Source organism: Podarcis muralis, chromosome 16 (assembly GCF_964188315.1).
Source record: "Podarcis muralis chromosome 16, rPodMur119.hap1.1, whole genome shotgun sequence".
NCBI lineage: Eukaryota > Metazoa > Chordata > Lepidosauria > Squamata > Lacertidae > Podarcis > Podarcis muralis.
Window position 1 is genome coordinate 2229438 of NC_135670.1, and position 70534 is coordinate 2299971.

General features: G+C 48.4%; 2 protein-coding genes across 4 annotated transcripts; both read left to right on the forward strand.

Annotated features, from left to right (window-relative positions):
* Window positions 1-2841: 2841 nt before the first annotated feature.
* On the forward strand, window positions 2842-22783 carry S100A10 (S100 calcium binding protein A10). The gene is made up of 3 exons (XM_028710227.2): window positions 2842-2999; window positions 20252-20414; window positions 22167-22783. The coding sequence occupies exons 2-3, from the start codon at window positions 20283-20285 to the stop codon at window positions 22332-22334; spliced, it is 300 nt and encodes a 99-aa protein (XP_028566060.1). The 5' UTR covers window positions 2842-2999; window positions 20252-20282; the 3' UTR covers window positions 22335-22783.
* Window positions 22784-34741: 11958 nt separating this feature from the next.
* LOC114586840 (acyl-coenzyme A thioesterase THEM4) lies at window positions 34742-51036 on the forward strand. 3 transcript variants are annotated; one of them, XM_028710668.2, is made up of 7 exons: window positions 34742-35277; window positions 38995-39204; window positions 41755-41914; window positions 42781-42946; window positions 44814-44924; window positions 46797-46921; window positions 47505-51036. In XM_028710668.2, exons 2-7 carry the CDS (start codon window positions 39073-39075, stop codon window positions 47561-47563), a joined length of 753 nt encoding a protein of 250 aa, XP_028566501.2. In that variant the 5' UTR covers window positions 34742-35277; window positions 38995-39072; the 3' UTR covers window positions 47564-51036. The 3 variants fall into 3 exon arrangements, with proteins under 3 accessions (XP_028566501.2, XP_077776188.1, XP_077776189.1); XM_077920062.1 differs by lacking the exon at window positions 34742-35277 and adding an exon at window positions 36239-36392; XM_077920063.1 differs by lacking the exon at window positions 34742-35277 and adding an exon at window positions 36242-36422.
* The last annotated feature ends 19498 nt before the right edge of the window (window positions 51037-70534 follow it).

Consider the following 70534-nt stretch of genomic DNA (forward strand, 5'->3'; position numbering starts at 1 on the left):
CCTTCACAAACTTCAGTCCCCAGGATTCTCTGTGTGTGTGTGCATGGGGAGCCATTATCATTATTTTTCATTTCATTTCTGTACCGCTTTCTATTTCCAAGCCAGAAATCTCAAAACAGTTTACAGCCCTACATTAAAACATCAAACAATGCAATCCAAAAGAAAGTCGGGTATAAAGTTCAAAGCAGCATAGTTAACGGGAAACTAAAATATTATGTTTAAAAGTTTCAAAATAAAACATTGCAACGGAGGTCACGTTGCACACAGAAAAGTTAGCAACAAAGTAATCTTAAACATTTCAAAATCAAACATTTCAAAATCAAAATAATCTTAAATGTTTCAAAATCAAAAGGAAGTCAAATACAGTGGGACCTCAGAAGTCGAAGGGAATCCATTCCGGAAGTCTGTTCGACTTCCAAAATTTTAGGAAACCAAGGCACAGCTTCTGATTGGCTGCAGGAAGCTTCTGCAGCCAATCGGAAGCCGTGGTGGATGTTCATGTTCCAAAGAACGTTCACAAACCGGAACACTCACTTCCGGGTTTGCGGCATTCGGGAGCCAAAACATTTGACTTGCAAGATGTTCGGGATCTAAGGTACAACTGTATGAAATGCACATTTAAAACAGCATATGTAGTCTACAACCACATATCTACTGCAAGGATGACTACCTAAGGAAAGTCATATTTAAACTACTGTACGTGTTTTAAAGGCATTGTGTCGATCTCTCCAAGCTGCTAAAAGGATCGCAGCCAGCTCAGTTTGGAGGGGACCCAGTTGCTTGCGATCAGATGGGGAAAGAGTGCTGTTTCAATTGTTCAGCCCGGACACTGAGGTCCAGCGCCGAGGGCCTTCTGGTGGTTCCCTCTTTGCGAGAAGTGAGGTTACAGGGAACCAGGCAGAGGGCCTTTTCGGTGGTGGCGCCCACCCTGTGGAACGCCCTCCCACCAGATGTCAAGGAAATAAGCAGCTATCCTATCTTTAAAAGACATCTGAAGGCAGCTCTGTTTAGGGAAGTTTTTACTATTTAATGCTGTATTGTTTTTATCACTTGATAGGAAGCCGCCCAGAGTGGCTGGGGAAACTTGGCCAGATGGGCGGGGTATAAATAATAAATTAATAATAATAATTTAATAATAGTTGTGCTCAGGTTCTGCTTGCCGGAAGTCAAAGAAAGTGGCCCTGTGTGTCTCCTACAAGTAGTATCCTCAACTGGCCCACAACAGCTTCTTTGCCCCTGAGCTATGCAACCCTTTCCCTGAAAATAAAGTTTAAGATTCCAGTCCTCATGGTGCTGAATAAAGGGGTGGTTTAAACAGCAACGTTAAGAAGCTGGCCGAGAACAAGCCAGACCATTTGTTGCATCCAGCACTCGTGGATTTATTGATCATTTATTTTACAGGAGACATTTATGCGCCACCGAATAATTGGCATTTCTAAGTGGCGTCCATAAAAAGCAACCCAGGCAGCAAAAGGAAACAATAAAAATTTATCGTAAAACCATACCCTACCTTAAAATCCCTGCTGGGACAAAAAAGGCTTAGTCATGCTCTGAAGCTCAGCAAGGAGGGTGGCTGTCTATCTCAGGTGGGTGGCAGTTCCAAAGGCTTTAGGGCCTATTATACTGAATGCATGGCTTCTGCACTCCAGCGGGTGCAGAATGCTGCAGCGAGGCTCCTCACGGGGTCTCTGCCATGGGAGAATATTAACCCAGTGCTTTTCCAGCTGCACTGGCTGCTGATGGAGTACAGGGTCAGATTTAAGGTGCTGCTTTTGACCTTTAAAGCGCTTCACGGCCTGGGACTCTCGTACCTACGGGACCGCCTCTCCTGGTATGCCCCACGGAGAGCCTCAAGGTCCATAAATAGCAACACCCTAGAGGTCCCAGGCCCTAAGGAAGTCAGATTAGCCTCAACCAGAGGCAGGGCCTTTTCAGCACTGGCCCCGGCCTGGTGGAACGCTCTGCCTCATGAGACCAGGGCCCTGCAGGATCTGATTTCTTTCCGCAGGGTCTGTAAGACAGAGTTGTTCCACCTGGCCTTTGGCTTGGAGCCAATTTGATTCCCTCCCCCTCTTTCTTTTTTCTTTTTTCTTTTTCCTTTCTCCTCCTGCGATGAGGCTATATTTTTATATTTTAATGTTTCAATATTTTAATGTTGTATTTTAATTTTGTTTTTAAGTTGTATTCATTCAACTTGTTTTTATTATTGCTTGTTAGCCACCCTGAGCCCGGCCTTGGCTGGGGAGGGCGGGGTATAAATCAAAATAATAATAATAATTATTATTATTATTAGTGGGTCAGCAGCAGGAACAAGTGCTGATCAACAAGTCTGTGGTTTAACCCACAGTGCCACCCGTGTTCCTAAAATTCAGGGTAAAGAAGTGCAATTCCCCCATTTGGAGGGCAGCCAGAGGACAGAAGATCACTAGCAGATCGAAGTTGGATCAGGCCAAAGGTCCACACCACCCTATTAATTATCACAGTGGCCAAATGCCCCAAGGAATCTAAAACTCTAGATAGATTGTCCCTATATCTGGAGGTTCCACCAGAATATCAGAAGAGCCCTGTAGTTAGCCAGTGGCCCAACTAGTCCAGCATCCTTCCCCCCCCCCCATCTCTCTCTCTCTCTCTCTCTCTCTCTCTCTGCACCTGCTGAATGTCTGCCTTGCGTTTGTTCTGGAGAGGCAGAAAAGCCCTTTTGGAAAAGGGAGAAAAAGCAAGAAATGTCCAGTGGATCCTGTGAAACGGATCCCCTTCGCTGGTGGGGCTGAGGCGCGCTGGGCTCCTCCTGGTAACCCCACGTAGCTCCTCTCCAAGAGGCCGGTCCTCTCTGGCTCTCCCCCGGCGGGGCTGGAGCTGCCGGCCTCCGTCTCCGCCCCTCTTGCCCAGCCCAGCCCAGCCTGGCGAGGGTTGCGGAGGCGTTGGCCGAGAGGCCTCACTCTGCCTCCTGCCAGCCGTCGCTCCAGGCTCTCTCTCGCGCTCTCTGCAGCTCCTCCGCGGTGAGTCTCTTTGGGGCGTTGCAGCCGCGCGTAACGGGGAGTTTTTGGAGAGGCGCAGAAAAAGACGCGCGCGTCCCTGGCTTGCGCGCTCGCTTGCTAAAGGGGGATAGAAATGGGGGGGGCGGGGGGGGCTGGAAGAAACATTTATAAAAGTGGGGTTCTCCCCATTGAAATGGAGCACCCTCCTCCCCACCCAAAAATTTCTGCGCCCCAGAGAGGGGGAAAAACTGGACTGAGGTTGCTGTGCAGTTTTATTGGAAACCAAATAAGTTTGGTATTTTTTGCAAGGGAGCGTTTGGTTTTTTCTGCAGTGGAAAAGCCTGCAGTTCTGGGGAAAGGGTGTGGTCCGCCCTGGGGAATGAGAGCGGGGTGGTCTCCTCTTGAGAAAGTGGGTTGGGTGTCTTGGGGCAAGGGGGTCTTTTCTGCTGAATCAATCAGTCTCCGCTCAGAATTCATTTTGGGAGTCCTCGTGTGTTTCCTGTATTAATCTGGTTTGGAGTATAGAGGCAGGTCCATGGCCGCGAATGGGCACGGAGGTGGGCTTAGGTCCCTTGGATTCCACTGGGTCTACTCGTGAACCGGACCAAGTGGATTGAAAACCCGCGTCCTTATTCTTGCATACGGGCTTGCAGTAGAAAATAATAATAATATAAAACCCCTGGGTCTGAAAAGGATCGCTAAAACTGGGGAGGGCGTATTTATTTTTATTTTAGGGGGGTTTTAAAATCTGGTGTCCTGAGCAAAAAGAATGATTCGTTTCTTCCTCCCCATTTAGAACTAGGGGAGGTTGGGTTCCCCAGGAAGACTTTATTTAGGGGGAGGGGTTGCGGAAGAAGGGGGTAACCCCAAGTTTAGTGCTTTGAAGAGGTGGAGGAGCCGACCATCAACACCCCAAAACTAAAACTAGAGGACGTGGGGGTTCCAGAGGCAGAATTGGGGGGGGGGGGACATGGGGCTGGGTGTGTCCTGCCATCATTGGATAGGGTGTGCTCCCAACTAGGGACTTGTCTGGAGTTCGAGTTCCCCACCCAGCCATGTGGCCGACTAATCCCAGTTGCGGGGAGCGGGAAAGTGCAGATCCATGAAATGGGTGCATTTCTGAAATAGTAGGAATAGAGGAAGCTGCTTTAGTCCGAGTTGGGTGATTGGTCCATCCAGTTCAGTGTTGTCTGCACTGACTGGCAGCGACTCTCCCCGAGGTTTCAGATGGGGCTCGTTCCCCTACCCCTAGCTGGAGACGGTGGGCTTGAACCTGCCACCTTCTGCATGCTAAGCACCTGCTCTCCCACTGAGTAAGGACACCTTTTGGGGGTGTCCTGGACCCTTAGCCGAGGGTGACTATTCTGCACTGAGAGAAAGAAATGAACGGGTTATAGATCCAAATGCATGTCCTGCTCATAGTAGGCTCGTTAATAGACATGACTAGTTCAGGGTCATTAATTCCAGTGGGTCTACTCTTGAGTAGGGCCTAACTACTTCTTTAAAAAAGCTCTGGGACTAGACCACGCCACTGTCAATCTAGTGTAGCCTGTTCCTTTGGGGACTGAAATCCCTTGCATTTGCTACGGGAGCATGCAGAAGAAGGTTCCAAAGGTGTGATGGATCTGTATGAGGTTACCTGCATTCCACACCCAGATAGGCCCCAGCCCCTCCAGCTGAGGTCAAGGTCCAACTTGCCCTGAGTGAGTCTTGGTTCCTAGGCCAGAGACAGCCAAAGTTATTGCCTTCAGATGTTGTCAGACTGACCCCACTGGCTGCGTTCTTAAACACACACACACACAACTCCAAAAGGGTGGGGTGGGGATCCTGGAAACTGTACTTTACTCCCTCACTGAGCTACAGTTCCCAGCACCCTTGGCAGACTATGGTTCCCGGGATTCTCTGGGGTGCTGCGGAGAGAGAACGTGCTTTAAATGTATGCTGTGCGGCTCAAAAATTGAAAGGAGCATGGCTGCCGTCTTGGGAAGAGTGGCCCCACGAAGTTTGGGAAGCCGTCTCCAACGACAAAAATAGTATCTAAGGTGAAGCGTTTCAAGCGAATTCAGAAATAAATTCTGGGAGAACTGGTTGCTCTCTTCGAGAAAATAACCTCCTCCCATGAAAGCAAACCCAAGTCGCTTTTGCAGGTTTAGAAGAGATGTTTTAATTTTGCGATAGTTGTGTTTTCTTGCGGAATATTGTGATCTGGAGGTGGGTTTTTCCCTGGAGCAGTTTCTTGGGTTTTTGTTAATGATCGATAAATGATTGAATAAATTAAAATGGGTGTGTGGAATGCATGGTATGTAAGTGGCCATGGGCCGTTTTGTCTGATGGGAATTGGCATTGGGTGCCAGTCTGGAGCATGGGTAGGCAAACTAAGGCCTGGGGGGCCGGATCCAGCCCAATCGCCTTCTCAGTCCGGCCCACGGACGGTCCAGGTATCAGCGTGTTTTTACATGAGTGGAATATGTGCTTTTATTTACAATGCATCTCTGGGTTATTTGTGGGGCATAGGAATTCATTCATTTTTTTTTTCCAAAATATAGTCCGGCCCCCCACATGGTCTGAGGGACAGTGGACCAGCGCCCTGCTGAAAAAGTTTGCTGACCCCTGGTCTGGAGGGTTGTGCAATCTATCCATCCATTTGAAAAGCAGTTGTTGATGCAGCTTCAAGTCTATGGGGAGAAAGGCTATGTTTGCTTTCCCCTGTTTCACACTACAGCTGCCCCCCCCCCTCCCAGGGTGTGGCATGCAGCCTGATTACCCAAGGAGCAGCCTTATAACAGGGAGGGTCTGTTACAGGACAGGACAAGGATAGAGGATTTCCTTCCTTCCTTCCTTCCTAGGATGGGCTGGGGATTGGATTTAGGGGACCACTCAGCTACAGCCCTTTCCACGGAGCCCTGAATTTCAGTTCTCTGATCTTCCCATCCGCTCCCCTCCGTTTCGACCCCTTAAAGTAACAACGAACGGTTTTGCGTCTGGGTAAAAGGTTTGTTGTTTCATGCATAGGAAACACAGAGAGGATAATTGTGGCAATGTTTTTTAAAAACACCCAAAAATGCAAAACAGCCACGTGAAAATAAGTTCGGTTGCCTATGGGTTTGGGAACGAATGTCCGAGTCATGAAAGAAAAAAGCGAGATGTTTTCTTCGCCTAAAGAAAGAAGATTTGTGTTATTTGACGGTTGGGATTTGCCGGGCTTGCGACGATGGTGGTCTTGGAAAATGATGTTTCTGCTGTATGGGATGCCACACAGAGCCTGGCAGCAGGATTAGGCCAAAGAGGACCTATCTCATGCAGCAGCCTGTTTTTGCAGCAGCCAAAAGCCCTGAGGAGCCTAGGAATCTAGATAGACTGCCCCTGGAACTGGAGGTTCTACAGAAAAACATCTGGAGAGCTTGGTAGGGACCGCGAGGGTCATTCTAGTCCAACCCTCTGCAATGCAGGGACCTTTTGCCCAACATGGGGCTAAGCGTCACCGTAGAGACAGAACCGTCACTCAATAAAATGTGCCTGAAGGTTGCAGGCCTGTCGAGATCTCAAAGGAAGCCAGCAAACAGTTCAAAGGGTTTGTGTGTTGCTGAAAGGCTTTGCCATCACAGCGTTTTAAAGCCGCTCTTGCAGTTTCTGGGGGGCAGATTGTGGGGCGTGGCTGTCAGAAGGGGACTCTGGTGTCGGGGTTCAGGGTGAGGAAATGGAAGGGCCCGGAGCGAACTGTAACCAGACGGCACAGTCAGAGAAGACGTTCCCCTTGTGTGTTTCTGTGACCTACTTAAGGCAGCGTCAGACCACATGTTTGTTGGCAGGGGGAGACCCTCCCTGGCCGTGTCACAAGAGTTGGATCCATCGTCCTGGCAAAGAGAATTTCTCTTCCCAGATCTGGAAAGAGAGAGGTGGGTGGGGTGCCTCCAAAGTTTCTCAAAAGGATATTTGTTTTCCCAGGGTGGCAAAGCTGTTCCCAGGGTCATAATAAGATAAGCAGGGAGCCGTTCTGGATTAGACCAAAGGCCAGCTCCTCCTCCTCCTCCTTCTCCTCCTCCTCCTTCTCCTCCTCCTCCCTCGATTCCTCCAAGCAGGTCGTGATACAGCCACGGCTTTCACCCCCATCTGAGCCTCCGAGGTAGACTGTTCCTGTCCCTGGAGGTTCAGTTCCCTGCGGTCACAGGCCACACCCACAAACTGTACATTTAAAGCATTTTCTGCCGCTTTTAATGGCCAGGAATCCCAGGAACTGTAGTTTGCCCCACAGTGCTTTGCAGTGCCCTTCACAAACTACAGTTCTCTGGGTTATTGAGGGGGGCATGTGACTGTGGTTTGGGAGCTGTGGTTTGTTACGGGCGCTGAGACCTCTTGGGAAACTGTCTCAGAGTTCTAGTTCCCTGTGAAAAGGGATTCACTGTTAAATCACTCTGGTTTTAATTCATGAGGACTAGAAACCTGCTTTAGTTTTTTTCATTCAAGTGCTAGCCAAGCGGCTTGAGCATATGCTTTGCATGCAGAAGGTCACAGGTTCAGTCCCCAGTGGCTTCTCCAGGTCGCGTTGGGAAGGTGCGTGGCCAGAAACCCTGGGCAGCCGCTGCCAGTCAGTGTGGACATTATTGAGCTAGGTGGACCAATGGAACTGATCCTACGGTGCTGCAACAGTTAGATGAAGCATCCTCCTTGGTCCTACCCACTTGGCCCTCAGAGGGCTGGCAGACTACGGATCTGGCCCTCGGAGCGGAAAGGATTCCCCTGCCCTCCTCTCCTCGCATTCCTCCGGTGACGCCAGCGCTCTGCTCTCTTTAAATCCACCCTGAATAAATTAACTGGTTGCCCCAGTGGAAAAGAAGAATCGAGCCAGTTCAGAATGCCTTCTGGCTGTGAGCATGACATGCGAGGAAAGAACGCTTCCTCTTTATTTATTCCATTTATTTTCTGTGTTTTTCTTCCTCCAAAGAGCTCAAAGTAGCGTTCCATGGTTCTCCGTCTCCTCATTCGACCTCCACAACAACCCTGTGAGGTAGGGCTATAGGCTCAGAGGGATAGTGACTGACCACCAGGGTCACGCCCAGAGTGCTTCATGTGGCCAAGTCAGGTTTCGAACCCAGGCCAGTAATAAACAAACAAACCACAGCTCCCAGAATTCTCTGGGGGAAGGCGTGCGCCTCCAACGTGATTCGGATGTGCTTTAGATCCAAATCTAAAGCCTGACCCGGTTCTCACAGCAACCTCTCTGATTTCACAGCAACTGGCATTGCAAAGCATACTGCCTCCGACAGGGGACAGCGCCATTTCTGCTAGCAGCCGTTGGCAGCCTCCACGAATTTGTCTCGCCCCCTTTTAGGATGTTTGGCACCTGTCCCAGATTCTGAATTGATTCTGTGTGTGAGTTGTTGTTTTTAAAACTGTCTCTATGCTTATAATTGCCTCATCGTTTTTTAAAAAACAAAAAACAATTACATGCAATTGTTTTTTAACCGATGCGACTGCTTTCTTGTAAAATGCTTTGAGCTGCCTCCTGGGGGAGAGATACGTAAATGGAATTAAGAGTGCCAATCTCAGCCCACAGTGGCAAGCTGTCAGAGTGGGGGCGGGGGTGTCCCAACAAAGTCCTGCTGCGAGGAGATCCGTTGCAGTGAAAATGGACCAAAATCAGCCACATTGTTTCATCATTCGGCCCGGACACTGAGGTCCAGCTCCGAGGGCCTTCTGGAGGTTCCCTCATTGCGAGAAGTCAAGTTACAGGGAACCAGGCAGAGGGCCTTCTCGGTGGTGGTGCCTGCCCTGTGGAACGCCCTCCCACCAGACGTCAAGGAAATAAGCAACTATCTGACTTTTAAAAATGCATCTGAAGGCAGCCCTGTTCAGGGAAGTTTTTATTGTTTGATGTATTTATTGTGTTTGTAATATTCTATTGGGAGCTGCCCAGAGTGGCTGGGGAAACCCAGCCAGATGGGCGGGGTAGAAATAATAAATTATTATTATTATTATTTATTTATGTGGTCTAGTTAGCTGTTCTTCGCTCCCCTTGAGAGGAAGCGGGGGGGTGGGGGCAGATCAATCAGTCCAGCATCCAGAGCGCTCAAAAGTCAGTAGCAAATTAGATCGATTAGATAGAGATAGAGAGAGAGAGAGAGAGAGAGAGAGATAATTGATAGATAGATAATTGATAGATAGATGATAGGTAGATGATAGGTAGGTAGGTAGATGATTGGTAGATAGATGATAGATAGATAGATAGATAGATAGATAGATAGGTAGGTAGGTAGATAGATGATAGATAATTGATAAATGATTGGTAGATAGCTAGAGAGAGAGAGAGAGAGAGATACTGTAGATGATTGGTAGGTAGGTAGATTAGATAGATAGATGATAGATAGATAGATAGATAGATAGATAGATAGATAGATAGATATAGATAGATGATTGATAGATAGATGATAGGTAGGTAGGTAGGTAGATAGTAAAAGGCCACATGATAGAAGCTTAGAAAATGGTTCCTGGCCTGCGGAATGTGGGCAGATCCATGTTTTTCTCCCTCATAACACTGGACATCCAACAAAGCCAAGTGTTGGGAGATTTGGGACCGACGAACGGAAGGACTTCTTCACGCAGCACGCAGTTGAACTGTGGAACTCCCTGCCACAGGAGCCAGGGATGTCTACCCACTTGGCTGTCTTAGAAAAAGGATTACATGGTCATTCCTGGAGGAAGGGAGGGCTATCGATGGCTACTAGTCCTGGTGGCTCTGCCCTACGTGGCTGGAGGCAGCGATGCTTCTGAGCATCAGCTGTTGGAAACCAGAGGAGGGAGAAGTGTTCTTGCGCTTTGGAGTTTTCCAAAAAGAGGCCTCTGGTTGGCCATTGTGAGAACAGGATCCTGGGCTCATTGGTGGGCCATTGGCCTGATTCTGGAGGCTATTCCTATCCTCTTATATCTGCACCAATACCTTTCCATTTAAAGCTGCAAAGTTCTATTGCTTGTTGAAGCAGTGTGCTAGAAAACTAAATCCTATTGCTTGTCGAAATAGTTGTTTTGATATTGGCGGATCCGGTGTGCTAGAAGACTCTGATAAGCCCAGTGGTTTGTGCAAGTGTGTGCATGTCTGTGCGTGTGCAAATACACAAACACACACACAGAGAGAGAAAGCTCACCATGGAATAAGGGCATCTGTGGCCAACTGTCGAGATCTGAGCAGAATTATGGGTGGAGTCTGGAAGAAAGGGATTGCTCTTTGAACAAAGGACAGCCCTTAAAATAAACAGGGTTTGGCACTGTGTGGGCGCATGAGCGCATGCCTTCGGAAGCATAGGACCCCGTTGCTAGACTTACTCATCATGAATGGAATTCCATCTGTGAGTTGCTTGGGGAGAATGTGAGGCTGCTCACACTCTTAACCAAAGAGATTAACCCTTGACTCAGAGCACCATCATTCTCTTCGCCCTGTATCAAGAGGGAAGGCAGTATCGTGCAATGGCTAGAGCAGAGGCGGGGGGGAAGCCTCAGGCCCCAGAACCAGCTGCAGTCCTCTGGGCCTCTCTGCCCACACCCACACCATACAATTTAAGAACATTTCCGCTCCTTTAACGGTCATGGCTTCCCCCCAAAGTGGTTTTTTCCACCGCAGAGCTAAGATTCCCAGGATCCTTTGCAGGAAGCCATGCGTTTTGAATGGATGCTGTGGGAGGAGGAGAAGAAGAGTTTGGATTTGATATCCCGCTTTATCACTCCCCTTCAGGAGTCTCAAAGCGGCTAACAATCTCCTTTCCCTTCCTCCCCCACAACAAACACTCTGTGAGGTGAGTGGGGCTGAGAGACTTCAGAGAAGTGTGACTGGCCCAAGGTCACCCAGCAGCTGCAGGTGGAGGAGCAGGGAATCGAACCCGGTTCACCAGATTACGAGTCTACTGCTCTTAACCACTACACCACACTGGCTCTCAGTGGCCTCTCGCTAAGCCATGCCCCCTTCCAGGCCACACCTCTTCCCTGGTCCTGGTCCACACGCTTAGGGCCAGGCGGAATCTGGTTTTCAAGATCAAGATACTGTCTTTTGCTAGCTAAACATCGCAATATACCGAGATATCACAATGTCTGAAATAAGGATGGTGCTGTCTAGAAGAGGCAATATCTGGCTTCAAGGTTTTTCCTGCATCGTGATTTTTGCATAGCGCATGCACACACTCATTAGGGCCAGGCAATGTATCATGATGTGTGCCTGTGTTATGTAAAAAAAAAAAAAAATGATGTAGGAAAAACCGTGAAGCCAGACATCGCTTCTCTTATTATTCCCACCGCCCTTCTGTTCTGTACTATAAAACAACAGTTGCAGCAATAAAAGGTAAGTAAAATAAAAAGAGTGTTAGTTTTAGACCCCTAAATTAGGGTTGCGATACGTCCAGAATTTCCCAGACATAGCCGAGACTTGCGTGCTGGAAACTATGGGCGGAAATCGCTGAAATGTCCAGGAAAATCCGGACTTACGGCAACCCACCTCGGAAGAGTAGATTTTGGCGAATTTCATTAAAAATAGCTCAAAAACGTAAGCTCAACAGCTTTGGCCACCCCACCCCCTCCAAAAAAAGCTCAACAGCTTTTGTGTTCTGATTTTCACTTTTTGAAACATGGCAGCCCTACCTAATTAGTAGTAACAGTTGCCAGGATGTGACCCCGTTCTCCTCTACAAAGTTACATCTTTATTTCAGACATTGTGATACATTGGTCTATCTTTCTTTCTATATTCTTTCTTTCTTCTGTCCTGAATTTTGCAACATTCAGCTTCATTGTGCGTCCAGGGGTGTTAAAACATATGTAATTGTGGGTGTGTTTAAAGAGAGAGGGAAAGAGAAACAGTTTGTGTTCTTCCCGGTATATGTTCTCTGCATTGCACAGACGCTTCCGAGAAGCCGTTAAAAGGGTTTGTGGGTTTCGGCACCGGCTGGCGTCTGCTTATAAATCTTTTACACTCTCTCTGCGCGATGGCCGAGGCTCCCGGCTGCAGATGGGCCTCCAATTTCCACACTCGGGGCAGCTGGAGCCTGGAAACCCTCTCAGCACCGACCCCAAGGGACTATCTCAGAGCTGCAGAACATCAGGACTGAGATTTTGGCGTTTGTGAGATGGATTCCGGGCCGAGAAAAGGCCAGCGAAGGACAGCCTTGCAGCCAAGTTTGCAGTCAATCTAGTTCTATATTGTGAACACTGACTGGCAACAGCTCTCCAGGGTTTGGGGTAGGGCGTTTTTCCCAACCCTGCCTGGAGATGCCTGGGACATTTTCTATGCAAAGCAGCTGCTCACCAGACTACGGTCCGCAAAAAGATGGTGCAACCTGCAAAACAGGGCATCCTAAATTCTCTCCCTCTGTTCTGTGAGAGCTGGACCATCAAGAAGGCTGATCACCGAAGAATGGATGCTTTTGAATTCTGGTGCTGGAGGAGACTCTTGAGAGTCCCATGGACTGCAAGAAGATCCAACCTCTCCATTCTGAAGGAAACCATCCCTGAGGGCTCACTGGAAGGACAGATCCTGAAGCTGAGGCTCCAAGACTTTGGCCACCTCATGAGAAGAGAAGACTCCCTGGTAAAGACCCTGATGTTGGGAAAGATGGAGGGCGCAAGGAGAAGGGGGCGACAGAGGACGAGATGGTGGGACAGTGTTCTTGAAGCTACCAGCATGAGTTTGACCAAACTGCGGGAGGCAGTGGAAGACAGGAGGGCCTGGCGTGCTCTGGTCCATGGGGTCATGAAGAGCCGGACACAACTAAACGACTAAACAACAACAACAACAATTCTGCTTCATTGTGTTTTCGGGGAGTTCGTGTCCTCTGCCTCTTTTGCCCAGTGCTGGAGATGCTTTCTTCCAGAGTCGTCTCCCACGAGGCCGTCTGTTGGCAAATGCCAGCCAAGTCCAGGCCTCGCCCATGTACCCAGCATCCGTGGGGAGAGCTGTCCCGCTCCTGAGACAGCAGCAGCAGAGCTGGGGAGTTTGCCAGGATCTCTTAAGCCCTGTTTAGTCATTGCGTTAACAGCCAAGGGATGAGGAGGCCTTCCCCTCCCCTCTGCCCCCCTCCTGCCCCCCCTCCTAAGACAACTTCTCCTCTGCAGCCTCCAGCCAACACCCACCCAAGGGGAACACCCAGAAGGGAGCGGGCAATGACAGGAAACCTCTGTGATTAAGCAAAATCGCTTCCCCTTTGAAAGAGTGTTCTGCAGCCCTTGCTTGGTGTGTGCAGCCTTCTGTGTTCTTCTTCAACCAGCCCCATGAGGACCAGAACCTTGCATTCTTTTTTAGAGGGAAGGCAGTAGTTCTGGGGCAGAGCCTTTGCCAAGATGCTGGTCTTGACCTTTAAAGCCCTTTGTGGCTTAGGGCCCTCGTATTTACAGGACTGCCTCTCCATGAATAACCATAGTTTAGAGGTCAGTCTATCCTCCACCAGGAACAGGGCCTTCTCAGTGTTGGCTCCGACCTGGTGGAATGCTCTGTCCCATGAGACTAGGGCCCTTCAGGATTTAACCTCCTTCCGTCAGGCCTGTAAGAGAGAGCTATTCCACCTGGTGTTTAATTTGAATTCAGCCTGATCTTTTATTTCCCTTCCCTCCCCCTCCCCTTTTATGAAGATCACCCGCTCTGAGACCCTAGAGTTAATTCTCCCCTGGCCTCCTCGCTGGCCCAAGTAGGACCAATTCAGCCTGCTAGCCCTGAGGATTATCTAATTGATTTTTGAATTTTATTGTAATTCATGTTTTTATACTGTATTTTATGCTGCTTTTATAATTAAGTGTTTTAAAGTGTCTTAAATTTGTTGTTAGCCGGCCTGAGCCTGGTTTTTGAACCGGGAAGGGCGGGGTATAAATAAAATATTATTATTATTATTATTATTATTATTATTATTATTATTGCATGCCAAAGGTCTCAGGTTTGATCCGCAGCATCTGCATGAAGGCTTGGGAACCGTCCCCTGTCTCAGCTCCCTTTCATTTGGAACCATGAGGACTGGAATCTTTCTTTCTTATTTGGGCGGGGAAAGCCGTATCTAAGCCTTAAAGCTCATGCTTTGCATGCAGAGGGTAGCAAATTCAATCTCTGGCGTCTCCACGTAGGGCTGGAAATCTCCCCTGCCTGAAACCTAGGAGAGCTGCTGCCAGTCAAAGTGTCAACTTTACTTAGCAAGAAGAATCCCAACACTCTAACAAAGTATTTGAGTTGGCCTTTCGTTCAGAACCCATGAGGACTAGCACCTTGGTTTGCTTTCCCAGCTCAGCGCAAGAGCATCGGCTTGGCACGCAACAAATTCATTGCCCGGGCTCTCCGAATAAGAACATCAGAAGAGAGCTGCAGGATCAGGCCAAGGGCCCGTCCAGCATCCTGTTCTCACAGTGGCCGACCAGAGCCCTGTGAGAAACCCGCAAGTAGGATTTGAACGCAAGAGCGCTCTCCCTTCTCCTGCGGTTTCCAGCAGCGACTGGAATTGCAACTGCGACGAAACCATGACAATAGAATCAGTATAATGAGAACAATTGGAGGTTTTATGCAGATTTTTTTTATTTAATGGATATGATTTTGTATAAATTGTTGGTTCTTTGCCTTTTTTCCCTTTTCTTTTTAAATTTTTTCTTACTTTTATGTTTTGATGTTTTCTTCTTCTGTATTTAGGGTGGCGCTGTGGGTTAAACCACAGAGCCTAGGGCTTGCCAATCGGAAGGTTGGCGGTTTGAATCCCTGCCACGGGGTGAGCTCCCGTTGCTCGGTCCCTGCTCCTGCCAACCTAGCAGTTTGAAAGCACGTCAAAGTGCAAGTAGATAAATAGGTACCACTCCGGCGGGAAGGTAAACGGCGTTTCCGTGTGCTGCTCTCATTTGCCAGAAGCGGCTTAGTCATGCTGGCCACATGACCCAGAAGCTGTACGCCGGCTCCCTCGGCCAATAAAGCAAGATGAGCACCGCAACCCCAGAGTCGGCCACGACTGGACCTAACGGTCAGGGGTCACCTTTACCTTTACCTCTTCTGTATTTAACTCTTCTATACTTATCTTCGTTGTACGTTTGTATTTTAAACCAATAAAGATTTACCAGGGGGGGGGAGGAATTGCAACTGTAAGGGAACCGATGCCCCATTGGCGGTGTGGGATTCCTTCCAGAAGGCTCCAGGCGTCAGGCAAGAAGCCGCAGGTTATGAGCAGGCAGGCAAATGGGCCGGGAGCCAAGAGGAGACGGCTTAGGCCTTAAGACAACCTGGGGGCCACGCCCTTCGGGTATTTGGACTCCTTCTGCCTCTCTCGTCCCGCCCTGCTCTTTGCACTGAGATTTATCGCCAGCAAAGGACTTGGCTCCGTTCCTGTCTTGTGATTATTAAACCTCTGGGGCCTTACCTGAGGAAGGGAGGGGAAACCGAGGCAGTGTGAGCAACCTTGAGAGTTGTGGGATCTCGGGGAGAGAGAGACAACAATTGCGCCATGAGTCTTTCTACGCCGCGTCCGGCTTCCAGGTGAAGAGTTGGAGGGGGCCATGTAAGGTCCACTAGACCAACCTGACTCATTTGAAGCAGGCAGCCTGGAAACAGAGCTTCCAGAACGCAGGGCTGTCCAGCTTCTCATAATAATAATAATAATAATAATAATAATAATAATAATAATAATAATAATTTTATTATTTCTGCCCCATCCATCTGGCAGGGTTTCCCCAGCCACTCTGGGTGGCCACCAACAGAACACTAAAAACAGAATAAAACTTCAAACATTAAAAGCTTCCCTAAACAAGGCTGCCTTCAGATGTCTTCTAAATGTCAGGTAGTTGTTTATCCCCTTGACATCTGGTGGGAGGGCGTTCCACAGGGCGGGCGCCACCACCGAGAAGGCCCTCTGCCTGGTTCCCTGTAACTTCGTTTCTCGCAGGGAGGGAACCGCCCTGGCCGTGACCAAGATACAATTTATGGCTGAAAATGCCAGCGGATTAATGTATTAATTGTTGAATTAATTCATTATCCTAATTGCACACCTGGTTAGAGCAGCCAGGTTGGAACTGGTCCAGAATCGGCTGTACCTTTTCCACTTCACCTTAAAGGGAGAGTGGAGTCAGGTACGGCAATTTAGCGGCAGTAGAAAAAGTCACGGCTTGTAACGGACAACTTAGAGGAGTTACTTCTCAGGGGCTTTGCCTCTGTTTGTTGGGTTTGTTTTGTGACAACCGCCCTTCTCCACCCGCTGCCAAATCTCTGCCACCCACGATGGGCCTGTGTTATATACCCAGACAGTTTTCCTCCTTAGCTTAGAAATCTGTAAATGATCTTTGCTGGCTTGCGTATTTTCTTCAAGATTGTTTGGTGTTTCTGTGCATCCGCAATTGGCGCCGGGAATTGAGTTCGTAGTCATCTCTTAGCGGGTCCGGTCTCGTAGAATCATAGACTCATAGAATTGGAAGGGAACCCTGAAGATCCTCTAGCCCAACCCCCAGAACTGCATGAATCTTCAGCTGCCCCATAGGGCAATGGAACCTGAAACCTTGGCATCACCAGTGCCATTCTCTCACCAACTGAGCTATCTCTCTGACTCTGGCGCATGCCGTTTTTGCTTGCCTGTCAAATCTCATTAGAAATGTCAAAAGAAATTGCCCGTGAACTGGGAAGGGTGGCGTTTTGTATAAAAACTGTAGTGATGTCTGTTGGAGATGCAACAACAGGGCAGGAACCTTTCTACATATGTGGTGGGAGTGCAACGAGATAGTGGGATTCTGGGAAAATATCTATGATGAACTGAAAAAGATGTTTAGATTTTCATTTGGGGGGGGGACCAGAATCCTTTCTCTTAGGTATCATGTCAGAGGAAATAAAAAGAACGGACAGACCAATATTTATGTATGCAACCACGGCGGCAAGGTTATTGATGGCCAAAAACTGGAAAAGCAGCAGCGTCCCAACTAAAACAGACTGGTTATCTAAAATGATGGAATACTTCCATATTGCCAAACTAACAGGGAGGATAAGAGGAGATGTGGTACAAAAAGTGAATAGGGAGTGGGCTATCTTTAAGGAATGCATCAAAATTTATGTGGGAAAAGTAGAATTTCTGACAGATACTGATTGAATGCAGAAAAGGATTAGAGTGAAAGGAGAGTAAAGTCAAGACAGAAGCAGAGATTAAAGAAATAATGAAATGTGTTTAAGCTAGTTGGAAAAATAAAGTAGCGTAACGAGAACGGCTGGAAGTCAAGTCACTTGGTGGGTGTCCGTGTGGGGTAGGTGTGTAAGTTTGCTGGTATGTACAGTAAAGGGATGCGGGTGGCACTCTGGGTTAAACCACAGAGCCTAGGACTTGCCAATCAGAAGGTTGGCGGTTCGAATCCCCGCGATGACGGGGTGAGCTCCCGTTGCTCAGTCCCAGCTCCTGCTAACCTAGCAGCTCGAAAGCACGTCAAAGTGCAAGTAGATAAATAGGTACCACTCCGGCGGGAAGGTAAACGGCGCTTCCATGCGCTGCTCTGGTTCGCCAGAAGCGGCTTAGTCATGCTGGCCACATGACCCGGAAGCTGTACGCTGGCTCGCTCGGCCAGTAAAGCGAGATGAGTGCCGCAACCCCAGAGTCGGCCACGACTGGACCTAATGGTCAGGGGTCCCTTTACCTTTACAGTATAAAAAGGTAAAGGTACCCCTGCCCGTACAGGCCAGTCTTAACAGACTCTAGGGTTGTGCGCCCATCTCACTTAAGAGGCGCATGACTTCCGGGTCATGTGGCCAGTGTGACAAAGCTGCATCTGGTGAGCCAGCGCAACACATGGAACGGTGTTTACCTTCCCGCTGGTAAGTGGTCCCTATTTATCTACTTGCACCCGGGGGTGCTTTCGAGCTGCTAGGTTGGCAGGCGCTGGGACCGAACGACGGGAGCGTGCCCCGCCACAGGGATTCGAACCGCCGACCATGCGATCGGCAAGTCCTAGGCGCTGAGGTTTTACCCACAGCGCCACCCGCGTCCCACCTTTACAGTATAGGTAGGTATTATATAGAGTAATGTAGGTATGTTTTATGTTATGAAAATAAGGTAGTGTGTTGTGTACGAGTATTGTGTAAATGTATATGATGTATGTGTTTTATATGTTAATAAAATTTAAATTATAAAGGGGGGGGGGAGGGTGGCATTTTGGCCGGCTGGCATGCTTGTACAAAGGGCAGCAGTCCTAGTTTCCTGGAACTGCAAATCTCCCAGCGGGAGCCTGTAGCACGCTTCTTGTCTGTAGAGGACTGTTCCATGTGCTTAAGGGAAGTCTTTGCTGGTGAAGGGTTAAGAGGCTGAGTCAGGAGGCTGATCCCAGGTCAGAGTGTGCTTCTTCCTTGTGTTTCTTCCTCGTAGTGCCAGCCAGGAGGTGGAAGGGGAAGGCGGGTGGACGGGTGGGAGAGACTCTTTGGCCGGGATGCCAGCCAACGCCTCCTGCCCCAGGCACAGCCCTCCCCAGATAGGAACCAGATGGTCTGTACCCAGTCCAGATGTTCTTGGCAGCCTGCAGGGTCCAGGGATCAAAGACAAAGCGTTTAGTGGAAGGAATGTGAAGGGAGCAGGAAAGAGAAGGAACTCCACTGAGCCGCAGAGAACCAGATAGGCAGGATTGGTGCTTGGTCTCCTCTCTGTCCTTAGGGAGGAATTTCCCAAGAGGTCAGGACCTGCTATCACCATCCCAGTTGCACAGTGTTTGTTGGCGGGGTGCACTTTGCACATGCTCAGACGACGTCCTGAGCATTGCGACACACACATCCCAGAGGCTTGGCGTTTTTTGTGGCGCCTGCAGGAATTTTTTGCTAAGTGGAGGGCGGGGTAAAATAAGACACTGGGGGAAACAGGCCAGTTTTGCACCCGCAGAAAATAGTGTCTGTACATTTTGCCGCCTAACTCAGTTTCTGCACATGCTAGAAACATATTCCTTTCTTCATGAACGCACAGAATATGGGGGTTATTGTTCATCTGTGGGGATGACTGCAGAGGTAACTGAAACCAATCGCCCTTCCAAGAACAGCTGCACCGGTTGAATTTTGTCCTGTCTTCCAGTGTATGGCCAGCAAAAGGAAGCCAGACTCCGTGGCCCTGTTTCTCACACCCATACTTGTTCTTTCGCTGTGCTTTTCTGTCTGACCATGAGGACTAGGAACATATGCTATTTAAATTTTAAAAAACTCAACAGAACCACCAAGGCCATTTTAAGAGCAGCACAGCTGCGCTAGTACTCCACGGGAACCAGGAGTGCCAACCTGGCCCCACAACTGTGGATGCCCAGGGTCATAGGTGCCATGCAGTGTGCCTGGCCCTGGCACCAAAATTTGTGGTTGCCCAGCCCCTTCATGAATCTTCACTCTCTTTTTCAAAAATCAAACTTTCTAGGCCTTGGTGCCTCCAATATATTTGTGTCTCGGCCAAGTCTGCTCTGAAGCGCAAGAGGTGATGGAACGGTGGTTGAGGAATGAGCTCAGTTGTCCTGTGTTGGCTCCTCATCCCATTGCCCGTGACCCAGGAAAACCAGTGGACGCTCAGGTTGTGAACGTGATCCGTGCAGGATGCACATTCGCAACGCACGTCTGTGCACGTGCAGGTTGCGATTTGGCGCTTCTGCGCATGCCTGACTGCCAAAACCCAGAAGTAACCCGTTCCGGTACTTTCGGATTTCAGCAGTCCACAACCCAAAAAAACACAACCCTGAAGCATCTGTAAGTATGACTGTACAAATTATGCAAAATAGTTAAAAATAATACACTGTGAAACATTCCACCAAATGAAAGAAATCATGCCTGTTTTGCTCAATGCATGTGATTCGCATAGTTCTGGAAGTTTGGATCAGAGGTAGCGAACCCACAGGCCTGGGAGACTAGTGTGGCCCTCCAAGCATCTCTGTTTGGCCCTCAAGAAACTCTTTATGCCGCACACTCTCCCGGCTCCACTCTGTGTGTGGTTTTGCAAGACTGGAGCGCGTCTGCGAATTTTGATCATGCCTTTTCATTCATTGGATGGAGGATACAGAAAGGGGTGTTTATCTTCCCCCTGTTTTCCCTTCTGGTCCCGCCCACCTGGCATGTGGCCCCTGAAACATTGCCCAGGAGGGAGTGCGGCCCCTGGGTTCATGGCAGTATGAGATCGCTTGGCCTTAGAATTTGCTTCCTTTCCTTTCCCCAGCTTTTTCTTGTTTTAAGCATCAGTGCAGCAACAGAGAATTGGTCCAGCCTAGTAGTCTTCACTTGCCACGCTTCTTCCATCAACCACCAGGGGAATTTAAGACAGCAAAACTCAACAGCTCCTTCTCTCTCGCCCGTTTCTCCGCAGGCTTCCTCGTGCCCCAGAAACCAGCGCCAAGATGCCATCCCAGCTAGAACACGCCATGGAGAACATCATGTTCACTTTCCACAAATTTGCGGGTGACAAGAACTATCTGACGAAGGAAGATCTCCGGCAGTTGATGGAGAAGGAGGTCCCTGGGTATATGGAAGTGAGTGAGGCTGAAACGAGATTGTTATTGGATTATTATTATTACTATTATTACTTTTCAGACTGCAGATGATGGCATTGATGTCATTATTGGCAGAGGAGGGCGTAGGAAGGCAGGGGCGCCCAGCCATAGGTGGAGCCAGAGCCAATCACAGGCAGAGACAGAGACAATAAAGGTAAAGGGACCCCTGACCGTTAAGTCCAGTTGCGGACGACTCTGGGATTGTGGCGCTCATGTCGCTTTACTGGCCGAGGGAGCCGGCATTTGTCCACAGACAGTTTTTCTGGGTCATGTGGCCAGCATGACTAAGCCGCTTCTGGCGGACCAGAGCAGCGCATGGAAACGCTGTTTACCTTCCCGCCGGAGCGGTACCTATTTATCTACTTGCACTGGTGTGCTTTCGAACTGCTAGGTTGGCAGGAGCAGGGACCGAGCAACGGGAGCTCACCCCGTTGCGGGGATTCGAACCGCTGACCTTCTGATCGGCAAGCCCTAGGCTCTGTGGTTTAGACCACAGGGCCCAATTCATCCCAGATGTTTTTCTGATCATCCCTGACCGACGGTGGCTGATGACAGCAGAAGTCCAATATGTCTGGAGGTTACTGGCTTTAAATTGTGCTGTTTGGGACATGAAAAGAGAGTGGGTGGCACTATGGTCTAAGCCACTGAGCCTCTTGGGCATGCCGATCAGAAGGTCGGCAGTTCGAATCCCCGCGATGGGGTGAGCTCCCATTGCTCTGTCCCAGCTCCTGCCAACCTAGAAGTTTGAAAGCATGTCAAAGTGCAAGTAGATAAAGAGGTACCGCTCCGGTGAAGGGAAGGTAAGCAGAGTTTCTGTGCACGCTGGTTTCCGTCACAGCGCCAGAAGCGGTTTAGTCCTGCTGGCCACATGACTCAGAAAGCTGTCTACAAACGCCTGCTCCCTCAGCCTGAAAGCGAGATGAACGACGCAACCCCAGAGTCGCCTTTGACTGGACTCAACCGTCCAGGGGTCCTTTACCTTTACTTTTTTTTTATTTGGGGCATGGCAGTGGGTGTTGGTGGGAGATTGATCCTGCAACTGGCCAAGGCCGCTACCTCTTTGTAATTTCTCCTTCTACAAAAGGAGGAATCGGAGCTAAAATAGTCCTTGAAATATGGACACCTCCGAGGAAAAAGAGGAAGCCACCTTCCATCTCACTGTCCGCCGGTTCTTACCCTCATGTAGTTCTTATCAACATTTACTCAGAATCCCCTTCCTTATCATTTGAATCCCTTGGTTCAGATCCTGCCCTCCGGAGCAGCAAGAAGAAAGCTTGCTTCCGTCTTCCACGGGATGGCCCTTTAGGTAACAGTAAAGATAATGGCAGGGGTGCGGGTGGTGCTGTGGTCTAAACCACTGAGCCTAGGGCTTGCTGATCAGAAGGTCAGCGGTTTGAATCCCCGTGACGGGGTGAGCTCCCGTTGCTCGGTCCCTGCTCCTGCCAACCTAGCAGTTCAAAAGCACGTCAAAGTGCAAGTAGATAAATAGGTACCGCTCCGGCGGAAAGGTAAACGACGTTTCCGTGCGCTGCTCTGGTTCGCCAGAAGTGGCTTAGTCATGCTGGCCACATGACCTGGAAAGCTGTACGCCGGCTCCCTCAGCCAGTAAAGTGAGATGAGCGCCGCAACCACAGCGTTGGTCACGACTGGACCTAATGGTCAGGGGTCCCTTTACCTAATGATAATGGCCTGTTGTTGTTTTTCCCTGCCTGCCCCCTCTTTTTCTCTCAGAACCAGAAAGATCCGATGGCCATCGACCGGATCATGAAAAACCTAGAAGAGTGTCGGGATGGCAAAGTCAACTTTGAGGGCTACCTCTCTCTCATTGCTGGGCTGACCAATGGATGCAACGAGTATTACGTGAAGAAGATGAAGCCAACGGGAGTCAAGAAGTATTGACGGGATAGCGTGCGTCATCTCGCACTGTTGGCGCGCTTTGGCGCAGCCGGGCTCACGGTGCCGATAACCCCAGAAAAGCTTACCTGCCTAACCTTTCCAGAGCCGACTGTTCCTGCTTAAAAATAAAAGGTCGTGTCGTGCCTCCGATCTTAATAATAACACAACTGCGGCTGTGTACCTTTGAAGCATCACCGATACACGCAGAGCATCTTTCCCTCAAAGGATTCTGGGCGATGGAGTTTCTTTGACGGGGGAATGTGATTTGGATGCGCTTTAAAGTTTACAGCCTTACGTGCGGAGTAATCCAGTCCCTAACAAAGACCTCCCTGTCCATCCCTTCTGTGAAATCCCATAGCTTCATTGCCAGGGATGTGTCAGCCCTTTCCGTTCCTCCCTCAGCCATGCCCTCTCCTTGGCCGTGAAATAAAACATTTTTCTAAAACCCAGAAGGCCTGTTTTTGTCTTTCGAGAAAAGATAAACACCCTAGGAGCAACGTGTTCTTTCAAGCTCATCCCATCTTTGTGAGGCGAGGGTGGAGCTGGAGGGATTTAGCTTTTGAAAGGGAGGAGAACTGGTTCCGTCAACCCCAGGTCGCAGCTGACGGATGTCAGGACTCGAATCCGGGTGCGCAGCCCAGGTGTTTGTTTCTTGCTCGTTCCTTTAGAATTCTTCCGATTGAAGGGTCCCTTGGAAAATATGCGCTTTCCCCCACATTGATGAATGTCAGGTATCTGTTAAAGGCAGTTACCGTATTTTTTGCTCTATAAGATGCACCAGACCACAAGACGCACCTAGTTTTTGGAGGAGGAAAACAAGAAAAAAAATATTCTGAATCCCAGAAGCCAGAACAGCAAGAGGGATTGCTGCGCAGCGAAAGCAGCAATCGCTCTCACTGTTCTGGTTTCTGGGATAGCTGCGCAGCCTGCATTCGCTCCATAAGACACAAACACATTTCCCCTTACTTTTTAGGAGGGAAAAAGTGAGTCTTATGGAGCAAAAAATTACAGTATTTACCAGTCACTGCCTCCAGCGAATCACAGCAGCTCTCCAGGTTCTCAGACAAGATCTTTCCATACCTTGCAAGCAGATTCCAAGGATTGAATCTGAGATCTTCTTCATGCAAAGCGGAGGCTCCACCTCTGAGCTGCAGCTTTTTCGTAAATGCCCCAGAGATTGAGCAGTGCTAGTATGGTCATTAGGGACGCAGGTGGCGCTGTGGTCTAAACCACAGAGCCGAGGACTTGCCAATCAGAAGGTCGGCAGTTCGAATCCCCGCGACGGTGTGAGCTCCCGTTGCTCGGTACCAGCTCCTGCCAACCTAGCAGTTCGAAAGCACACCAAAAAGTGCAAGTAGATAAATAGGTACCGCTCCGGCGGGAAGGTAAACGGCGTTTCTGTGCGCTGCTCTGGTTCGCCAGAAGCGGCTTTGTCATGCTGGCCACATGACCCGGAAGCTGTACGCCGGCTCCCTCGGTCAATAAAGCGAGATGAGCGCCGCAACCCCAGAGTCGGCCACGACTGGACCTAATGGTCAGGGGTCCCTTTACCTTTACCTTTAAATATATGGTAGGAAGCTGCTGATGGAAAGGAAAAGAAATGTTTCAAAGCACCCAAGTTGGGCACGGTCCCTCACCAGGTATAGTTTTTCTAACATCTGTCAACACGGACCACTTCCTGTATTATGTGCCCTGTGAACTGGCCTGAATATGCACCAGCCTAGGGTTGAACTACTCCACAAAGCTGATGTGGATTTCTCCCACCCAAAATGATGAGGGGACTTGGGACGTTCTCAGTCGTGTGTTTAAAGCTCACAGCTTTCCCCAACGGATCCTGAGAGCTGTCTTTTGTTGAAGGTGGTGGGAGTTGTAGCTCGGTGAGGGGCAAATGACAGCTCCCAGAATGCTTGTGGGTAGTTGATGTGCTTTAAAAGTATAGTGTAGCTGCATCCTACACACCATCCTAAATGAGCAGTCCCACTCTGAGCAATTATGGCTTCCCCCAAAGCATGATGGGAGCTTTTATTTGTTAAGGGTGCTGAAAGTTTCCAGTCCCTATCCTCCTCTCAGTGTGGGAGTCCCAGAGCTACAATTCCCAGCGTGCATTAACAATTTCTCTTCCCAGGGGACTCTGGGAATTGTAGTTCCGTGAGGGGAATAGGGGTCTCCTACCAACTCATAATCCTTAGCAAACTACAGTTCCCATAAATCTTCTGGGGGAAGCCGTGGCTGTTTAAAAATGGTATACCTCCCCACTCCAGTGGCAGTGAGTTCCATAGTTTAACCGAGTTGTGTGGCGCCTCAGTCTGGCAGTACTATTTGGGAAGATGGGGGCCAAGGCCTGTTTTCCACGGTGGTGTTGGTTGGGTTGGCCTCTCAATCCCCATCCACATTACAACCCGTCAATTTCGTTTTGTCTCAACTATCGACGGGCATCACCCCCTCTCTCGCTTTTAGTCTGCGATGGCATTACCAGAGCTGGCAAAGGTGGAATCCTCAGCGGATTAATGTGTCGCCAAGGCGGCTTGGCGTAATTACGGCCCCGAACGCTGCACAATCCCGAAGAGCTTTTCATCTCCAGGAAACAGACCGTTTCCAGACCCCCCTCGTTCATTCGGCATAGGAATGTGTGTCACGAGCGAGCGCAAAACAATCAGCTCAGAGGAATTTTATCAAGGAAACTCCTGGAACCGAGGCAAAATATGAAAAACGAAAACACTTCCACTCCCAAGCTCATCTTTATCAGGGATCGCTTTATGTTTTAAGAGCGATTTAAAAATAAGGGAAGGAGAAAGAAAACACCTGTCAGCTTTACTGATACAATGACTATCAATGCATCCATCTCCATTTATGCATTTTAAGTCCCTATCCTCCCTATATATTTAAAGCAGTACCATGCTTTGAACAGCCATGGCTTCCTGCAAAGAATTCTGGGAGCTGTAGTTTGTTATGGGTGTTAGGAGACCCCACTAGTCCCCTCACAGAGCTACAACTCCCGGAGTTCCTTGGGAAGACGTAGTGATCGGTAAAGCACTCTGAAATACGCATTATAAAAATACATACATTGAAAGGCACGTCCGATTTTTACAGGTAGACTTGCTTCATCGGCAGACACCGAGAAGAGAACAGCCACTGGCTAATTTCAATGGGCAGGGAGTTCCAAAGGGTAGGTGCCTTCACCAAAGGATCTGTTTTTTTCTTCCCAGTGCAGAACGGACGTTTTGTGGCATTTGTACTCGGACACCTTCAAGATTGCTTGGTGTGTCCACACACACACACACACACCATAGCTGTCAACTTACAGATTTGAAAATAAGGGACCAGCAGCCTCGAAAATAATGGATCAGCAGCCAAAATAAGGGATCAACAATTACTTTGATAAAATACCTATTTTGTTGCATGCAAATGGCTCTAGATACCTATTAGGTCCATAAATTACCATATAGCATATATTGAACACAAAAAACAACAGCAACAATTTGTTGTTGACAAAGGACAGCTGGAAATAGAAAGGGCCCCATTACCTTCAGTAGCTTATTTAAGGGACATCATCAATAAGGGACAGCAGCGGGACATGACGCTGGGATAAGGGACTGTCCCGCCAAATAAGGGACGCTTGACAGCTATGACACACCCCGATTCACGCCTCAAGATGTTGTCACCGGCCAGCTTGAGAGGCTAGCAGCATAAACACACACACACCCCGGGGGTTGGGCTGGGATACAGAAATACCGGAGGCATGACTGAGGCAGGACAGTGCACGGTTTGTTGAGGTGGAGCAGTCCAGAAATAGCCCCCTGGAATGAATTCCACCGGCACAGATGGGATGCTAAGAATTCACAGCTGGGCAAAGAGAAAGGAGGAATTGTTATTGCGTGTGGATGCAGTTTTGCAAGGCCAGCAGATGTTCCAGTATTGTTACTCTGCTCTGCTGCAGGATGTACTGGAGGGTCACTTTGTTAGAAGGGACATGGGTGGCGCTGTGGGTTAAACCACAGAGCCTAGGACTTGCCGATCAGAAGGTTGGCGGTTTGAATCCCTGCGACGGGGTGAGCTCCCATTGCTCAGTCCCTGCTCCTGCCCACCTAGCAGTTTGAAAGCACGTCAAAGTGCAAGTAGATAAATAGGTACCACTCTGGCGGGAAGGTAAATGACGTTTCCGTGCGCTGCTCTGGTTCGCCAGAAGCGGCTTAGTCATGCTGGCCACATGACCTGGAAGCTGTACACCGGCTCCCTCGGCCAGTAAAGCGAGATGAGCGCCGCAACCCCAGAGTTGGCCACGACTGGACCTAATGGTCAGGGGTCCTTTACCCTTTACCTTTAATCCAACCCCAGCAATGCAGGATGGGGGGGGGGGCAGGAACTGTAGTTTCAGAGTTGTTGTTAGGCGGCTCTGAATTGCAGCCCTCGCAGAGCTACAATTCCCAGAGTACCCTGGGATTGATTCTCAGACCCCTCTAGAAATTGTAGCTCTGCAAAGGGAACGGAGGGGTCTCTGAACAATGTCCCAGAGGGGTTTAACAATCTGAGCAGCCGCAAGTTCAGCCCGTCGCCTTCAGATTTCCTGTGTTAACTGGGATCTTCTCCGCGGAAGACGAAAAGTCAGTCTGCCCTTCGTAGGCCTGGCACAAGCGAGCTTCTCTGCTGAATGAGAAACAGCTCCCTGCCCGCTGCTCACTATCAGACTCTAACCACAAACTCCACACTACGGCGGCTGTGAGTCACCCACCACGGTTCCTGTCCCGGGTGTGTGTTTTGCCAAAAATATTTGACGTTGCCAGGGTGATGGGGATGAATTCCTGCCACAGCACCACCAGCAACAGCAGTTGTCGTGTGGGGTTTCTTGTTTTTGCTCTTGCTTGCTCACAACTGCTTAGCTCACTTTGGACGGTTGCACAGGAAGTGGGTTTGCCTCGCCTGCGGAATTCTGGGTATATGGGCCTCTCCAGAGATGAGGCAATAGATAACTTTTCTTTTTTGTAAATCATTTTTATTCTTATTTTTATTATGGAGACGACCCTTGCCTTCCAACTCAACACATGGTTCTTTAAGCAAGCAACACAATCACAGCTTGGAAAATAAGACTTAGGGCTGCAAGGTGCGCACCAGTTCTTGGCCATGTACCTCCTTATCTATAAATGAGAGAAAGCTACAATTCCCAGGATCGCATGGGGGCAGGGATGTGGGATTCCATGTGTTTTCAGTGTCGGATGTGTGAACTCACCCAGAGAACAGGTGAACCAAAAGCAGTAGCAAGGACTCAGCTAGAATTTTCATAAAATATATAAAAAAACTCATTGCGGGGGCTTTGCACTTTTTCCAATTCCGGCAGTCAGCCAAGGGGAGGAGCCACATGCTCTCAGAACAGGATCCGTAATCAAGTTACTTGTTTGGAGAGAAAAAATTGAGGGGAAAGAGACGCCCTTCCTGTGCATAAGCCCCTGACTCATTCTTGCCGAACAGCAAACCACAGAGGCTCGTAAGGGGAATGAAACAGTCTCTGTACAACCAGCCTTGTAGTGGAGAAGAGAGAGCTGAGGGAATGGAGGAGAGGACATTGATGACTCAGACTTTGCATCAAATGATGAACAGCAAGACCTGGGAGAGTTTCAGGGCGCACTAGCTAGAGCAGGGTTGCCATTAATGACTCATCCGATCACCATAGGCGACCAGGAATTCCACAAAGGGCGAGTGGGAGGACTGAGGGAGGAAAGGGACATGTCTTTCGCACCCTCTACAGTCCCAGAAACTGCTTGGTTTCTGGGGTGGCCATCGCTCAGCTCCGTCCCTCATAACCATTTGTTTATGGCATTAGTACCCCACCATTAGGGACACGGGTGGCGCTGTGGGTTAAACCACTCTTGGGCTTGCCGATCAGAAGGTCAGCGGTTCGAATCCCTGCGATGAAGTGAGCTCCTGTTGCTCAGTCCCTGCTCCTGCCAACCTAGCAGTTCGAAAGCACATCAAAGTGCAAGTAGATAACAGGTACCGCTCCAGCGGGAAGGTAAACAGCGTTTCCGTGCGCTGCTCTGGTTCGCCAGAAGCGGCTTAGTCATGCTAGCCACATGACCAGGAAGCTGTACACCTGATCCCTTGGCCAATAAAGCGAGATGAGCGCCGCAACCCCAGAGTCGGCCACGACTGGACCTAATGGTCAGGGGTCCCTTTACCTTTACAGTGGTGCCTCGCAAGACGAAATTAATCCATTCCGAGAGTCTCTTCGTCTTGCGGTTTTTTCGTCTTGCGAAGCACGGCTATTAGCGGCTATTAGCGGCTTAGCGGCTATTAACGGCTTAGCGGCTTTAAGAAAAAGGAAACAAACTCGCAAGAACTCGCAAGACATTTCGTCTTGCGAAGCAAGCCCATAGGGAAATTTGTCTTGTGGAACGACTCAAAAAACGGAAAACCCTTTCGTCTAGCAAGTTTTTCGTCTTGCAAGGCATTTGTCTTGCGGGGCACCACTGTACCTTTTTACCCCACCATTTATTCAAAAACAGCCCCTGCCCTCGAGCTTTCATTCTGAGATGGCATGGCACACAAGGAAAGAGGAACAGGAGGGAGAAGGGAAAAGCAAGCTCAGGCACAAGCTCCTGCTGTTACGCTGGAGTTGTCGTAGCTGCCTTTTGGTGGCCTGATGACAGTCCTACAATTTTATTATATAGCAGCGATGCTGTTATCACTGTGAGCCACTTGAAGCTCACAAACGCCATTGCTGTAAAAGTGGAGTGCAAATATTAAATCAGAGGTAATCAAACCAAAATCAAGGGTGAAATTTACACCCAGTGCCCCACCCACTTGTCCCTTGTGCCTTGCCCGCTGCCGGCAAGCGGTCCCCAATAAATTTGCCCAGAACAGTCTGAAAAAAGGCTTGTGGGAAGGTGGCAAAAAGTCTCTGACAATGCGCAGTGGTGAAGCGGGAGGGTGAAGCCTACGGAGCAATCCTTGGAATGAGACATGGAGCAGATGCAGCCTTTAGCATTATCAGCACACCTCGTGGACAGAGGCCAGACTGAAGTGGACGCTCCCAGGCATGCGAGCTGAATTCCAGTCTAAGGTGGAAGTCAGGCCAGAAATGTTTTAACATGAACATTCCACATGCGCTCAACTCCCCCAGTTCTCTTCTCCACCCAGGATACATTATTTTCCGCAAGAGGATCTGGGTGGATGGTGGGCATTTTCTAGCAGGGAAGGGGAGGCCTCTGGTGCATTGGGCACCAGCCTCGCCTTACAGCGTAACTCAATCAGGAGCACCCACTGGAGAGATTCGGTCTGTTAGTGAGCAGTGCGCCAGCCTGACTACCGAACAGGGGCCTTACCTAAAATGCACACCTGGGAGTCATTTTGGACTCACAGCTGTCCATGGAGGCACAGGTCAATTCTGTGTCCAGGGCAGCTGTCTACCAGCTCCACCTGGTACGCAGGCTAAGACCCTCCCTGCCCGCAGACTGTCTCGCCAGAGTGGTGCATGCTCTGGTTATCTTCCACTTAGATTGCTGCAATGCCCTCCATGTGGGGCTACCTTTGAAGGTGACCCGGAAACTGCAATTAATCCAGAATGCGGCAGCTGGACTGGTGACTGCGAGCGGCTGCCGATAACACATAACACCAGTCTTGAAAGACCGACATTGGGCCCAGTACGTTTCTGAGCACAATTCAAAGTGTTGGTGCTGACCTTTAAAGCCCTAAACAGCCTCAGTCCTGTATACCTGAAGGAGCGTCTCCACCCCCATCGTTCTGCCTGGACACTGAGGTCCAGCTCCGAGCGCCTTCTGGCGGTTCCCTCTCTGTGAGAAGCGAAGATACAGGGAACCAGGCAGAGGGCCTTCTCGGTGGTGGCACCCGCCCTGTTGAACGCCCTCCCAGCAGATGTCAAAGAGAAAAACAACAACCAGACTTTTAGAAGACATCTGAAGGCAGCCCTCTTTAGGGAAGCTTTTAATGTTTAACAGACCACTGTATTTTAATACTCTGTTGGAAGCCGCCCAGAGTGGCTGGGGAAACCCAGCCAGATGGGTGGGGTATAAAGAATAAATTCTATTCTATTCTATTCTATTCTATACTTCCCAGTCCCCTAAACGAACTACAGTTCCCAGGATTACTTGTGGGAAATCCCGTGCTTTAAAGTTATGGTGTGTTAAATCAGGCTATGGCCCTCACTCAAGAGGCTCCATATCCTTTGGTTCGTGGGACTGAAGACCTACCATCACCACCGCAATCTTCCATCAGTTGAGCAAGCGAACAAATGATCACAGCTTTACCCTTCCAAACTTGACCCTGGCTTATTTTTTGCGGTGCTGGAATTACAGCAAAAAGTAATATAACAATTCAGCAAAAAACAGGATGCCAGCCTTAGGCATCATTATTAAAAGTGTGAATCAACCAGCCCTGCGATGATCTCATCTTGATCCTGTCTGAGGCCAGAGGTCTAATGTTGTGGCTGCACCACGTCAGGTGGTAGTGGTGGCAATGCACACACACACACACACACACACACACACACACACTCATAAAAGTAGCTTATTGGCATGTCAGGATTTGAAGCCCTGACCTGCTAATTTTCTACCTGCAGGGGTACTTCATTTTCTTTAATGTATGCAGAGATGTGCAGTCGCACCTTGGATCTCAAACGCCTTGGCTCCCGAACAAATCGGCTCCTGAACAATCGAAACCCGGAAGTGAGTGTTCCGGTTTTCGAACGATTTTCGGAAGCTGAATGTCCGGCGCAGCTTCCGATTGGCTGCAGGATCTTCCTACAGCCAATCGGAAGCCGCGCTTTGGTTTCCGAACATTTTGGAAGTCGAACATTTCCGGAACGGATTCCGTTTGACTTCCAATGTACGACTGTATTCCATCATGTCTCCCGTATTCGAAACTCCCGTTGTTCTAGGCACGTTTGACAACAGGGAATTTCATTAGCGCAGTTTCTGAGCTCTGGGTGCAGAACTGCACCTAAGATTTCAATTTAAAATGTCAGAGTGGAAAGAAAGGAGGACCTTTTCTGCCTCTCCACTTCCAGCCACTCTCTGAAGACTGGAGAAGAGACCCTCTTGACAATATTAGGGGGGTGGGCAGGGGAAGGACTAGATCATGGGTAGGCAAACTAAGGCCTGGGGGCCGGATCCGGCCCAATTGCCTTCTAAATCCAGCCTGCAGATGGTCCGGGAATCAGTGTGTTTTTACATGAGTTGACTGTGTCCTTTTACTTAAAACGCACCTCTGGGTTATTTGTGGGGCCTCCCTGGTGTTTTTACATGAGTGCAATGTGTGGCTTTTATTTAAATGCAACTCTGGGTTATTTGTGGAGCGCAGGAATTCGTTCATTTCCCCCCCAAAATATAGTCCAGCCCCCCCACAAGGTCTGAGGGACAGTGGATCGGCCCCCTGCTGAAAAAGTTTGCTGACCCCTGGACTATACCATGTGAAAAATGAACGTACAGTGGTGCCTCACAAGACGAAATTAATTCGTTCCGCGAGTTTTTTCGTCTTGCGATTTTTTTCGTCTTGCGAAGCACGGTTTCAGGAAAGTTTTGGAAAAGCTTCAAAAATACCAAAGTCTTCAAAAACCTCAAAAAAGGCTACCACACCACGTGCTATGAGTTGCTCCTCAAAGTCAAGTCGCAACTGTATTAACGGTGTTAAGAAAAAGGAAACAAACTTGCAAGACGTTTCCGTCTTGCGAAGCAAGCCCAGAGGGAAAATCGTCTTGCGAAGCAACTCAAAAAACCAAAAACCCTTTCGTCTTGCGAGTTTTTTGTCTTGCGAGGCATTCGTCTTGCGAGGTACCACTGTAATATTTTAGCTGCAGTTCATTCATTTTCAGCTTTGTATTCTCGTTATTAAAAAAGCGTGCCTACACATTCTGTTGTTGCACCCATAACCTCGGTTTAAGGTGCCATATAGCTCCTAGATTTCATATCTCAGTTTCTAACACTGCATAACTCCCCCTGCAATCCCTGAAGCACCATGGCCCAGACAGGGTTTCCGAGGGACGCAGTGTGGATTTAATGCCAGGTCTGCAGGCAGTATAAGTTGCCAAATGAAGCATTAAGAATATAAAAATATATTTACTGTTACACAGTGTTCTAGTAGGTTTTTTTGTTCTTTTCCCCCACCCGCCAGTACAGTATTTGATCACGTTCCTGTTGCTTAGCAGAGACAGCGTTTTCTTGCCATCCGCCCTGAAAGCCCTGCAAATAAAACGTCGGGATCAGAGCTGGCAAGAGCACCATTGTTAGGCTGCCTGGAGTTAGCAGAACAGGCCAGTTTAGCCCAATTGCTCCCCCTTGCGTCCGAAAAAGCAGAAGATTCAGGGCAGGCAAAAGAAGGGACTTGTTCACGCAGCATGTAGTTCAGCTGTGGAACTCTCTCCCACAAGAGACAGGGATGGCAACCCAACTTGGACGGCTTTATTTATTTATTTTTATAAAAATTTTATTAGGGTTTTTACATTACAAAATAGAAAAAGAAAAAATACAAAATAAAAATAGTTAAAAACAATCAATCTTTTCATCACATTATTTTTCATTTACTTGTTTCCCGGACCTCCTCATACCGCCCTTTTTTGTATTCCTGTTCAATTTATTAGCTCAGCAGTTTCTTTCCCCTTTATTTTACCCAGATCTTTAATCTTAAATTATTATATCATTAAATTTTTACTTATAAAAAACCATTTTTTCATATTCTTTTATACCATTACAGCTAGAAGCCACTTAATTTCAATCCAACATCATTCTAACATTCATTAATCTTACAGTATCTCTGTAAATAGTCTTTAAATTTCTTCCAGTCTTCTTCCGCCAACTCTTCTCCCTGGTCTCGGACCCTACCAGTCATTTCCGGCAATTCCATGTAGTCCATCACCTTCATCTGCCATTCTTCCAGAGTGGGTAGATCTTGTGTCTTCCAATACTTTGCAATAAGTATTCTTGCTGCTGTTGTAGCATACATAAAGAAAGTTCTATCCTTCTTTAACAGCGATTGGTTGACTTGGACGGCTTTAAAAGAAGAGGTGCCAATTTTAATTTCCATTTCCTCTCACTTTTGAATTTGTATACTGCCTTTCTATATTGCTGCACACAAGGAAGTTTGCATGCCGACAAAGCAACAAAACACAGCGAGAAGAGAACTTCTTCTAGGGCAGAACCCGATTTGTAGATGTCCTGGAATTGTAGAGTGGGAGGGGACCCCAAAGCCCATCTAGTCCAACCCCCTGCAACGCAGGAGTCTCAGCTAAAGCATTCATGGCAGACGGCCACTAAAAACCATATGATGATAGTTATGTTAATCTTGTTGTATCTTATAGTGTGATGGTTTGTTTGATTTTTCTGTTATTTGTTTGTTTGATGGTATGTTTGTTTACTTGTTTGTACATCTGTTTTTTCATAAATGTATTTATTTTAAATAAATAAAGATATATTCAAATAATAATAATAATAAAAAAAAAAATTCTGCTTCTTAAAAACCTCCAAGGAAGGAGAGGGAGACTGTTCCACTGTCAAACAGCTCTGGCTGTCAGAAAGTTTTTTCTGTATGTTTAGTCAGAATCTCCAGTGCAATTTGAAGCCATGGGTTCGAGTCCTACCCTTGAGAGCAGGAGAAAACAAGCTTTCTCCATCTTCTATTATTACCACCCAGGGTGGGTAGGGTATAAATTATAAATAATTGTTGTTGTTGTTTAGTCGTTTAGTCGTGTCCAGCTCTTCGTGACCCCCTGGACCAGAGCACGCCAGGCACTCCTGTCTTCCACTGCCTCCCACAGTTTGGTCAAACTCATGCCGGTAGCTTCGAGAACACTGTCCAACCATCTCGTCCTCCGTTGTCCCCTTCTCCTTGTGCCCTCCATCTTTCCCAACATCAGGGTCTTTTCCAGGGAGTCTTCTCTTCTCATGAGGTGGCCAAAGTCTTGGAGCCTCAGCTTCAGGATCTGTCCTTCCAGTGAGCACTCAGGGCTGATTTCCTTCAGAATGGAGAGGTTTGATCTTCTTGCAGTCCATGGGACTCTCAAGAGTCTCCTCCAGCACCAGAATTCAAAAGCATCCATTCTTTGGCGATCAGCCTTCTTGATGGTCCAGCTCTCACTTCCATACATCACTACTGGGAAAACCAGAGCTTTAACTATAACGGACCTTTGTTGGCAAAGACAACAGGCATATAAATAATAGAATTCTTATTTATTTATTATTATTATTATTATTATTATTATTATTATTATTATTTATTTATTTATTTATTTATTTATTTATTTATTAATTATTATTACTTATTATTATTATTATTCTATCTGAAAGTGCCTCTCCTATCTCCTCTCAGTCTCTTCTCCAGGTTAAACACCCCCAGCTGCTTCAACCGTTCCTCATCAGGCTTGGTTTCCAGAACCTTTGATCATCCGGGTCTCCCTGCTCCGCCCAATGAAAACTAAGAATCTCTCAGAAATTAGCATAAAAGACATATGATCCGTCGCTCCAATCAGCACCCAGGTATCAGATGGAAGGGCGGGCAAAGCGGAACAACGGCTCATTTCGAAGCCTCGGAGGGGAAGATAGGAGGCTCCTTATTGGCGTTTACAAGTTGATTGACAGAAGCCAGAGCCAATGAAGGATTGTGTGCCGCGTCAGCCACCAATAGACATCCAACCTACAGTTCTATCTCCTCCCACCCCGGGCGCCTCTCTCCGCGTTGTCATAGCGACGGGCCGACGGGCGGGAAGAGCGCGAGGCTCTCGCGCACGCGCAGTGCCGAAAAGAATGACGCCGCGCGCCGCTTGGATTCCTCTCGCCCGGAGAAAGAGCGAGAGGAGCACATGGGCGCATGCGCAGAAGCACGGCCTGGCTCACTCTTCCCCCCACCCTCGGGAGGGACGGGCGGAAGTGACGTTAACGGAAGTCAAATGCCGGCTCCTGATCTTGACTGAGGCAGAAGAAGGAGAGAGCGGAGAAGGAGGGGAGAGGTAAAGTTTTCTGCACCTGGGATTTAATTATTTGGGGGGGGGGGAGAAATGGGTCAAAGGTCAGAGGAGGGGGAGGGGTGACCGTGGAGTTTCCTGGAGTCAAGGCGGAAATGAATATTCATGACTTAAAGTTTACCAGATTATATGTTTTATTTTTTATTTTTATTTTATTTTATTTGGTTTTATGAATTTATATGTTTTATTTTTTATTTTATTTGGTTTTATGAATTTATATGTTTTATTTTTTATTTTATTTGGTTTTATGAATTTATATGTTTTATTTTCTTTGGTTTTATAAATTTATATGTTTTATTTTTTATTTTATTTTCTTTGGTTTTATAAATTTATATGTTTTAATTTTTATTTTCTTTGGTTTTATGAATTTATATGTTTTATTTTTTATTTTATTTTATTTGGTTTTATGAATTTATATGTTTTATTTTCTTTGGTTTTATGAATTTATATGTTTTATTTTCTTTGGTTTTATGAATTTATATGTTTTATTTTCTTTGGTTTTTTGAACTTATATGTTTTATTTTTTGTTTTATTTTATTTCATTTGGTTTTATGAATTTATATGTTTTATTTTCTTTGCTTTTATGAATTTATATGTTTTATTTTCTTTGGTTTTTTGAACTTATATGTTTTATTTTTTATTTTATTTTATTTTATTTGGTTTTATGAATTTATATGTTTTATTTTCTTTGCTTTTATGAATTTATATGTTTTATTTTTTATTTTATTTTCTTTGGTTTTATGAATTTATATGTTTTATTTTCTTTGGTTTTATGAACTTATATGTTTTAATTTTTGTTTTATTTTCTTTGGTTTTATGAATTTATATGTTTTATTTTCTTTGGTTTTATGAATTTATATGTTTTATTTTATTTTCTTTGGTTTTATGAACTTATATGTTTTATTTTCTTTGGTTTTATGAACTTAAATGTTTTATGTTTTATTTTATTTTCTTCTTTCCTCTCCGAAGTCCTCCAGGAGGGGCTCCGTGGTGGCAGAGCAGCCAGAAAGGCCCCTGGCTTAGTCCCTGGCAGATCCTCCAGGGAGGGCTGGGAGAGGCCCTGCCGCTCTCAAACCCTGGAGGAGCAGCTGCCAGATAGTGTAGGCAGCGCTGACCCAGATGCATAAACGGTCCGACTCAGGATGGGGCAAGCTTCTCATTTATTTCCTGGCAGTTAGTAAAAATTGCCGGGTGGGGACCTGTGTTAGTGGGGAATGTAATTATGAGCAAGTTTTTGCTCCTTGCTCGCAATGCTTTGCCACCCAACGAAGCTGAATAAGTTTCGGGATGGGCAGAAGGGAGGCCTTCTCCGCACGGTGCGTAGTTAAAGCTGGACTCTGCTCCCACTGCAGACGGTGACGGCCAGGACAGGACAAAATCTTAATTTCAATTTGATTTAGCCTGATCCTCTACTCCCTTTTCCCTTTCCTCTTCTACGAAGTACCGTATTTTTCGGACTATTGGACGCACCGGTCCATAGGACGCACCTAGATTTGGGGGGGGGGGGAAATAAAGGCAAAAAAATTTATTCCCCCCCCCCCTGCCAGGCGCGGGGCTGGGGCGGGGAAGCCCGAGCTCCCCCCTCCCCCAGAACGGGACCCAGAGCCATGCCGAAGCTGCGCGCAGCTTTGGCATCGCTCTGGGAGCTTGCGGGGCTGGGGGAGGAGGAAGCCTTCCGCCAGCCTCCAAACCATGTCGGGAGACAGCGGGATGGCGCGCTGCGCCTCTCCCGCTGTCCCCCGAGTTTGCGGGGCTGGGCCAGCCTTCTAACCAAGTCGGGGGACAGCGGGAAGGGCGCGCTGCGCCCCTGCCGCTGTCTCCCGAGTTTGCGGGGCTGGCGACGGGGAGGAGCAGGCTTCTCCCCCCGCCAGCCTTCTAGACAAGTCGGGGGACAGCGGGAAAGGCGCGCTGCGCCTCTCCCGCTGTCCCCCGAGTTTGCGGGGCTGGCAACGGGGAGGAGCAGGCTTCTCCCCCCGCCAGCCTTCTAGCCAAGTCGGGGGACAGCGGGAAGGGCGCGCTGCGCCTCTCCCGCTGTCCCCCGAGCTTGTGGGGCTGGCGGTGGGGCTCTCCTGAGGCTTGCTTCTCTCACCCCCAGCCTCCAGATCAGGTCGGGGAATAGCGGGATGGCGGAGCGCCGCCATCCCGCTATTCCCCGACCTGATCTGGAGGTTGTGGGGCTGGGGGGGGGGAGAAGCAGGCTTGCTTCTCCCACCCCCAGCCTCCAGATCAGGTCGGGGAATAGCGGGATGGCGGAGCGCCGCCATCCCGCTATTCCCCGACCTGATCTGGAAGTTGTGGGGCTGGGGGGGGGGGAAGCAGGCTTGCTCCTCCCACCCCCAGCCTCCAGATCAGGTCGGGGAATAGCGGGATGGCGGAGCGCCGCCATCCCGCTATTCCCCGACCTGATCTGGAGGTTGTGGGGCTGGGGGGGGGGGGGAGAAGCAGGCTTGCTCCTCCCACCCCCAGCCTCCAGATCAGGTCGGGGAATAGCGGGATGGCGGAGCGCCGCCATCCCGCTATTCCCCGACCTGATCTGGAAGTTGTGGGGCTGGGGGGGGGGGAGAAGCAGGCTTGCTCCTCCCACCCCCAGCCTCCAGATCAGGTCGGGGAATAGCGGGATGGCGGAGCGCCGCCATCCCGCTATTCCCCGACCTGATCTGGAAGTTGTGGGGCTGGGGGGGGGGGAGAAGCAGGCTTGCTCCTCCCACCCCCAGCCTCCAGATCAGGTCGGGGAATAGCGGGATGGCGGAGCGCCGCCATCCCGCTATTCCCCGACCTGATCTGGAGGTTGTGGGGATGGTGGGGGGGAGAAGCAGGCTTGCTCCTCCCACCCCCAGCCTCCAGATCAGGTCGGGGAATAGCGGGATGGCGGCGCTTCGCCATCCCCCTATCCCCCGAGCTTGTGGGGCTGGGGGGGGGAGAAGCAGGCTTGCTTCTCCCCCCGCCAGCCTCCAGATCAGGTCGGGGAATAGCGGGGTGGCGGCTCTGCGCCTCCCCGCTGTCCCCAGCTTTTGGGTGCAGGCTGCTGCCCGCAAGCCTTGCGAGCCCGCGGGACATCCCGCCGGGCTTGCAAGACTTGGGATAGCTTCCTGAAGCCTGGAGAGCGAGAGGGGTCGGTGCGCACGGACCCCTCTCGCTCTCCAGGCTTCAGCAAAAGCCTGCATTCGCACCATAGGACGCACACACATTTCCCCTTCATTTTTGGAGGGGAAAAAGTGCGTCCTATAGTGCGAAAAATACGGTAACCGTTTCTGGGACCCCACATTTAAATTCTTCCCTGGTCTCCTTGCTGGCCCTAGTAGGACCAACTTGGCCAGTTAGCCCTGGTGATCATTTGATGTCTACTGACCGGGTTTTGTTTTCTTTTGTTTTTCCCAAAACGACCCCTGAAATTTTGAATTTCATTGATATTGATGCTGCATTTTATGTTGTATTTTATGCTGTTCTTAAGTCCCATTTCAATCATTGCTTTATATTTGCTGTTAGCCACCCTGAGCCCAGTTTTTAAACCGGGAAGGGTGGGGTATAAATAAAAAAATATTATTATAATTATTATTATTATTAAGAGGGTGAGGCTGCCAAGTCCTCTGCTCTCCCTCCCTACTCAGAAGCCAGCATCCCTCCAAAGGCCGGATGCCAGGAGAACCTGCGAGGTTTGCATTTCTCTTGCCAAACTGTGACTGGGCCAATCTCGCTTTGCAGGTGTCGTCCCTTCCAGCCGCATCTTGATCAGCAAGAAGAGCGAGCGGAGCTTATCCCTGAGACGCGTACGAGTCGGTCATGCTGAGGAGCTTTGCCCGGCTGGCTAAGGGGCTGGCTCGCTGGGGGGGCCCCAGATGTGGTCCCCCAGGAGCAGAAGCAGCGTCTCGAGGAGTCTTGCCTTCTTCCCAGACGCCGTTGTGGAAAGCCGCAGTGAGTATAGGATCATAGAGCTGTAGATTCAGAAGGGATCCCAAGGGTGATCCAGTCCAACCCTCTGCAGTCACAGCGTACATGAGGTGGATGTTATTTGTGGCTCTGGGACACTGACATTTCAAGCCATCATCTAAACGAGATCCACCAAATGAGGTCAAATTTGGGATTATTTCGATGACGGCTTAAAGCTTGACCTTTTGCCTGTGCTTTTGGGCACAGAGTCTGCTGCCCAGTTGTCTGATTTGCTGTGTTTATATTGATTTTCTTTTAAATCTGATTTTTATGATTTTATTGATACTAGCCCCCTACCCTTCAATGATACCCTCCAATGAGGAGAAGCACTTTTTATCTGTCACAAACATACCACCCTTTATGCTCTTGTCACACAGCCTGACTGTGCTAATAGCACTGTGCTGGTAGCAGGATAGGTGCTCAGACGCGCTCAGTGCAGATTTCAACAGCTCAGGGCTATGTACACAACCTACTCTTAAAGCTCGCATCTTCCCTTGACATAATATTGGGGACTGTAATTTGCCCATCACAGAATTACCATTTCCTGCCCCATCAACAAACTGCAGTTTCCTGCATTCTTTGTATTATGTGTATTCAGACACGGTATCAGTTTTGAGCACCAGTGAGACCAGATTCACAGAAAACAGAAGTTAATTAGGGGAGCTGAAGTTTTGCCAGTTCTTTCATAGCTTTCATGTTCCCTGACTTTTGGCAGTGTTAGATGGGGCTGACAGGAATGCAGCAACATCTGTAGAGCCAAAGATTCCCCACCCCTGTTGTAAGTAAAGAGATTGCGCTCTCGTGCAAGATGGGTGCTGTATCTAGTGCAAAGCCCATGTCGCATTATTGAGCATTGATGTGACTATAAGAGTAATTTAAAGGTAAAGGTAAAGGGACCCCTGACCATTAGGTCCAGTTGTAACTGACTTTGGGGTTGCGGCGCTCATCTCGCTTTATTGGCCAGCATGACTAAGCTGCTTCCGGCGAACCAGAGCAGCGCATGGAAACGCTGTTTACCTTCACGCCAGAGTGGTACCTATTTATCTACTTGCACTTTGACGTGCTTTCGAACTGCTAGGTTGGCAGGAGCAGGGACCGAGCAACGGGAGCTCACCCCGTCGCGGGGATTTGAACCACAGACCTTCTGATGGGCAAGTCCTAGGCTCTGTGGTTTAACCCACAGCTAAAAACATTATTGTTTAGACCAGGGTTTCCCAAACTTGGGTCTCCAGCTGTTTTGGGGCTACTATTCCCATCATCCCTGGCCGCTGGTCCTGCTAGCTAGGGATGATGGGAGCTGTAGTCCAGCAACAGCTGGAGACCCAAGTTTGAGAAACCCTAGTTTAGACAAGTCTATCCAAATGCTTATAACATTGAGACAATTTAAATCTGTTTTAGTATTTTAATTTTTGCGTGGGTTTTTTTCAGTATGGCTGGTATTTTTTTAATTGATTTTCTTGCTTTATCTTTGAGGTATTTTTTTACAATCAAGTGGAGTATAATTTTTATAAAATAAATAATTACCACTGAAACTGGCTCGGAGCCAGCTGGGGCAGAGTGTCTTCTTAGCTGTCTGCCCATTACGTCAGAAAGCAGAAAACAGCCTCCAGCCTTTGGTAGTGATTCACACGCCCACACACCCAGGTCTATCTCCATGAGCAGAATGTGTCCCTTTTATTTAAAATGCATCTCTGGGTTTTTTGTGGGGCATAGGAATTTGTTCATTTCCCCCAGCCCCCCCCAAAATATAGTCCGGCCCCCCACAAGGTCTGAGGGACGGTGGACCGGCCCCCTGCTGAAAAAGTTTGCTGACCCCTGATGTAACATCATGATTTTACTGTGTACTATTATATTCTAATTATGTAATGTTACTTTATTGGATTTAAGTTACTCCAATTTAAAGTTATGTTTTATTGTGACTTATTGTTATAAGGTGTGTGTTCTTCGTTGTATAGTTTGTTGCTGTAAACCACCTTGTGAATAGTAATATAGAAAGGTGGTATACAAATTAAAAATGAAATTAAATCAGCTCTCAATCATTTCCGTCTGCCCCCCTACTTTCCATGATATATATATATATGTCTCTGTGTGTGTGTGTATTCAAAGGAGGACTTGAACAGGAAATCATGGGGGAAACTTTGATAAATCTTTTGGTGTTGTTGTTGTTGTTGTTGCTTTCTCATGCTTAGATGCCCCCCACTTTTGGCCTCCGCCCCCCCACCCCCGAACCTGGACCCTGGAAGATTCAAAGAGTTTGAATGCATCCCTCAAGCTGAAAGTGGTTCCCTACCCCTAAATTAAATGCATTGAGCAGCTGGTGATAGTGTCAGGGGCAAAAACTGGAGCTGGGCCTAAACCTAGGAGCTTTGAAGGGTGGGAGAGCAGAGCAGGATGGGAAGAAAGCTGTGTGAGTCACTGGTGGAAAATGCAGTAAATCACAGGTGATGCGTTTGCTGTGCTATAACCTGGATCCTTATCCCCTCTTTTCTGCTCACCTTCACTTCCCTGGCTTACGTACATTCCCTTTCTTTTCAGGCACTATTCCACGAGTCTGAGCATGCGAAGGACTATGCCATCCCCAACGCCAGCTGGAGTCCAGAGATGGTGCATCAGTTCAACAGGTTCATGGCGATGGCGAAAGACGGAACATGGAAAAAGCTGCCTTCTTATAGGAATGTTGCAGATCACGTTCCAGGCGAGGACCTCTTTTTCATTCCTTTCTCTCTCTCCTTGCTAAAACCTTTGCCACCAGCCTCTGTTTCATCCGGAATATCAGGGATGGCAAACTGGTAGTCCTCTGCATGTTGTTTGATTCCAACTCCAATTGTTCTCAATGTTCTGCCCCATGTCAGATTTGGGCTTCTAGTGTTGTATCTCCTTTCCCTGGGAATCACCCTCCTCTTAAATACTATTATACAGGCGCCCACTGAAGACCTTCCATCTCCAAGACGCCATTTAAGTACAGTGGTACCTCGGGTTAAGTACTTCATTCGTTCCGGAGGTCCATTCTTAACCAGAAGCACCACTTTAGCTAATGGGGCCTCCTGCTGCTGCCGCACCGCCGGAGCACGATTTCTCTTCTTAACCTGAGTTACTATTTCTGGGTTAGCGGAGTCTGTAACCTGAAGCGTATGTAACCTGAAGTGTCCGGGTGGCACCTTCATTAGACACCAGGCAAGTGGCACTGGGGACACAGGTGGCGCTGTGGGTTAAACCACTGAGCCTGGGACTTGCCGATCAGAAGGTCGGTGGTTCAAATCCCCACGACGGTGTGAGCTCCCTTGGCCAATAAAGCGAGATGAGCGCCGCAACCCCAGAGTCGGCCACGACTGGACCTAATGGTCGGGGGTCCCTTTACCTTCAATAGCTTAGGGTCCCATCAAACCTAAATCCGGCCCTGCCTAGGTGTTCTGTCCCTGCCTGCCATGCAAACCCTCTCGCTCCTCCAGAAGTGACTGGTAGATTATCCATGGAGCCCTCTGGTTCAGCGGTGCTGTTACTGCATGCAGGTGAGTCCATAATAAGACCGTGCTCATTCACGACTTGATGCTGCTCCCACAGTAAGGATGAGGCAAGGGAACGAGCTAAAGGACAGAGCCAGCCGTCTCTTCCTCAGGAACCTCGATGAGGAAGGCTTGGGCTTTGAATACGCGATGTTTCTCAACCCATCGGAGAAAAGGATGGTGTCCATGTTCCAGCTTGGTCCCTACCTCGAAGGGCCTCCAGGGTAAGGACTGAAGCAGAACCGTGAACCGTTTTCTAAACCATGGGCCCTTGGAGGTGTTTGAGTGAGTTTGGTGGGCACCATCCAGCTGGCCATTTTTCTGTGCCCTTCCCTGGCGCTCCCAATAGAGAAATTGCACGTGTACATGCCTCACTTTTCTAAGGGACGTGGGTAAAAGCAGGATCCGGTGGAATTACCGTATTTTTCGCTCTATAGGACGCACCTTGTTTTAGAGGGGGAGAACAAGAAAAGAAAAAATCTCCCCCTCTCTGCCCAGGGCCCCTTCAGCGAAGCAGCATGAAAAACGGGGCCCTTCCATTTCTCCTCCTGCTTGGCTGAAGGGGTGCTGCGCAGCTCGCCCTCTCTGCTGAAGCCAGGAGAGTCTTGCTCTCCCGGCTTCAGCGAAGGAACCCAAAGCCTTTGGAGCGCAGCGCGAGGTCCCGCTGCACTCCAAAGGCTTCAGGCGGCTATCCCTGAAGCCTGGAGAGCGAGAGGGGTCGGTGCGCACCGACCCCTCTCGCTCTCCAGGCTTCGGCGAAAGCAACGCATAGCCTCTGGAGCGCGGAGGGAGCGCTCCCTCTGCGCTTTGGAGGCTTCGCCTTGCTTTCGCTGAAGCCAAGGAGCCTGCATTCGCTCCATAGGACACACACACACTTCCCCTTAATTTTTGGAGGGGGAAAAGTACGTCCTATAGAGCGAAAAATACGGTAATTTGAGCCTGCAGATGTTCAGGGGCGTGGCGGCCTGGGTTAGGGTCTTCCTAAGTTGTGAAACTTCCTCCCCGCAGAGGTGCAGCTGGAACCCTCATTACACTGCTTTTGGCAAATTCTGAAGACCCACCTCTCAAACCTGGCCTTTGACACATGAGAGGTGTGTTTTCAGGGACCACCACCCTATTCCTTTTTTTATTTCCAAAACCAAAAAAAATTACAAACATCAAATTCAGCATCCATATTCATTTCCTTACATAAACCTGTTAGCTAAATCAAATATACCTAATTACTCTAAACTTCTCTTTGCTGTATACAAATACATCACAATTGTTGTTGTTGTTAGTCGTGTCCAACTCTTCGTGACCCCCTGGACCAGAGCACGCCAGGCACTCCTGTCTTCCACTGCCTCCCGCAGTTTGGTCAAACTCATGCTGGTAGCTTCGAGAACACTGTCCCACCATCTCATCCTCTGTCGTCCCCTTCTCCTTGTGCCCTCCATCTTCCCCAACATCAGGGTCTTTTCCAGGGAGTCTTCCCTTCTCATGAGGTGGCCAAAGTCTTGGAGCCTCAGCTTCAGGATCTGTCCTTCCAGTGAGCACTCAGGGCTGATTTCCTTCAGAATGGATAGGCTTGATCTTCTTGCAGTCCATGGGACTCTCCAGAGTCTCCTCCAGCACCAGAATTCAAAAGCATCCATTCTTCGGCGATCAGCCTTCTTGATGGTCCAGCTCTCACTTCCATACATCACTACTGGACATCACAATTAGAAATTATATATTAAAACTTTTATTTATATTGCTCACCACCCTATTCCTGTGGCTGTGATCTGTTTTAAATGGTTTGAATCTTGAATCTTGCATTGTTGTAACCACGTTCTGGGACCTCTTGCTTAAGGGTGGCTTATAAATTCAGTAATAATTATTCCCACGATAATGGCAATATCCCTTCTCCCGTAACAGTGGGCAAATGTAGCGCCTTTTTAACAGGCAGTCCAGGAGTACCTGGCATCCACTCCTGCTCTGGGACCTCATGTCTCCCTGAATCCACGCTCTCCTGCCCCCAGAGCCATGCGTGGGAGTCATCTTTGCACATCATCTTCTTTGTTTCCACAAAATTTGTGTGGTATTTATTTTTAAATTAGCTTTTGGTTTTTACAGGTTTGTACACGGCGGCTGCATCGCCACCATCCTGGATAGCGTCCTTGGCACATGTGCCATCTTCGTCGCTGGCAGGGTGTTGACCGCAAACCTTACCATAAACTACAAGAGGTGAGCAAACCTGCCTTTGGAGAACTAAGAACTTAGGAAACTGGCACATGATCGGCATAGGTCATGGGTTTGATTTTAAAAGGTAAAGGTACCCCTGCCCGTACGGGCCAGTCGTGTCCGACTCTGGGGTTGTGCGCCCATCTCACTTAAGAGGCCAGGGGCCAGCGCTGTCCGGAGACACTTCCGGGTCACGTGGCCAGCGTGACAAGCTGCATCTGGCGAGCCAGAGCCGCACACGGAAATGTCGTTTACCTTCCCGCTAGTAAGCGGTCTCTATTTATTTACTTGCACTTAAGGGTGCTTTCGAACTGCTAGGTTGGCAGGCGCTGGGACCGAACAACGGGAGCGCACCCTGCTGCGGGGATTCGAACCGCCGACCTGACGATCGGCAAGTCCTAGGCGCTGAGGTTTTACCCACAGCGCCACCCGCGTCCCTTGGGTTTGATTTTAAGCACTCTGCAAATCTTTTGACACATTTGGCAAAACGAGTCGATTCAGTAATAAGAATTCTGGACTTTTGAATACAACATATACTCTCCTAGGTTTTTATTTAAATTTCTCCAAGGGTCTGTCTGGTTTCAAGTTGACTCAGCTACAAAAATACACTCTCTCTCTCTCTATATATATATATATAAATTATTTTTATTTATACCCCACCCTTCTCGGTTCAGAAAACCGAGCTCAGGGCGGCTATCAACAAATTTAAAACACTTATTTGATGTAACAAAAGACCCAGCGTAAAATACAGTATAAAACATGAATAACAATACATTCAGAATTAAAAAATCAATTTAGGGGGGAAATCCATCCAATAAACATTAGATGATCCCCAGGGCTAGCTGGCTAAATTAGTCCTATTTGGGCCAGCGAGGGGACCAGGGGAGAATTAGCTGTGGGATCCCAAAGCGGGTAATCTTCATAAAAAAGGGAGAGGGAGGGAAGGAAGGGGAATAAAAGGCTAAGTTCAAATTGAAAGCCAGGCAGAACAGCTCTGTCTTACAGGCCCTGCGGAAGGAGGTTAAATCCTGCAGGGCCCTTGTCTCGTGGGACAGAGCATTCCACCAGGTCGGAGCCATCACTGAAAAGGCCCTGGCCCTGGGGGAGGATAGTCTGACTTCCTTAGGGCCCAGGACCTAAGGAAATCAGATTATTCATGGACCTCAAGGTCCTCTGCGGGGCAGACCAGGAGAGGCGGTCCTGTAAAGACGAGGGACCTAAGCCGCAAACTAGCAGCAGTACAGAAGTCAGCCTATGCTACTCTGAAGTTTTCTCTATTCTAAAGGTGGCAGGCTGGTAATTCCAGCCCTAAAAGTCTATCTAGGGGAAGTAGTATCTCAAATGCAGCCTGGTATTGAGATCTGGGGGGTTCTGTTTTTGTGGGGCAGGTGAAGTAAAAGTCCTTCCCCGTTACATACTCCCTTGCCAGCTCCATCAAAACCCCAGAAAGAGATTTTTTTGAACAGATGTTGGCACCGCTACAGGGACAGAACCCTGGATGGAAAATACTGTACGTTGACTATTATCTGACTGCGCTTGTCACATATAAAACAGACTTATTTGCAAAAGCTGGTAAAAGTGTTTGTGCTAGTCGCATAAAAGACAATACTGTAGACTGTGCAGAGGACTCATTAATTGGATTTATTGTAAATGGTTATTTATTTCTGGATCTTCCTTAATAGGTTTTATTGGAGTTTCTCGTTTTGTAACAATAAATGATTGTTTGATTAAAAGTTGAGGGGTTTTTTAAAATCCCAGTCTGATTTGGCTGTGGATTTGAATTTTAATAGATATATAATGGTTTTATATATGCTTTTATTGCTTTTTTATTGTTGTTAACCATTTTGGGGTTAAAATAACATCTCCCCCCGTTAGTCCTATCCCGCTGGGCTCCGTAGTCTTGGTGGAGAGCAAGCTGGACCGGATAGAGGGCCGGAAAGTGTTTGTGACGGGGCATGTGCAGAGTGTCGATGGGGAGACGGTTCACACAGAGGCCACAGGTAATGGCTTGGTTCTTCCTATCGTTTGCTGCTGTCGTTGGCGCCACATCAAAGCTTTCACACAGCATTTTATTTTATTTTATTTATTTATTTATTTATTTATTATTAATGTTGCAATACATATATGAAATCTTTACATAATAATACACATACGGTATATTCGTAAATTCACTTCTTCACATTTCATTATGTACCAACATTTATCCATTTCTTATTCCTTGCCCTGTGTCTTTATTCCACCCGTGCATGACTTCCTTGTTATTATTTTGTAACTTTATTATTGAGGTTGTATTTTCGTATCTTAATAATCAAACATTCCATCTTAATATATCAGCTTAGCTTAATTTAACTTGGTGAAATCAGTCTATACAGATCAAGAAATTCTTGTTGGAGCATCTTTCGGTCATGTATTCTTCTACACATTTATATTCCTGTTTGAGATTTTGAGTAGATTGCATTCTAATTGTTGCCGTCATTTTTGCTAATCCAATCATTTAAAAATATATATATATGTTGCCAATCTTTTAATGTTGGTACTCGCACAGCATTTTATTTTATTTCCCCCCTCCTGTTTCTGTTTTAGCTCTCTTCATCCAGTTCCAGTTAAAGGACTCCATCCAGCAGCAAGCCTCTTCCAAATAGCCCGCCAGAGGAAGTCCAGTCTTTCCCCCCGAAAGCTGATCATCTTGAACAGGTCCAGTCCAATGCCTAGCCTTAAGCACTTGAGCCTGGGGAGACTGACCTCTGCAAAAGCATTTTGGCTCCTGAACCAACTCTGCGCACTTTGGCAAGCGTGCATTCCCTCTTCCCATGTTTGACTGCAAAGTGTGTCAGGTCTTCTTGGCCAGTATCTCCTCAATGTAGCCCTAGGGCTGTTCCTGCTACACAGAACTCTCAGAGCTGAACCGTGGCAGCTCTTTCTCCGTTCTCCGCGATGCAGTATTGAACTTTGAAGCAGTGTTTTCTGGCCTTTGCCCAGCTAAGCTCACCTGCTATCAACAATGGGTTCCCACTTCCTCTCTCGCCTCCGATTGCCAACAAACCTCCTCAGCTTGTCCAGAAAACACAGCACCTCTTTCATGAAGGAACCTTGCCTCTCTACCTTTTGGGGAAATCACCACCCTCAAACCTTTTATTGGCATCACATACAACATCCAAACAAATCAGTATGGAATTACCACTTCCCCAGTGGCACAAAACATTTGCTGAAAGAAAGGAGGCAGAGCAGTCTATCGCCACATCTCTTGGTCTCCAGGGAGATCAGACGTCTGCAGGGCATTTCAACGACCAAAAACCAAATAGAGATATTTAGCCGCTAACTTGGTGAGCTCCTGATCATTCCCCAGTAATAGAAAATGTATTACCTCCGACTCTGGTTTCCATTTGGGGATACAGAGTTGATCTAGAAATTGCTGGCGGAGATCAGCATATAGTTTACAATTGAGAACCATATGTGTGAGGGTTTCCACCAGGTGGTCTTCACGTGAGCAAGTTCTTTCTCCTTCCACCCTGCCTGAGAACCTTCCTTTTGGGGAAATCCTAGAAACTGGTTCCTGGGAAATCTGGATCTTTTCTACATTCAAGGCGGCTGTTTCTTCCGGAGAAAACGATTTACGCCAAACAGTGTTATCGTTGCTACTTAAGCAGACTCTTGCCACTTCTAGGGCACATAGGGGTTTTTTTTTGTATATAGGGCAAGTTAATATATACATATATATTATATAATAAGCAGAGTAATATATTTGCAGGGGGGGATGCGTGTGCCTAACTTAACTCATAGCACCATGGAAAGTATTTTCTGTAAAACGGCTTATCCAGCAAGCTCAGGGCAACCTCTCACTATGCCTTCTATAGCAGACCTTGCCTTTATTCAAACACCCATTGATCAGCTCCAATCGTACCCATGTGCTGTTCTGGTCACTTATCAGGCGGTCTAACTATTGGTGGGAAAACCTGGCCAGATATGTCCCATTTTTGAACCGGAGTAAGCAGAGGTGTTCTCTGGAGTCCAGACATGTAGGGTGGTATCCCACCATTCGCCCTACCCAAGGTAGGCCCATTGAACTCAATGGATGTGGCCGTCGCAGGTCTATTAATTTCAGTGGGCCTGCTCTGAGTAAAACTTAGTTGAGTGCAATCCATGCTTACCTTTACATCAGAGGTGTTGGCGCCCTACAAGAAGAGGATCATTGCCAGCTATTCTCTCTCTCTCTCTCTCTCTCACACACACACACACACAGAGAGAGAGAGAGAGAGAGAGAGAGAGTTAGATAATAGGTGGAAAGCAAACGCTCTTCATACAAATCAAGGCCCAATACAAATCATAAAAATCTGTAGTGTCAACACACCCATCTTTCATAATAGCATTTTACTGGAAATTGCTGGGTCGTGCATGCCATGTGTATTTTCGTGTAGTGCCGTGTTTTCCCAAAGAGGCATATTCTCTGTCCTACCCTTTTAGTTCCACGAATACTCAAACTGAGCTGATGGCTTCCAGAAATCACAGCAACTGTACACTGTGCACTTTTTATGTGTGTGGGCTGAGCGTCACGCATACAAACCCTCGGCCGGTCTTCAGCTGGTGAACACATGTTCAGAGCTTCCCTTTGAGCCTGTTGATACAAACAAAAAGTGCCTATAAAGCTTCCATGTAAGCTGATATTTCATATCGAAGCTTCTTCCTCTTAAGTTTTTGAGGGGTGCAGCCAAGGGAGCTCTTCTATTGGCCTTCTCATAAGGCAGGTGTGGGGAGCCTGTGGCCCCCCAGTTATTGCTGAACTCCCACCATCCCCAGCTATTGGCTATATTTGCTGGGGCTGATGGAAGCTATGGTTCAGCAACATCTGTGGGACCAAAGGTTCCCCACTCCTGATATAAAGGGGACTTGTGCTTCCTATCCAATTCCTCCCTCCCAATAAACCTTAAGAGCTTGTGCAGATTAAACATATTTAAGCTCCCGCCAGGGTGTTTGGTGGGGCCTGGTTCTTCCATAGCATTCTAGCAGTGGTGGAAATGCATGAGTGGTTTTTTTTACCATTTAAGTATGCAATAAGGGTCAGTTTGCAGTCAGACGGGGGGGGGGGCGCCTTTCAGGTGTCATTGCACTTCACTCCCCCTGTGCATGATGGGAGTTGGAGTCCACCGCCATCTGGAGGGCCTCATGTTGGCTGCCCCTGACTCGCAAGACGTTCTTTGAAAGGAATTTGCCTCCCACATGGGGAGAGATCCTCTTGGGGCCCTTCTCTGTCCTTGGAAGTCTCTCCCCTCCTGCCCACAGCCAACCACGTAGGAAAACGGCGGTGTAGCCAATGCTAGTGCTACTCAGAGTAGACCCATTGTCGTCAATAGACGTGGCTAGCTTAGGGTCACCCTCAGTGGGTCTGCACTGAAAAGTTAGTTTGATGCAACTGTAGGTTGGAGCAGAGAAAGAAACATTCAGAGGTTTTTAGTGAGTGATGTTTGGGAGCATTTAAATGGCTACAAAACATGGAAGGTTGCTTCCTCCTTTGTGTAAGGAGGGTTGGACTAGAGACCCCATCTGCCTGTATTTTTGTGTTGTGGCGCACCATCCCAAGGCTTCAAGCTGGGACACAGCTCTCTGGTGTGTGACCGCAGCATTTGTGATAGGGAGTGTTGTCTATATACTCCACTTCTCCCACCACCAGCCTTGTGGGAGCCTTGGGTCGTGTAATTTTCCCAGGGAACCCAACTTGCCATAATGAGGGTATTGGAGATCGTGGGGAAATTCATTTCCCTAGTACCTTTCGAATGGAATTCTATACGTTGTTGGACTGGGGGCAGAAACCTCACTCCTAACCACTAGTGGCAGAGCAGCCAGGCAGAAGGTTTGAGAGCTCAAACCTGGATTACAGGGGAGAGATTAGATTTCTTTGTTCTGCTGCTGATGTCACTTGGGCTTGTCAGGGAATGAATTTGGTTCATAGCTGAGGTTGGCAAAAACTATTCTACTTTGTTGGGAAGCTGTCAAGCTCAATTAAAGATAAAAGGGGGGTAAATTCATCCATAACTACTTGACTATCTGTTAACTATTCTGGCACTTTGCTGAGTGTTCTGGAAAACAGTGTTTGCCAAAATAAAAGAATAAAAAGCTTTGATTGGTGTGTGTGTGTGTTTTTCTCAGAAGGAAAATTTCCCTTGCTTGCTCTCAGTCTGCCAAAGACATTGTCTTTCAACCAGTCCAGCAGTCTATCTTACCAGAGTTCCCAGTGTTAAGAAATCACCACCAGCTTAGTGGAAATGTGCCCAGTTTCTTTCAATATTTATTGGGTTTCTCTCCCAACTCAGAGCTTCTGGATTGGCTTACAAGTTGTTGGAGTTGGGGGGAATTATGTGGCAATGCTAGTCTTTGCATTTTCAGGACATGCAGTTTCCAGTAGAGGCAAGTTCGGTCAAAGCAAAAGTCAGAGAAGAACAGGACCCTGGACAGGTCCCAAGAGGATCCAACGGGTCCATGCTTTCTCTGCAGATGGCCAATGAAATCCTAATATGGGCTGATGAGATCTGGGTAGGCTCTGCTTCCCTGGAGGAATTGGCCTGGTTGGTTTAGGGAAGGCATTATGGGATGGAGATGCCACCACCAAGAAGCTTGAGGCCCCCTGATCTAAAGCAACCTTACCCAGTTTGGGTGGCCTTTCCCATTGGCTCCCCGCTGGTGCTATCCAAAGGACTCACCACATGGTATTATCATTTGCAATCTATTGTGTCAATTGCAGGCAGGACAGGAAGGGAGGAGAAAGATGAATTTAGCCTAGCCTATGCACTCAAGGGGGACGCGGGTGGCGCTGTGCGTTAAAGCCTCAGCGCCTAGGGCTTGCCGATCGAAAGGTCGGCAGTTCGAATCCCCGCGGTGGGGTTTGCTCCCGTTGTTCGGTCCCAGCGCCTGCCAACCTAGCATTCGAAAGCACTCCCGGGTGCAAGTAGATAAATAGGGACCGCTTACTAGCGGGAAGGTAAACGGCGTTTCCATGTGCAGCTCTGGCTCGCCAGAGCAGCGATATCACGCTGGCCACGTGACCCGGAAGTGTCTCCGGACAGCGCTGGCCCCCGGCCTCTTGAGTGAGATGGGCGCACAACCCTAGAGTCTGGCAAGACTGGCCCGTACGGGCAGGGGTACCTTTACCTTTACCTTTATGCACTCAAGAGGGATGCAAGAGGGACTTGACATCTTTCCGCAGGGCCTGCAAGACAGAGCTGTTCCACCAGGCCTTTGGCCAGGGCACAGCCTGACTCCCTCCCTCGGCAATCTTCACGGAGCTCTGGCCCAATGGTTGCCAGTGGCTTGAATTAATTAATTTTATAATGAATGATTTTAGAGTGTTGTTTATGCTGTACTTTTGTACTGTTTTATTGTTGTTAGCCGCCCTGAGTCCGGCTTCGGCTGGGGAGGGCGGGATATAATTTTTTTTATTATTATTATTCGGGTGGCGCTGTGGGTTAAACCACAGAGCCTAGGGCTTGCCGATCGGAAGGTCGGCAGTTCGAATCCCCGCGACGGGTTGAGCTCCCATTGCTCGGTCCCTGCTCCTGCCCACCTAGCAGTTCGAAAGCACGTCAAAGTGCAAGTAGATAAATAGGTACTGCTCCGGCAGGAAGGTAAACGGCGTTTCCATGCGCTGCTCTAGTTCGCCAGAAGCGGCTTAGTCACGCTGGCCACATGACCCAGAAGCTGGACGCCAGCTCCCTCGGCCAGTAAAGCGAGATGAGCGCCGCAACCCCAGAGTTGGTCACGACTGGACCTAATGATCATGGCTGGACCAAATTCCCTGGTATCGATGTCAAGCTCACTGGTAGTTACCTGGGTCTTCCTTCCTCCCCTCCCCCCTTTGAAGATGGAGACAATATTTGCCTGCCTCCAGGCTGCAGGGACCTCACCTGTTCTCCAAGAATTGTCAAAGATAATAGACAAAGGCTCTGAGATTACATCCGCAAGCTCCTTTAGTACCCTTGGATGCAGCTCATCAGGCCCTGGAGATTTGAATTCATTTAGATTAGCCAGGTGTTCCCTTACCACCCCTTTTCCTATCTTGGACTGCTGCTCCCTTTCCCCCCATTATTTAGTCTGTTATCTCCAGGTTGGACACTTCTTTCCTTTTGGGTGAAGGCAGAGACAAAGCAGGTGTTGAGTAGTTCCGCCTTCTATCTGTCACCCAATAGCGTTTCTCTGTGTTTCCCACGCAGAGGACCTACCGTATTTTTTGCTCTATAAGACTCACTTTTTCCCTCCTAAAAAGTAAGGGGAAATGTGTGTGCGTCTTATGGGGCGAATGCAGGCTGCGCAGCTATCCCAGAAGCCAGAACATCAAGAGGGGTTGCTGCTTTCACTGCGCAGGGAACCCTCTTGCTGTTCTGCCTTCTGAGATTCAGAATATTTTTTTTCTTGTTTTCCTCCTCCAAAAACTAGGTGCGTCTTGTGGTCTGGTGCGGCTTATAGAGCGAAAAATATGGTACCACTTGCTTGTTCTTCCTCTTGCTTCGAACATAGCTGGATATACCTTTGTTGTTACTTTTAACCTCTCTTGCAAGCCTGAGCTCATTCTGAGCTTTGGCCTGCCAGACCGTCTCTCTGCAAGTGGTGGCTACTCATCTTCCTTTGTGATTTCTCCTTTCTTCCATTTCTTATACTTTGTGGCTTAGGGCCCTCGTATTTACAGGACCGCCTCTCCTGGTCTGCCCCGCAGAGGACCTTAAGGTCCATGAATATTCATAGTTTAGAGGTCTCGGGAAGTCGGATTATCCTCCACCAGGGCCAGGGCCTTCTCAGTGATGGCTCCGACCTGGTGGAATGCTCTGCCCCATGAGACCAGGGCCCTGCAGGATTTAACCTCCTTCCGCAGGGCCTATAAGAGCTATTCCACCTGGCTTTCAATTTGAACTTAGCCAGATCTTTTCTTCCCCTTCCTTCCCTCCCCCTCCCCTTTTTATGAAGATTCCCCGCTCTGGGATCCCACAGCTAATTCTCCCCTGGTCTCCTCGCTGGCCCAAATAGGACTAATTTAGCCAGCTAGCCCTGGTGATCATTTAATGTTTATTGGATGGATTTCCCCCCTAAATTGATGTTTGAATTCTGAATTTATTGTTATTCACGTTTTATACTGTACAGTGGTGCCTCGCAAGACGAAATTAATTCGTTCCGCGAGTTTTGTTGTCTTGCGATTTTTTTCGTCTTGCGAAGCACGGTGTCGGGAAAGTTTTGGAAAAGCTTCAAAAATCACCAAAGTCTTAAAAAACCTCAAAAAAGGCTACCACACCGCGTTCTATGAGTTGCTCCTCGAAGTCAAGTCGCAACTGTATTAACGGTGTTAAGAAAAAGGAAACAAACTTGCAAGACATTTCCGTCTTGCGAAGCAAGCCCATAGGGAAGCAGCTCAAAAAACAAAAAACCCTTTCGTCTTGCGGGTTTTTTGTCTTGCGAGGCATTCGTCTTGCGAGGTACCACTGTATTTTATGCTGGGTTTTTTGTTGCATCAATTAAGTGTTTTAAATTTGTTGTTAGCCGCCCTGAGCCCGGTTTTCTGAACCAGGAAGGGTGGGGTAGAAATAAAAAAATATTATTATTTATTATTATACATGGTCTTCTTAAATCTCAGCTCATCTGTAAGCTCCTTATGCAGCCGCACCAGTTTATTTAGATGCCTCCCACTTTTCTTCCTCGTTGGAATTGTCTGCATGTATGCCTTCAATATTTCACCTCTAAGAAACTCCCGTCCATCTTGGACTTCCTTCTCTTTGGGTATTTCTAACCATGGGATCTCACCCAGTAGTTCTTTCAGCTTTCTGAAATCAGTCTAATTCTTAAAGTCCAGAGTGCATGTCTGAATACACTCAATTTTCCCTTGCCTCTGTATCGTGAAACCCAGGAGGACATGATCACTTTCTCCCAAGGTTCCCATTACTTCCACTTTGGTAATCAGTTGCTCCCTGTTGGTGAGGACCAGTTCCAAGACAGATGAACCCCTTGTTACCTCTTCCACTTTCTGGGAAATAAAGGATGAAGAAGCAGGGGTCAAGGAGGCTTAGATAAGCCCTGCTTTCTGTGAGTAAATGGTTGGCTGTGTTTGAAAAAAGCATGAATTAAATTGCATGGTTGCTAAATCCTCACTCATGCTAAGCCTCATTTACAAAATGAATTTCCACATTCCTCCTCCCTCTAATTCTTTCTTGCTTGCAAAAAGGACATGAGTAAGACTGTGCTGTAGACACCGGCGCTAGACTCTTATCTCCAAGTTGGGACTAATTACACCGTTTACCCTTTGGATAATGACCTCTTAAGCGAGCTGGTCATTCAGTTTGGATCGTCCTCTTCTCACAAACTGGAACATTGCAGTGCAAAACGGAACAAAAAGAGCCACTCTTCCCATTATTATTTTGTTGTTTCCAAAGTTAGTCATACTCAGAGCAGATCCAAGAAAATTAATGGATGTGACTAACTTAGGTCTCTCTTTTCTTCAGGAAGTAGAACTGAACCATTCGTATTATTCTTATGTGTAGCAAATGTACAAAAGGTTATTGAAATACAACTAAATGCAGTGCTTTTTTTCTTTAAAAATGTTTAGGGGTACAGTGGTACCTCAGGTTACATACGTTTCAGGTTACATACGCTTCAGGTTACAGACTCCGATAACCCAGAAATAGTACCTCAGGTTAAGAACTTTGCTTCAGGATGAGAACAGAAATCGTGCTCTGGCAGTTTGGCAGCAGCAGGAGGCCCCATTAGCTAAAGTGGTGCTTCAGGTTAAGAACAGTTTCAGGTTAAGAACGGACCTCCGGAACGAATTAAGTACTTAACCCGAGGTACCACTGTACTCTCATTTTGACTCAAGAAAACCACCATTTTATAGTTCAAATCGGGGGAAAGATACAGTAAATGGACAAAAGTACAAAGATCCACAAAATGTTTAGGGGTGCCCCCCTGCGCCCCCCCGAAAAAAACACTGACTAAATGCACAATTATGTGAATGAAATGGTCTAAGTGGACATTGGCTTTGGGTCCTGCCTGCTGTCGACATGTGGCCCCCGGAAGGGTATGGACTAAAAAAGCTTCCCTGCTCCTGTATGATAAGATGCTTAGAGTATCATAGAATTGTAGAGCTGGAAGGGATGCGGGTGGCGCTGTGGGTAAAAGCCTCAGCGCCTAGGGCTTGCCGATCGAAAGGTTGGCGGTTCGAATCCCCGCGGCGGGGTGCGCTCCCGTTGCTCGGTCCCAGCGCCTGCCAACCTAGCAGTTCGAAAGCACCCCCGGGTGCAAGTAGATAAATAGGGACCGCTTACTGGAGGGAAGGTAAACGGCGTTTCCGTGTGCGGCTCTGGCTCGCCAGATGCAGCTTTGTCACGCTGGCCACGTGACCCGGAAGTGTCTCTGGACAGCGCTGGCCCCCGGCCTCTTAAGCACACAACCCTAGAGTCTGTCAAGACTGGCCCATATGGGCAGGGGTACCTTTACCTTTACTTTAAGGGACCCTGAGGGGCATCTAGTCCAACCCTCCTGCAAGGCAGGAGTCACAGCTGAAGAATCCCTGATAGATGGCCACCAAACCTCTGCTTTAAAACCTCCAGCGCAGCACAGTTCCCTTCCTTCTAAGGAAGTCTGTTCCTATGTCAATCAGCTCTTACCATCAGGAAGTTATTCCTAACATTTAGACTAGACCGTTAAGTCCAGTCTCGGATGACTCTGGGGTTGCGGTGCTCATCTCATTTGATTGGCCGAGGGAGCCGGCGTACAGCTTCCGGGTCATGTGGCCAGCATGACTAAGCCGCTTCTGGTGAATCAGAGCAGCACATGGAAATGCCGTTTACCTTCCCGCCAGAGCGGTACCTATTTATCTACTTGCACGTTGACATGCTTTCCAACTGCTAGGTTGGCAGGAGCTCGAACGGGAGCTCACCCCGTCGCAGGGATTCGAACCGCCGACCTTCTGATCAGCAAGTCCTAGGCTCTGTAGTTTAACCCACAGCGCCACCCATATACACAGTACACACACACACACACAAATGTAAGTAAATGCTGTGATTCCTGCTTTGCCAGGGGTTGGACTAGATGACCCTCCGAGTCCCTTTCAGCTATGATTCTAGAAGCAGCTTGGAGGCCCTTGGGTGACAGGCAACTAACAAATTTAATAAATGAATGAAACAAAATAGCCATTGCCTTTTCTTATCTCTGCAGATACAGCTACTCTGAGACCAGTAACTAACCAAGGAAGGTGTGATTCTGTAGGCTGCTAGAGTTGTCATGTAGCAAAAGATACTAATTCAGGATAGGAGAGGGAGGGGAAAACACTAAGGTAAAGGCCCAGGAAATGAGTTAAACAACCCATTTGGAGGAGGCAACGGCATAACGGGGCTGAGCTGGGCTAGAGATGAATCAAACCATCGTCAAAGGAGGGTGTTGCCTTCCACAGGTACAATTAAGAACCGTATAAAAAGGGAGAGTGCCAGAGTATTCTCCACCCTGCTTCTCCAAATCCAGCAAGCAGTTGCCGTTTCTGACTTAGGTGAGTTGGTATCTTATGGTGTTTTATAACTCGTAGGATGGGGATAGGGGCATTCCAGGAGGTGATTGGGGATAAGTCTAGAAGGAGCCTTGTTTTGGGTGGTTGGAGGGCAGGACGGATGTTATCAAAGTTGAAGAAAGGAAAGGGAAGATGATCAGGCGGAGGGATCTCATTTTCCATGAAGAACGGAAGAAGCTGAAAGTTGGAAGGGGAAATAAATTCACATGGGGAAATATTGCAGTGATTTATGAAGTTATGAATGGTATGCAGTGATCATACCATTTAAAGCTTACTAGGAGGAGGTTCGGGATGCGCGTGGCGCTGTGGGTTAAACCACAGAGCCTAGGACTTGCTGATGAGACCTGCGACGGGGTGAGCTCCCGTTGCTCAGTCCCAGCTCCTGCCAACCTAGCAGTTCGAAAGCACGTCAAAGTGCAAGTAGATAAATAGGTACCGCTCCGGTGGGAAGGTAAACGGCGTTTCCGTGCGCTGCTCTGGTTCGCCCGAAGTGGCTTAGTCCTGCTGGCCACATGACCTGGAAGCTGTACGCCAGCTCCCTTGGCCAATAAAGCAAGATGAGCGCCACAAACCCCAGAGTTGTTCGCGACTGGACCTAACGGTCAGGAGTCCCTTTACCTTTACCTAGGAGGAGGTTCATGACTTGGAATGAACATTTGGAATTCAGAAAATGTTACAATGGCTTAGAAGGATTTAAAACAGATTAATGGAACTGGAGGATGACTGTTAGTCATGATAGCCAAACAGAGCATTTTCATCAACCAAGGCCGCCTGCCTCTGAATATTAAATGCTGGGCACAATTAACAACAAGCAATGTCACGTGCTTTACGAAGTGTTACAAGTAGCCCAGACGAGGTGACATCAAGGCTTTCATTGATTAACGTCTCTAAATTAAATACAGTTGTACCTTGGTTTTTGAACAGAATGCATTCTGGAAGTCCGTTTGACTTCCGAAATGTTTGGAAAGCAAAGCGTGGCTTCCGATTGGCTTCCGGTTGCAGAAGGTTCAGCTTCCCAAAAAACATTCAAATTACTCACCCACTTCCGGGTTTTGATCATAGAATCATAGAATCCTAGAGTTGGCATAGACCACAAGGGCCATGGAGTCCAACCCCCTGCCAAGCAGGAAACACCATCAGAGCACTCCTGACATATGGTTGTCAAGCCTCTGCTTAAAGACCTCCAAAGAAGGAGACTCCACCACACTCCTTGGCAGCAAATTCCACTGTCAAACAGCTCTTACTGTCAGGAAGTTCTTCCTAATGTTTTAGGTGGAATCTTCTTTCTTGTAGTTTGGATCCATTGCTCCGTGTCCGCTTCTCTGGAGCAGCAGAAAACAACCTTTCTCCCTCCTCTATGTGACATCCTTTTATATATTTGAACATGGCTATCATATCACCCCTTAACCTCCTCTTCTCCAGGCTAAACATGCCCAGCTCCCTTAGCCGTTCCTCATAAGGCATCGTTTCCAGGCCTTTGACCATTTTGGTTGCCCTCCTCTGGACACGTTCCAGTTTGTCAGTGTCCTTCTTGAACTGTGGTGCCCAGAACTGGACACAGTACTCCAGGTGAGGTCTGACCAGAGCAGAATACAGTGGCACTATTACTTCCCTTGATCTAGATGCTATACTCCTATTGATGCAGCCCAGAATTGCATTGGCTTTTTTAGCTGCCGCGTCACACTGTTGGCTCATGTCAAGTTTGTGGTCAACCAAGACTCCTAGATCCTTTTCACATGTACTGCTCTCAAGCCAGGTGTCCCCCATCTTGTATTTGTGCCTCTCGGTTTTTTTTGCCCAAGTGCAATACTTTACATTTCTCCCTGTTAAAGTTAATCTTGTTTGTTTTGGCAAGCCGTTGTTTTGATCGTTCGGGAGCCGTTAAGTATGAGTACCAAGGAGTTGACAACCAAGGTCCAACTGTCTGCGTTGTATGAAAGTATTTCCTTTTGATTGTTCTAAACGTGACAGCCATCTATTTCACTGAGTGACCGCATATTCTCACATTATTTCTTCTCTCCCATTTATCCACATCTTTCAAAACATTATCAGCTACTGCCACAACCCTCAGTATTTTATTTTATTGGTAAACTGGAAAGTCCTGAATGCTTTCAATGATTGCCTGAAACCTTACATCTGCAGAACCTTCTAGAAGATGGCCTCCCTTCTGGACAGCATCCATGACATCAGCAGGGTCTTTTACAAGCACGCCTTGTGTCACGGGGATGACTTCACCTTGAGCCGGAGGGAGATGAGGAGGGTGATCCAGGAGGAGTTTCCTGAGATCATCAAGGTGAGATGGAACTGATGATTATGTGCCCCTGTAGCTTGTGTCTTCGTGGTGTCACCACCCCCTTCCAGCATGGTGTAGTGGTTAAGAGCGGTAGACTCGTAATCTGGTGAACCAGGTTTGTGTCTCCGCTCCTCCACATGCAGCTGCTGGGTGACCTTGGACTAGTCACACTTCTTTGAAGTCTCTCAGCCCCACTCACCTCACAGAGTGTTTGTTGTGGGGAAGGAAGGGAAAGGAGATTGTTAGCCGCTTTGAGACTCCTTAAGGGGAGTGAAAGGTGGGATATCAAATCCAAACTCCTCCTCCTCCTCCTCCTCCTCCTCCTCCTCCTCCTCCTCCTCCTCCTCCTCTTCTTCTTCTTCTTCTTCTTCTTCTTCTTCTTCTTCTTCTTCTTCTTCTCTTCTTCCTTGGGTTTGGAAGATGTGAGATCTCTTAGTTGGAGGGCAGATACCTGAGTGCACACGTGTATAAATGCATGTGGTGTAGTGGTTAAGAACGGTGGATTTGTAATCTGGTGAACTGGGTTCACTTCCCCGCTCCTCCACCTGCAGCTGCTGGGTGACCTTGGGCTAGTCACACTTCTTTGAAGTCTCTCAGCCCCACTCACCTCACAGAGTGTTTGTTGTGGGGGAGGAAGGGAAAGGAGAATGTCAGCCGCTTTGAGACTCCTTAGGGTAGTGATAAAGCAGGATATAAAAGCCAAACTCTTCTTCTTCTCTTCTAAATGCATGAGCATGAACACTAAGGCATCATGACATGTGAAGCTTGCTGTTTCACATTCCATATCTGGAGAGGTTCCTTTTGAACATGCTTATCGCTTAGTTACAGTGTTCCTAGAAGATGTTTACCCCCCAAAAAAGTCTAGAGGGGATTCAGAGCAGAGCAAACTAGGTGATTGTTAAAGGAGCAGGAATAGTTGAGATATGGGGATCCCTAAAGGTAAAGGTAAAGGGACCCTTGACCATTAGGTCCAGTTGTGACCGACTCTGGGGTTACGGCACTCATCTCGCTTTATTGGCCGAGGGAGCTGGCGTACAGCTTGTGGGTCATGTGGCCAGCATGACTAAGCCGCTTCTGGCGAACCAGAGCAGCGCACGGAAACGCCGTTTACCTCTCTTGGGGTTGTGCGCCCATCTCACTTAAGAGGCTGGGGGCCAGCGCTGTCCGGAGACACTTCCGGGTCACGTGGCCAGCGTGACAAAGCCGCATCTGGCGAGCCAGAGCAGCACACGAAACGCCGTTTACCTTCCCGCCAGTAAGCGGTACCTATTTATCTACTTGCACTTTGACGTGCTTTCGAACTGCAAACTTGGCAGAAGGAGGGACTGAGCAACGGGGGCTCACCCCATTGCGGGGATTTGAACCGCCGACCCAAGGCTCTGTGGTTCAACCCACATAGCAAAGAACTGATGGTGTGGCTGATGTCATGATGAGACTGCCTACTCTCCACTCCTGGCATTGGGTGTCCCAGTCCACGCTGACTCTGTATGTGTGAATAAAAGGTCTACTTGCGCAGAAATAAATGTGGACTCTTCCTTCCCATATGGAAACATGTCCCCCCTACACCCAATGGCTTTGAAAAGTAAAAAAAAAAATGCCATTAGTACCACGAAGAATAATTTAGAAGACAAGGGAGAAAAGGAGACTGGTGTGCTTTGGAGTACTGAGTTTGCAGAAATGGTTACAAAACTAACCTCAAACCTAAAAACCAAACGTGCTAAGTCCTTTTCTTCCCACTTTTCAGAACCCTTGTGATCCCCAGACGCTGGAGCTGGTCTTCCAACAGCTGGAGCACAACAAAGAAGGCTTGGTTGACTTCAGTGGGTACTTGCATCTTCTCTCCAACATGGCCAAGGCCTGCCTCTATCACTGGGAGCCCAGAGGAGACGTCAGAAGAGAACTTCAGAGGAATGAAACCATCCCCCGCCAGTTCCGCAATGTGGAATGGAAAGGAAGTGAAGATTATGAGATTGGAGATTCTGACCGGATGGGCCCTCATCCATTTGATGGTTCCAGGAGAAGAGAAGAGAGGAGAGACAGCTTTCTACGTGAGTCTTTGACACAAATAGATGAGAGAAGCTGCTATAGACGTGATCTTGAGTCGGAAAGTGATTCTGAGAGTTCATCAAGCAGTTCTTCAAGTAGTTCGTCAAGCAGTTCATCAAGTGAATATCTGGAAAAGGAAGATGTGGAGAGTCGCCGACAATCGGACAAACAAGACCTGCAGAGGGATGAAGCTGGCAGCCGAGGTTTTGTGAAGAGGGACAACCTTGAGAGATGTCATCCTTCTCGTAGGTCTCAACTACGAGAAGGTGATGAAAGGGAGGAAGGTTCCACACAAAGAGGAGACGATCGGAGGCAATGTCGTCCACCAGAGTGCTATGTGGAGGATGAGGAGGAGAACTTGAGGAGACCACGGCAGCGTGGACCCCGAGAAGGTGAGAGGAGGAGGACACAGCCACGAAGAGAAGATGATGAAGAAGAGAGCAAGGAGGATCGTGAAATGAAAACCCTGCAAAGATATGGTGGAAGGCGAAGGTTTCTGATACTGGAAGCACTGAGAGATGATGTTAAGAGGAAGGAGCCGCTGGAAAAAGGGCTTGAAGGTAGAAGGTCCCAACAAGTTTACTGTGCTGATTCCAGGGAAAGTGAGAGGAGAAGGTTTCAGTCCCCTGAACCAGCACTGTGTGACAAGGCTCAGAGAAATCAACGATATTATGTACATGAACACCTGGAAAATGAGAGCGACAGGAGAAGGTGTCAAGCCTGCAGGCCAGGAGTACGTGAGGATAATCAAAAGAAGGAGCAGAATCCAGATCTTGAAGGGTTCAAAAGAGGAGAAGAGAGAAGGAGGTCTCTACGGCGTGAAGTTCCTTCCCAAGAAGCTATTCAACAGAGGCAGCCATGTTATCCTGAGACGCCAGAAAGGGACGCTGAGCGGAGAAGATCTCACCGACAGCACTGTGAGTCTGAGGCCTTCGAAAGGGAAGCTGAGAGGAGGAGGTCTCTTCGAGGTAAACCAGGACTATGTGCAGATAGCCTGAAGCAGCACTGTGAGGTTGGGCGCTTTGAAAGAGGTGCTGAGAGGAAGAGGTCTGTGCGGCGTGAAGTGGCGAGCCGAGAGGACATCAACGGGAGACGGGAGCGTTATGAGTGTGAACCCCTGGAAGGCAATGATGAGAGGAGGGGGCCAGCAAGAGGTTGAGATGAGGAGAACCACCGCCCAACATTGACCAAAGAGTCCTGAAGTTTAGCCAAGGAACCAGAACAGTGCATGCTTTTCCCTTTATGCCTCCCGCTTGGCGGAGTCAATCTATAGACAGAATTAGGAATCCCCAAAGAAGGACAGGGTCTGAGCCACCAAATCAGTGGTCAGCAACCTAAGGCCCATGGGCCACAAGGGGCCCATGGGGGTCAATCAAATATCCTTTATTAGGCATAGCAAACCACACATTATCAAGCAGACGCCGTATACAAATTGTGCAAAATACAAGTTCAGCGCAACAAGCTGTGTCCCAGTCAGATCTTTAACTCCAGAGGAAATCAATTTGCGTAAATAATACAATACAACACTACCACATCACCAATCAGTTAAGAACCGCTAGATCTCTTTATAATGGCCCAGTCTTTCTACATGGACAGCACTCAAAAATTCAGCCATTATTAAAGTAATTTGATCATTCCTGTCCGAAAGCAGCTTGACTCCTGCCCACTCGGTCGACTCCTATGCGCTATGCTAAACAGGCGCGGAACAGAATGGGGACCGCCTTCCGTGACGCTGGCCGGCTTTCCATTGGCTGCAGGAAGCTGCATGCGTTTGCGCATGCCCGTGCACGCGCGCGCGCACACACACACACTCCGGCCCACCACAGCGTCTGCAGGACCGTGAACTGGCCCAAGCCACGAAAACTTTGCCGGCCCCAGCACCAAATGCTGGAGGAGCCTCTGCTAGCCCAACTCGGAGGAAGACCAGCAAGAGCACATATCTGTCAAAGCATCGCCCAAGCCTTTAATGTATCCAGACGTCTGAGATAGAGTGAAATAAGTGCTTTCCCCACCGCATTCTCCTGCCTTGCTTCTGCATGAAAGAATAAAGAGATTGCAAATGAGAATGTGATCGCGTGTCCTTTCTCCGTACTACCCCATTGTACGATATGATACGATAATCTTTATTGTCATTGTCCCATACAGAACAGCAAAATTGAAAAAAATCTACACCAGACATTCAAAAACCCACAAGCCTGCTATCCCAACTATCCCAGCCTGGTTAGCCCCCTAAAAACTCTGATACCCCATAACTGAATACAATATACTCACATAAAGACTACCTTGCACTGCGTTTAAAACCAAAATCACATTTGGATAGAAACTGTTTCTCAGGCAGCTAGTCCTAGTTTTTATAACCCCGTACCTAGCAGTTTGAAAGCACACCAGTGCAAGTAGATAAATAGGTACAGCTCCGGTGGGAAGGTAAACAGCGTTTCCGTGTGCTGCTTTGGTTCGCCAGAAGCAGCTTAGTCCTGCTGGCCACATGACCCAGAAGCTGTACGCCGGCTCCCTTGGCCAGTAAAGCGAGATGAGCGCCGCAACCCCAAAGTCAGCCACGACTGGACCTAACGGTCAGGGGTCCCTTTAACTTTTACCTTCTTCCAGAAGGCAGAAGCTGAAAGAGATCATTTCTGGGGTGCGCACTATCCTGGGCTATCTCTATTAAGAGACAGCGAGCCTCCACATTAACAGTTCAGATCTCTATAAGGGCTTCAGTGCCGCGGGTGTGGAATCTCAGGCCCAGGAGTCTAATATCACACACACCCAGGCTTCCCCTTTTGGTCCTTGGCTCACACACCCCAGGCCCACCTGCCCCTCCCCAGGCTAGAGGTCCGCCGTATTGCTATTCGGAGACAGGGAATTTCCTTATAAATGAGTCAGATCCCTGGTCTCAATTGGGAGCAGGGTTGGGGGTTTAACCATGATTGCTACTTGAGATAGCTTTTGATGGAGACACCAGGGGTTGAATTGGGACCTCCTGCATGCAAATTGTGTGCATCACCTTTTGTAAACAAAATAAATCTGCCCTTTTTCCCTTATGGGGTATCCAAGAGCCCGTATAGAGTCCTTACGTGGGTTCCCTATTGGTAGGAGAGAATAACAGAGGCCAACCAGAGAATATTGAGAAGCAAAGCAGCTCGTAAGCCTGATCTTTATTAATCTGTTGCAACAGGGTGCTCCCCTCACACGTAGGAGAAGGACGAGGACCCAGAACCCAGGTGTGCCCACCCTTATATAGACATTTTAAATTCCCTGCCCTAGAGCTCAAGACCACCCCTCGATACATCATACCTACATCACAGAGAAGGTGGTCTACAACAGAAATCTGAGTGCGTTGTTTATCTCCTGTCTGGCAGGTTACCTGTTAATGGTCACTTGATTGGATACCCTGGGGAGCCTGGCCAGTCTTTTGTAATGATAAGTACCGTACTTAGTTCCTGAGCCAGGTCACAGGTCACTCACCACACGCAGGAGGGAGGAGGAACCCAGAACCAAGGTGTGCCCACCCTTATATAGCCATTTTAAATTCCCTGCCCTGGAGCTCCAGACCACCCCTCCATACAGCATACATACATCACAGAAAAGGTGTTGCTGTTTTTCCTGTCTGCCAGGTTATCTGATAATGCCTTATCTGATTGCCTTTCCTGGTAGTCTGGCCATTCCTTTGAGATGGTGATTACCCAATTCCTGAGACAATGGGAAGGTTCCCTCACCCCCCTCCCTCCTTGCAGAGAAAACATTTGGTCAGTTTGGGGGTCAAAATGGTTCCAGGTCGGTCTTCCTGTGCTGATCTATGTACGTGCTTGGCCGGTACATTTATGAACATTTAATATATATATATATATAAGACCTTAAATTTTATTATTACACACCCTTGAAGTGTGTGGCGCCCCCAGCTTAAAAGGAAGGTGAGGAGCATATAAAGTTTGGCTCTTGGCCCATTGCACTTTCCTCTGATGTGGAACAGACTCACTCTGAGGTCTTTCTGGGCACCGGTTCCAGTCCTACCGTATGTGATGGCCTGGGAATTGGATTCAGAGGCTGAACCTGAGGAATCCCAGCCTGCACAGGATTCCCCGCCTCCAGAACCAGCTGAGCCGGGGCTGGGGCTTGAGCCTGAAGGGCCCTCACCTGTGCCAGATCCTCAGGAGCAGACACCAGCTGAATCCGCTCTGGCTCGGGAGGTGATGGAGGACCCATTGCCTGCAGGTGCTCCACTCTCAGCCCCGTCAGAGGAAGCTGAGGTTGCCTCTGGGTCCAGTAACCCTCCAGCCTCTCTGGACCTGCAGAGGCTCAGGGCAGAGAGGTGGAGGGAACTAAGTTCCCACAGGAGGAGTGCTCGCCTCCAGGCCAGGAGAGGTGAGTCACCTGTGGACCAGGGCTGCCCTAGGCCTCAGAGGAGCTAAAGGCCAGTCAGCCCAGTCCCAGGTTGCGGGAGCAACATCGTTGGAAACCTATTCCTGCCAGCACCCTGACCTGCTCTTCCGGAGTTCCTGACTACGCCCGGCTCCTTGCCTTGGACCTTGCTTCGCCCTTGACGGACAGCCTCCAGACCCTCGACCCAGGACCGGACTCGGACCACTCCGCATGGTAACACACACCCCCGGGACCAGCACACCGTACATCTAAAGCACTATGATCCCACTTTAAACAGACATTGCTCCCCCCCCCTGAGAATTCTGGGAGCTGTAGTTAAAATCAAAGGGACTAAGATTTGTTAGGAGACCTGTATTCCCCTCACAGAGCAACCACAACTCAAGTTATTACTTAAGCTAAGATGTCACAGACTTAAACACAGTAGTATAGCTTTTCTTAAACTTCGGTTGCTCAGAAATCAGTTGCTACACTTCAGTTACTCTGGCTCCTTTAGGGAAGTTGTTAATGTCTGGTGTTTTATTGTATTTTTAATATTTTGTGGGAAGCCCCCCAGAGTGGCTGGGGAAACCCAGCTGGCGGGCCTGCAGGGAAAGGGGAGGCCGCCGGCAAAGCCGTGCAGCTCCCCCACTTGCTGGGGCGCCCCTGAGAGGCCGGCGCCCTGGCGCGACGCACTACTAAGCCCTATGGGAAAGACGGCTCTGTGTATATCATTTCCCAGTAAGCTTTAACCTTACTACAAGACCACCATGAAAGTACAGCACTGAGCAACTTGGGGTGGGGGGAAGCGCTTTATTACACCAGGCTAAGCACTTGGACTTTTCAGTTTACCACATACACAAAATTCTGCGGGTGTGGCAGTATTTGGAGAAAGGGGAGAGGAGAAATGAGATGAGAATTTGGAGGATAGGGGCACACTAGCTTGCAACAGAGTTGGGCAACCCTTTCTTCCTGTTGAGGTCTCCAGCCGCCTATTCCATCCATGTCACTATGTCACCAGATATTTGACAAGCGGCGGGTGGTCCCATCCACCTGTGAAACTTGGCCTGCAAAGTGAAGAGGTGGAGATCTGCCCTACTGGGCCAGAAAGGTGCTTCACCTTTGACAAAGACGATGAAAGGGCAACTTCGTTCTCCATAGCTCCAGAGGGTGAGATCCAAGCCAATGGATGCAAATGGCAGTAAAAAAGGATTGAGAAACAAAATTAAGAAGAGCACATCGATGATATGAGCTGTTCGGCAGTCAAACAGGCTGGCTTGGAAAGTGTTGGGCTGTCCTCCTTTAGAAGTTTTTTAGCAGATGGCCCGACCTATCAGATGTAGGAATGATCGCGGAGTGGGGAGTGGGGTCCAGAGGGAGCACACTTCCCCACCCGCAGGCAGCCTCAGCCTGCCTGCACACGTGACCTTGGGGTGCGGAGCACACACACACCCTCACAGACAAGCCACGGCTGTCTGAACATCATTGCCTCTGTCTAACCTTTTGCGGTCTCAGTAGTCTGAGGTGTCCTGTCTGTAACCTTTGTCTCTGAGACCTTTTATTTCCTTCGTCATACACTGTGCAAGGGGAAAATGACGCGGTGGAAACAGGTGCCAAAATAACTTTGTACCACCCCACGATCTCAGGACCGGAAGATGTGTAAAGGTCACAGCCCAAAATGTATCTGCCTGCTTTGCATATTTGTGTCAATAAAAGGAGGCTGCACAGAGCTGGCCGGCAGCTTGCTTGCAGCTCACCTGTGCGCAGCTCACCTGCATTATCAGCTCCTGCCTCCTGTCCCTCACTTCAATCAGGGATGCTGTAGCAGCAGATTTCCTGCATCAGCAAGTTTGTGTGAGGCAACGGGGTTGGACTAGATGACCACTCAATTCACACCCAATTCAGCCATTCAATGACATATTTTTTTATATTAGGCAAACACAACGGCATCGAGGTAATATGTGAAGTTCTTCAGATTTCTACAGGTCAAGTCCCAGAAGAATAACCCACAAAGGATATTGAATGATCCATTGCTTTTGTATTTGAGTAAGTGGTTTGGCGTTTACTAAGCATTGGAGATAATATTGCATGAACATCTTGGCTTATCAACGAAAGACCTTGATCAATTGAATCATTATTATCTTCCCTGAATGGATGACGGGGTTCTGTCATGAGTGTCTAGTTTGTGTTTTTGCTTTAAATATATCTGCAGTTCTTTTGTGTTTTGAATTTTTTAAAGCTGTTTTTTATTGTGCCACGCCTTGAGATGTGTGTATAAAAGGTACTAGATAAACAAATAAATAATCAGGTCATAAAACTCTTGAATGGACATCTTGCTTTATCATGAAAGGGTGACAGCCAAAAGACTCTTCCGCAGGGAAGCACCAAAATTCAATGGTGGAGCCCATGCTTTTTATCTGGAATCCCAAAATTAAACTCCAGTTAATAGAATTCCAGGAACTGGAAAGGCCCCAGTGAGGGTCTATTCCACATCAGAGGAGAAAGCAGTCAGACTGATGGAGGGGTGGCTAAGTTTCATATGTCCCTCAACCTCTTTTTAAGCGCACAATTTGCATGCAAAAAGTTCCACTCCCACCCCCTGCCATCTCCGACCAGAGCAATCTCAGGTAGCAATCCGGGTAAAAACTAACACACAACTCCCTCAAAACTGAGACCTTTAATTCAGGCATGTCCAAAGTCCATGGGGGGGGGGTCTAATCCAGCCCCTGTGGCAGTTTATTTCCTTCAATCTTAGAACCTCAATCCTAAACAACTTTGGTTGGCCCTTATGTATGTTCACTTCATCAAATCTGGCCCTCTTTTTGCTTCCCCGACCTCTAATAAAGGCTTTTAATTATTATTATTATTTATTAAAGATTTTGTTAATTTACAAAAGAGTGTGCAATGTTTCTCTCTCGTGTCCCCCCCCCCCCCATGTAACATTTTTACAAGTCATTTTCATTTGTTGAGACATTAGGAAGAAAAGGGGGAAAGAGGTGGAGGGGGGGAGAGATGAGTGGGGGTGGGGTCGGGTGGCGATGTTTCTATTTCACTTACTATATGCAGGTGTTTTGTACTGAGTTGAATAGGATCCAAACTGCAGCAGTCTGATTGGTCCTAGAACAATAGGATCCAAAATGCAGCAGTCTGATTGGTCCTAGAACAATGCAGCAGTATGATTGGTTGGCAGGAACCACCCAATCATGCTCCAGATAGAAGTGAATCCACAACCTGATTGGACTACAGGAGAATTCTGGAATTAGCCAATCATGTGCAGCCCATTGTGTAAATAATGTATATAAAGCAGATACTTTGAGGGGACATTCATTCATTCCTCCTCACCACTATGAGCTGAATAAAGAGCATGAAATCACTTTGCAACTCTGAGTATATTTCACTGGCGACGAAGGTGGGATCCCGCTGAGCTGACTGCCACACACAGCACTGCAGCACCGCCACCTGCCGCACCGCTGCCTCGCACCGTGTATCCAGGCTTCAGCTCCGGGACCCAAGGAACGCAGAATGGCAACCGACAGCAGCTTCTCGCCGTTCAACCCAGCGTCTCAAGACTGGGAAGCGTACGCCTCCCGTTTCACCTTCCTCCTAGAAGCCAAAGGGGTCACCGACGAAGAAGACGCCAAGAAGAGGGTGATATTCTTCAGCGTCTGCGGAGAGGAGACGTTTGAAATCGCCCGGGCTCTCCTTGCGCCTGAAGACGTCGCTACTGTTCCATACAAAACAATAATGGAACAGCTGAAGGGGCACTTTTCGCCACAGCCCTCAGTGGTGGCTCGTCGAAATTCCTTCTACGCAAAGCGGCAAGCCCCTGGGGAAACCATAACTGGGTTTGTGACCTCTCTCCGCCAAGCCGCCCGGTTCTGCAACGTCTCAGAGCTGGAGAACATGCTTCGTGACCGCCTCGTCGGTGGCCTGAAGGATGAGAAGCTGCAACGACGCCTCTACGCTAAGAAGGACCTAACGTTCCAGGTCGCGCTGGAGGAGGCCCTGGCAACGGAAGCTGCTGAGAGGTCGACGCAAGAGGCACGGCTTGCGACTCTGAGTATATTCCAGTAGGGTTTGGTGTCAGCGTTGCTTGTGCCGGTTCTTTGCTGTTCGCTTGTGTTCCTTTGGTGGTGAGAGAGGCTGGGGTTGGCCTAGGGTGTGGTTATTCATTTACACAGCCCAACAAGACAACGACAAAAATCCACCAACAGCATACAAATCAATATGGCTAACCTGATCCAAAACACCCACCCACCCCACTCACACATGGAAACAAAGACCACCACAGACAACCACAAATCTGGCCCTCTTTGGAAAAAGTTTGGGCACCCCTGCTTTAAGTGATCTGACTCATAAGTAAAGGAGCTCCCTTTCTCCTAATAAGGAAAC

Excerpts from the sequence above, each read along its gene's own strand:
- S100A10 (XM_028710227.2), top strand. The coding sequence starts at position 20,283 with ATGCCATCCCAGCTAGAACACGCCATGGAGAACATCATGTTCACTTTC. Across the intron at positions 20,415-22,166 it reads AGGTCCCTGGGTATATGGAA|AACCAGAAAGATCCGATGGC; the intron begins GTGAGTGAGGCT and ends TTTTTCTCTCAG.
- LOC114586840 (XM_028710668.2), top strand. The coding sequence starts at position 39,073 with ATGCTGAGGAGCTTTGCCCGGCTGGCTAAGGGGCTGGCTCGCTGGGGG. Across the intron at positions 41,915-42,780 it reads TGTTGCAGATCACGTTCCAG|TAAGGATGAGGCAAGGGAAC; the intron begins GCGAGGACCTCT and ends CTGCTCCCACAG. Across the intron at positions 44,925-46,796 it reads CTTACCATAAACTACAAGAG|TCCTATCCCGCTGGGCTCCG; the intron begins GTGAGCAAACCT and ends TCCCCCCGTTAG.